This window comes from Syzygium oleosum, unplaced genomic scaffold, assembly GCF_021117445.2.
Source record: "Syzygium oleosum isolate NSW1041296 unplaced genomic scaffold, Sole_v2.1 Sole_v2.01, whole genome shotgun sequence".
NCBI lineage: Eukaryota > Viridiplantae > Streptophyta > Magnoliopsida > Myrtales > Myrtaceae > Syzygium > Syzygium oleosum.
Window position 1 is genome coordinate 35,487,609 of NW_026607485.1, and position 62,896 is coordinate 35,550,504.

A 62,896-nucleotide genomic window follows, 5' to 3' on the forward strand; every position below is an offset into this window, starting at 1 on the left:
CTTGGGTCGGGTGCGGGCTTCTAAAGCCCGAACCCGAAGTCCGGATCCGGCCCGATACCAAAACGAAGGACCCGGAACGGATCGAATGCGAACTTTTAAACCCCTAAAACCTCAAATCGCTCCGACCTCTTCCGTCTCCACCGTCGAACCTGAGGATCAAACTCTCCGCCGCCGCCGCCGCCGCCGCCGCCGCCGCCGCCGCCAGGAGTCGTCGCTCGCCCAGGTGAGTCCACCCCCGCTCAAGCCTCGCGATCTCCGTCCCGGGACGCTACTTCGTTCAGCCTCTTTTGGCTCTGTTGCTCTGTTCATGGCTGTGCACGAAGATGTCGCTTCTCCCTTATACGTGCGAATCGGAGTTCGTTCTTCCGTAGCTTCGCGTCATTTTTGCTCCATCGTTTGTTCCTGTTCAAGCTCTTTAGCCCGCGATGCTCTCTTCTTTCGGCTCCCTTTGTGCTGAATTATATTTGGTGATTCTCTGATATTCTGCAACGCATTGGTGATACTGATTTTTCGTGACGTTCCTGTTCCGGGTTCAATCGGGCGAATTTTGTTTCGGTTGTTCGAAACTAGAAAAGCAAGATAAGGCGGACGAGGAGGCTCCGGCCGGTGGTGCGGGAGGGAGGAGGGGGGGAGGAAAAAGGTGAGAGATGAGAGGGTTGCAGCTCCCACTGACTCAGACCCAGAAGGTGAGGCTGCAGAGGGCACTCGAAAAGCTCGAGGCTTTGTCGTCGAAGGCCAACTCCAATGCCTCCGTCACCGTCGCCGACACGATTCCTGTCAACCATGATGACGGCTTTCTCAAGTACTGATGCTGACCTGATTCAGTTTTTATATTAGTGTGCCTCATAAGTGATTGTGCTTAAAACATAATTTTGTGTACGATATTTGTTCCTATATGTTCCAGTTTTGCTAAGTTCGCCTACTTTTAAGAAGGGCTCGGCGCTACAAGTTTTGAAACCGGTCTCAGCATATTGTAGAGATACCTTTGCAAGTACATGCATGATTAAGTGTCTTTCTTTACATCCTTTTTTCATTCTGGCTGTGTTTGTTGTGTTGAAAACAAGGGGCCATGGAACAACCGAGCTTAATGGCGAAGTTGTTGCTACGGTATGTGGAGTAGTTGAGCGAGTCAACAAGCTGGTCTATGTTCGTACTCTGCGAGCCAGGTAGCACAATGTCAGATTTTTTTTCTGGACGAGAAGAAACGCCAGTTGTTGCTTTTCTTATTTTCATTAGAGACCTTCTGATACGAGTCTCCTTCTTCTTCCCTTAACATCACAATAAGTGTAGATACAAGCCAGAGGTTGGAGACATCATTGTTGGACGTGTTATTGAGGTGAAATACTTTTTGCAATTTCACAATCAGTTGGTGCATACGAATAATCAAATGAACTTCAGTGTATTTGAACATTATTTCAATAACACATATCAATACGTGTGCATGTGAATGTCAACATAAGCTCGACCGCACATGCTTTATTTCATTTTTCCATTTCATAGACAATTACCACTATCTGTTTCTGTTTTATAAAGCTTACCTGCAAAATAGTATAGGATATTATTCCTCAGTATATGATGGCAGAAGATGGATGTAGATAATTGCATATGCTTGATAAAAAATGTAAAGTTGATTTATTTAGCTTGCTGGCAAAGGGCTCTCTTGATCATAAGATAAATGAAGTTCGATATCCATATCATCCAATATTCAATATCTCTTTGTTACTTTGTAGTGAAAATGCAAATTCTCTTGTTAGTGACCTCTTGCTGTTGACAATTTGCCAGGCTGCGATGATTCTCTTCCATATCTGCTGAAAATATGTGAAAACCTGCATATGCTGTTTATATATCTTATCGTAACATCGTCTTAACTTTAGGACTTAATGTGTGAAATTTTTTCACAATTTTCCCAGTTTAAATGTTTCAGGTAGCTCCGAAGCGTTGGCGACTGGATGTAAATTATAGTCAAGATGCTGTGTTAATGCTTTCTTCTATTAATTTGCCTGATGGAATTCAGGTACCTATGTAGCATTTTGTTTTTCCTTTGTTTTTCTTTTAGATGCTTTGACTTTTGTATGTTTTCACAGGTGGTATGCAGTCTTTCAGCTTCTCTATGTTTTCTGTTGTTCGCCTTTTTTCCTGTATTAGTAGTTATCACACAGATTGAGAATGACAATGATGAGAGCTACTAGTTCTGTAGTCTTTATATTATTCAATAAATCTTACAATGCTTGGAATATCCTTGAAACGGAAAAGTCAACATACTAAGGAAAAAGCTGCTCTATAGAGAATGTTCCATACGTGTTGCCAACTCTACCATAAACTTGGAATGTGCATATGTTATACCATAGCTTTTAATATCTGTTTTTGAGGAATACATGATTATGCACTGTGCAAAGAAAAATCTTTTTCTTTGTCCTTGGACAGTGAGGTCTTCTAATCATTTCTGAGGCTCAATAATTGTCTGATTGGCAGATACAACTTGATTGATGTGGGGCTTATGTAGAGATTCTTAGGGGACATCATAATTCTAATGGTTGGTATGATAGTGATTCTAGTGCGTGCAATTTGGCTTAGAAGGATTTTCTTTCGATTCCCCACTTGCAGTTTTGCTAATACTTATCAGTCATATCGTATTATTAAGCGTCTACCATATTTTAGGATCCTTTGCAACCATGCTGCATGCATATTTCTTGGAATCATGAAGTAGATAAGCTACCTCAAATGTTTCATATAGCAAAACTTTTAAAGCTCATTGTTCAACTTTCTCTTTTTGTTTTTTCCTGCTTTGATTACTAGAGGCGGCGAACTGCAGAGGATGAGCTTAACATGCGCAGTATTTTTGAAGAGAAAGATGTCATATGTGTAGGTCAAAATTCCTATCTTTGTGGCTCTTACAATGGTGATCTAGGTCTTTGAATTGACTAACAGGTCTTCAGCTGTATGTAAGGATTTTTTTCTTTCCCTTTCAGGCTGAAGTTCGTGGCTTTCAGCATGATGGTCTGCACCTCCAAGCAAGAAGTCAGAAATATGGAAAGGTTTGCATTATGTGCTTTAGATGCAGAGGCCTGAATATTTACGTTTTCGTAAACCTACATCTAGAGAATACAAAGCCTTTTACTGGGGTTATCTGTTGAATTCTTATTCTTTAATTCTCTTCTTTCTTTCTTCTGCTTTTCTATTATTCCACTTAAATAGTGTCAAGGGAAAGACTGATTTTAGTGCTTGGACTTTTGCAAAGGGAATAAATTGAGGGGATTGGGAAACATGCTAAGGATGATATTATCTATATAAGAAAGTGTTTTTATGTATTCTTTGTGAATGCGCTGATTGATTGAAGGTTGCACCTGAGCTGCTAAAATGCAGTTTATGTTAGTATGCTCATCTTCATGCATTTGGTCTTGCACATTGTGCATCATTTCTTTATGCTGTTGCTAGAACACACTGGGGTCTTGTTCCCATTGTCGTAACCGTCTCAATTGTACATTTACAGCTTCAGCGGGGACAACTTCTCTCAATCCCTCCTTATCTTGTAAAGAGACGAAAGCAGCACTGGCATTACCTAGAAGAGTACGGGATTGACCTGATACTCGGTTGCAATGGATTCATCTGGGTCGGCGAACACGTGGAAATTAAAGAAGAAATGCTGGTGGATCAAGCAGACAAATCCGAATCTCAAACTTCTAAAGCAGACTATTACTCCATGAGTCTTGAGGGGAAAGAGCATACACACACCCCATTGGAGACAAGGCAGAACATATGCAGAATGGCAAATGCCATACGTGTCTTATCTATGTTAGGATTTATTGTCACGATAGAAGTGGTCATGGAAGTAGTCAATCTGGGTGTCTCCCAGAACATGGACACACATGAAATGCTAGGATCGGAGTTCTGTGTGTTGGTCGCAGAAAGGGAGGCTGAACGGCGGAGCCAGAAAAAAAACAAGGGGTAACTAGGTGGCAGTTCAATGCTTTAGATGTTTCTAACGTTGCCTGGAAAGCGAATTGGGTAAGTCAATGAAGTTTTCAAGGGTGGAAAAATATGTCTAATGGAAGCATTGTAAGATGATAGGAATTGGGTTTGTTTTCCCTGTGATAATTAATTGTGTATCATACACAGTGATTTTGCTCATTGATTTCTTGCTGCCAGTATGCTGAATCAGAGGCGAGCAAGCTTCTTTTTACTGTTTCCCTTTTAATGTCAAAACCAAAATTTGGATATTTGGATGTTGAATTGCCGTTGCTATTTCAAATTGGAATAATCTGCAAATTCCTAAGAAAATTAAAAACCTTTGATGGAAAAAGATAAATCTAGAAATGGCACTTCAATTTCTTCATTGGAGTTTTCACTTTCATTCATTGTCTTGGACTGCTGTGGTGTTTATTAATTCGAGCCAGCTATTTGTTGAGTGACAACAAAACAAAACAAAAAAAAAAGAAATCAATCTGGACAAGTGAAGATGATGTCTGAGGATATCCAGATATAGTTCTTCTATGCGCAATCACCGAAGAGAACAGTTCTGATCATCAGTATAGTTTTGGTTGCTACCATTAGATTTACAAATTCTCCCTCTTATTTTCCCATTGATGTGAAAATCAAGAGTTGTCTATCGCATGAGTATGGACATTAAAGATTGTCCTTGCTAGATTCTTGTAAACACTCCTGGTCCCAGAAGCTAGGATGATTCAGTTTAGCGGCCAGTTGACTCTAATAAATGAAATACAGGAGGGAAACTTTTTATCCTCGTATGCAGAGAGAGCTGTGATGTTCTGAAGAACTTGTACAGGCAGGATAAATCGATCATGTCTATAGACATCAAGAAGACAAAAGCCAGTTCAAGTTTTGATAGTTCGCCAAATCTGCCGATACATCTAGGATCATGTCTCCAGAAAGATTTGTAAACACAATCAATCACTGGTGAGAGCATAGCACTTAGCAGGAATAAACTTCTCACCACCAGAAAATACAGAAAATGACAGCTAAAGGGTCAAGTGCGGCTCGCAATCAGTACAATGAGTTGTATCTCAATTGAAGATGGTTACGAGGTGTATCCGGATTTTCTGCAGATTTATTTCCCTATAGTTTTGAGAGCTGAAGTGGTATTCCGGGTTTTTTCCTCCGTCCTGTATACTTAGCTGTAGGTTTGTGCAGGAGTGTGCACATGATTGTATGCAGATCCAGCCGATTCTCTTGACCTCCATCACCCCGTAAACACTGACTTCTGCCTACAAATGTCAACTACAGGCAACCCGAGTTTCTGGGATGCAGTTTACCTTATCCCAGAGACTCAATTGACAAATTGAAAGGGAAAATTAAAGTGATAAATAAAACAGCATCGCCGACAAAAAATCGAGAAAACCATAAAGAAAATGTATGTATGTTGGATTAATGATAAGAATCAAATAATGCAGGCAAATAGGAAGTAAATATGCTTACAGTTTCCTTGGCAGACGAGATATGATGACAGTAACTTGGAAATCCTTGTATCTTTTGTATCCCATTCCTGCAAGTGTGCTGCTAAAGTTCGAGAATGCTAGACGACTGATATGAAATCCTTAAAGGAAGTGCAATCAAGCCCACAGAAAGAATTGCTAAACATGTCAAATTCTTGCAAAGATGAGTTGTCTGAACCTTATACTGTATCTAAGGCTCCCCAGAAAAGGAATCATGATCATTGGTCAACAACTCTGGATATTACCGAAATTGTAGGGCGCTACAAGAACCATTACCTGATGAGCATCGTCAAAAGGGATATGAAACGTGCTGTTCGGAAAGATGTGGAACTCCTGAGGTGTTCCCGGGTTCTTCTTATGAGAAGTCAAGGCGAGATAAAGAGTACTGTTCCCTTTGAGGACCAGACACATCTTCACAGGAATGTGGGTGAATTGGCGTGCGAGCCACGGGAGAATAGGTATGTAGCCGTACATCAACCTGTTGATACATTAAAAATGACAAACATATGATGCTCTGAAACTTTGTTGAAAGCAAAAAAAGACGCACCTCATTCATCCCGTGCAAGAACGAGCCTTCCTCCGTTATGTGAGAAAAACCTCCTAATCCATAGTTATCTTGTCGTAGCTCACTGATTTTCCTCACTAGTGGTAAACTCACACCAGAAACCGAATGTCACTATCTTCTCACAGTGGGTAAATCGTTAAATTTGGGTCTGAATTTGCCGGCGAGATACTAATTACAAAGAATCAGAAAAATGAAGACGAATGACAATGCCACATGCAGCATTTTGACGAAGGTAGAAGGAAAAGGACTTTGAAAGAGACTTTCTTTGCCTTTGGGCTGCACCTAGCAAGATGCTTAACAATCCTATGAATCTTATCAAATACATTTCTTAACACTCTCACTTTGCCGATCCAAATGATGCCCCAAGTACGTAAATAGAAGTCTATTCTTTTTCATTTCAGGTGAGACCGACCGCGTTGATTCTGAAGTGCAAAGGAGTGCGCAAAAAGCAAGAGAAGAGTGCACCTGCAGTTGTGGCAAAAGTGCAGAAGCAGACCTCGACTTGAGCACGGAGAAGCATCAATGGTTGCAGACACGAGGAAGGTGAAGATGAAAACAAAAGGAAGTTTGAGTCCAACCATTGTCCAATCATGAGCACTTGTTGCCGTTCCCTCCGTCCCGTTAAAAGTGTTTGTTGTCGAAAAACTTCTCGTGCCATCAAAATGGCATTTAAATGTTGGAGTTCCAGATGATGATGTCGGACTCAGTCATGGTTGGGCTTTTATTCAGTCAACTGACGGCTGAGGAACTTTCCCGGACAGAAGCAAACAGCGACATGTTTAAACATTCTACCATGCTGTAGAGTGTTTTATCAGTTGATATAGGGAAAGCAAAACCAGTTGGCTATTCGGGTGAGTCCTTGGAGAGTGACGTCTTATATCATTCTTGATATTCAATTGAGTTGTATGATTAGAACGGTATATGCCATGTAAAACCTCCGGGAATGCAATTCTATAACACTTGTTCCACCAATGTATCCGTGGGGACGAATTACTTTACCTGACTAGTCTTAGTGCATTCAATTTGGCTGGGGAGGTTGTTCTTTCTGTTAGCATGGCGTGCCTGACTAGTCTTATAACGTTATTGAGCCAGTGTTAAATAGGAAGATCTTATGGTCCATGATAGTTAATGCCTATGCATACGTGAGTTTCTGAATCATCAAGTGTATAAGCTACATCAGATTTCTCATATATATCAACTTCCAGACTCATGGTTGACGTTACTCAGTTATGTGCTTCTCATAGTTTAAGTTTTTGCTATGGTCGATCAACCATATGCATGAAAATGTGCAACTTAATGAAGTAATTCATGTTTAGCCCCTAAAAAAGAGTAATGCTCAATCTTTCTGCTATTCAGGCTCAAATTTCGCAGTGATGATCCACACCTCCTAACACGAAGTTCAAAATATCTGAAAGGTTTACTTTGTGAACTTCAGATGCACTAAAAATGTATCGCTGTCTCCGGACAGTAGATGAAGATGAACCGAAAGATGGCTCCTCTATATGCAATCAGATTATTCAAACAGACAGACTGAACATCGGGGTAGATTTGGTTGCAGATTACAGGCCTGGCTAAGTTTTGTTATCGGACGAGGACACAATGCATTTCCAAGTTCCATCCATCCCTCATATATATCCCCTTAACACACCATGGGACAGTACCAGTCAGAAAGCGGCAAGAATGCAAGGACATCAAAGCTCATCCTTTCTAGAAACTTTGAGACATTCCTCATCCCAGTAGTAAGGATACTTCAGTTTTGCAGCAGTATGAGGCATGAACCAGTCTTCATATATGAACCTGAAAAATCAAGGCCACTCAATATAAGTTTAGTTTGTTAAGTAAAAGGATGAAAGACCGACGGAATGTGATGAGGCTCAGGAACAGCAAAGGGAAATTCCAAAAAGGATTTCTTTGAGAGTGAAAATGAAATTTTCATCCATACTGTAATGACAACCGTCAATTTTCATAGAACTTGCAGAGCATCTACAGTATTTTCTTCAGTGAGCAACCAAGTATTCGAAAATGCATCATATATCTAGAATCATCACACAAAAGAAAATCTAGTCCAAGCTAGATGTTTACCAAATATTGCATTACATCTGGCATCATCTCTGCCAAAGCAGTGTAAGATAGTAAACGTGGGATTCTAAAATGTCCCAGCGAGGTCAAAATATATAACAATATTTTGCAAATTCAATTAGGCCCTGCCACTCACAGCAATAAATTCATTCTTAGTGGAAGATGGTCATCAGGTCCATGCATTTCTATCACTACACTTTCGAGGGCCTAAGCAGCTCTGCACTTGTTTTGATTCTTTCTAATATATTCTTTTCTCTCAGTGCCAACCATATCAATGGCATTAAGAGTTGGCCTTTCTCTCAATCTCGAACCCTGTCAACAATAACTTCTACCACAAATAGGACCGAAGTCTCTATGTCAACTCTTAACTCAAATCTCTCAAAATCCTTCAGTAAAAGTTTAGCAGGAAGAACTAAACTTGCATTCGGGTGAGGAACCGCCATGAACTTGATAATGTTATGAGAAAAGGAAGATATCTAAACCAATGTACACCCGAACTCTATCACAGAGATTTATTAGGCAATTAACAGGCCAAAAAAGAAAAGCCAGTAAGGCCAAGATGCTGTAAAGCCAATAGTGTGAAAAGAATACAAATAGAGAATAAACAATAAGAAAAGATATGCCACAGCAAAGAAAGATAATTTGCTTACACTTTAACTGGTGGACGAGATATGATGACAAGAAATTGCAAATCCTCATGTTCGTTTGTATTCCATACCTGCAAATATATAACCAAGTCTAGAATACTTGAAGTTTGACATAACGTTGGAAGTGCCTATCAAATGCAAAAGAAAACTGCTAACATTATTAAAAAAAAAAGATATTAAGATGAAAAGCATGACATTACAATCTCAAATAGCAACCACCTTGACCTATTCCTTCCATAGAAAGAATAAAGACATTGAACCAGCGCTTCACCTGCCTTCCAAATTGCCTGAAATGAAACATCCCCTCTCCCCTCACACAATGCCCCCCCCCCTCCCAAAAAAAAAACCCTCCTCTCCTCCTCAAAAAAAGAAAAAAGAGGATGCAAGCACACTTTCTTTAGCTGCCACATCACACAAACTAATCTGAGACAACCTCCTAAATAGGTGAGTGGTAGTAGTATCTTTAGTCCTTTTATTGAATGAATCAGATTACAAAGCTAATTCTGGTCCTCGTTATGTTATGGAGGGATGCGCTCGACAGCATGAGACCCCTAATACCCTATTTAAAACTCGCAAATTCTCTCGGAAGACACCTCAAGAAAGAGCATATATAATCGGCCAAGAACTCCACATATTAGCAAAATTGAGGAAAATTGGGAATCTTTACCTGGTGAGCATCATTAATTGGGATGTGAAACGTGCTGTTTGAAAAGATAGAGAACTCTTGAGGTGTTCCGGGGTACATTCCATGAGAATCTGAGGCAAGATAAAGAGTACCACTCCCTTTGAGGACAACAAAAATTTCTTCACAAGAATGCCGATGTATTGGCGTGTAAGTCCCCGGAGAAAAGGTTTGTAGCCACACCTCAATCTATTGAAGCACATAAAATTACAAATACGTGATGCTCAGAAATTGTCTGTCATCTGAAACATGTCCCCTGATGGAGCACAAAAGTAGGTTCAAGAATATATTGAAGATGGATCAAGATGAAGTGGTGAAGCCTGTAAAATGTACACTTATCGGATAGAATGGTAATTCGCATGAATGATTTAGGAATATAAATGACAAAATCAAACATTTTATGGAATTTTGAAAGTCAGAAAGATCTCTGAGGACTAGTCAGGCCATTCCATTGTATTGACGATTTCAAAAAGCTGTTCTTACAATACCCAAAGCATAGTATCGTACGATGGCAGTAGGGCAAGTATGCCCCCATCATCTAGTGGTTAAACATTATTTTTTCTGTATAAAGATATGAGCATGCTCTAAGGAAGTTTCAGAAAAATTACAAATTGAAAGCTATCTATTTGACCATCATCCCTGCCTTTCACAAAGCTAGCACTTGTCAAGTCATTAAGCTCTTGCAGTGTGGTCATGGTCTTCTAAAGCCCTTCACTGACTTATAATAAATGGTGGAACAAAAAACTGCATCCAGAAGATATCCGCCAAGAATAAAACCCTTGAGAAGGGTACCTCTTTCATCCCATGCATGAACGAACCTGCAACAGTTATGTGAGATAAACCTTCCCTTCCATAGTTATCTTGTGGTAGCTCACTGATGTTCCTCACTAGTGATGAACCTGCACCAAAAATGAATCACCACTTTGATTTTCTCCAAAGAAAAATTTAAAGTATGAAAGGAAGGAAGTACTAGAAAATAGCTGGCCAGGACACTCATACTTGATTAAAAATGTTGAATTTTGACTCAGAATTTGCCAGCGACTTTGCAATAGAAGCCAAATGATGAAACAGAAAAACAATTTCATTTACCAATTACTACAAAGTAGGTAGAAGCATAGAATGAAGAGTCACCTCAAGAGTTTTTTAGCCTTATCCAACACTTAATACAAAAGTGCTTGGAGGCTGCAATGTTCAATTCTGCAGGCAGAATTTTAAGATTCACTTTCTTGTACATTTTAATGAGGATTTCTTGCTCCAAACTGGTCCCGCAATATTTGGTTGGAAAGCCCTATATGTCTAGCTTTTAATGCATCAAGTTTCATGCAATTTTGAGTATTCTGGAGGAAGTTATGCTCAAATTTCTATGAGCTACCCCGACAATGAGTCTTTTAGTAATTTTATGAATTTCTTGGGTCCTATGCATATTATTTAGTTCCTGGAGTCATCTTAAGTAGAAAATTAAGCTTCATATTTATGCTTTGTCTGGGGATTGTTGGTCTTGTCTTGGAAAATAAAAGATAAGGTGCCTTGGTATTTGTCTTCTTGGAAGGACGTTCCAAGTTGAGTCTATATAAACCCCTCTAACGCTTTCTTAAGGGTTGGAGTGTTTTTATTAATGAAATTTCAGATATGATCTCTTGTATTAGAGTATCACTAAAGCTCTGTATCTCTTTGGTAAATTCCATTGTGCGGCGAATTACATGCCCTCTATTCTAGCGTGGACTCCTTCGGTGGTGCGTAACCCTTTGTCGCATTTGTTTTTTCTTCTAAATCTCCGACTCCTCGGGCAATAAATAGAACCGCAGCAAATTACCTAACATTCTACACTACATCAAACACAGTCCTTCAACACCGTCGCTCTGCTGCTAACCCAAGACACACTACCAAGTATAAAGTCCACATCAGTTGAATGAGATGGTCAATAAAGAAAGAAGAAACCGATGCCCAATAGCCAATTTCAATAACTGGGAAATCGCATTTCTGCAGAAATCAGGAACTGTCATATGAAACGAAAGCAACTTGAACATCCCCAACTCACCAACCTTACTCCCAGTTCCTCAAACCATCGATTCCCAGCATGAGGAAAAAAAGACAAGTGCCCCCACTGGAAAAGAAAAGAAACCAGCCCATATCTAAGCACCCCCTCTCAAGCGTCGTCAACCATAGACAAAAGGGACCTAAAATCTCCAGCAAAGATGGACTCCGGACTACAGAGAAAGCTCCGAAGACAACATTGAACCAACAAAGAAATGACGGGAGCAAGAAAGGTTGCTCTTTTTCCTTAAGATGGCAAGAGGCAAAGGCCGAACCTTGAGCGGATGTTGAGCAGTGTGCAGCGTCGGAGGTTGCGGAGAGGAGCAGAGGGAGGAGGACGACGACGGCGAGGACGGAGTGGCGTCGGAGTCCGGCCATTTGTCCGACGGTCTCTCTTCTCGATTCTTGGCGCACTCTGCAGCGCTTCGGATCCAAAAAGGATTTTGGACAGAGGAAAGGGAATGGCTCTCTCTTTTCATCAGTCATCGGTTCTCGAGCTTCTTTTGTCACCTGTACGCAGGTTTCACTAGACCGGTGTCATAGAAAAACCGTTAGCTTCCATGGGTCCCCCCCGCATGTGGGGCCCACGCGAGACCTTTCAAAGTCAACCGTTGTGATCGACACGGCCTAGTTGATCGTTCATGTGTACTGAATCAATATTTCAATGTGGCGTCGTAACAAGCTCTAATGTTTATTTGGACCCTCTTCTTTGTTTTTTGGGTTGATTGACTAAATGGCACGTATCTGGGCGGGATTACATATACGACGGGGCTACCTAATACTGTAATTATCGTTAATCAAGAATAAGAATATACGGTCTCCAAGAATGTATTACTTTTGGGAATTCCAGCGATTTCTTAAATGGATATAAATTGTGACCTTGTTCTTCATTTTTTGCAACTTGTGACACAATGCGAGATTCAATAATACTCCAAATTCAAATGGAAACGAGCCGACTCAAAGATGAATGAGACATCGTCATTGAGAGCGAAGGAATTTTTTCCCTTTTCTTTTCGCATTTGGTTTGACTTTGGCTGAATTCATGTGCACAAGAAGTAAAAGCAGCGATCCGATTCTCTAAGGAATCATAAATAACATGCAAGTAGCACAGATTTGGGTCCTCATTTTAATGAGTTCTTCAGTTTTTGACACTTTAATCTAATGAGCTCTTAATCAGGTCAAGATCGGATCTAAGTTTGTGGAACTAGAAACCAAAGACCCGGTTTGGAACTGAACCGGTTCTTGGGTGGACCCACGAGAGACAAGAGGGGACAAGCATTTCTGGTAATTGGGGATGGCCATGAGATGATACAGAGACGCAATGGGAGGCGTCCTATAATATGAGAATTGAAGAAGAGATTGTCGTGTTCTATGAAGGAATTGATGCTTTGGCTTGGGAAAAAAATTCATTCTTAATTCTCAAGCTTTCAATAATTTCTTAGTTAAAAAGTCCATGTACTTCAATTTTTCTAATCAAATCCTTCCACTTAGAACAAAATATCTAATCAAGTCTCCACGATAGATAAAAATAAATATTTGCTCCCTTCAAACAAGAGCATATCTAGTTAGAAAATGATTTTATTTGAGAACCTGCCTGATCACCTTAAACACGAAACCAAAGTGGTCCATGTCGATCTCAGCTTTGTTTCGAAGAATCGCCTTGGGATCGGTCGGTCTAAGTCAGTTCTCGGGTCGAACCGGGGCATGTGCACACCTCTACGTACCGCCACAGATGCACTTTTTGCCTAGGAAGTTTCTTGGCATGTGTGGATTGGGGAATTGCCACACTCAATAAATATCATTTATATATATATATATATATATATATATATATATATATATATTGACCAAAATATTTTATATATTTATATATATATAAACTTTGAAGTTGACAATAATGCCCTCCCTTAAAAAGCGCAGCTTTATTTTTAACCTTCACAGCAACAACATTCCAGTTTAACTTCCCAAGGCACCACCACACCACCTTCAACAAATCCCATGCGCTGGGCCGAAAACCCACAGCTTTACAGCAAAAATCGTTGCTTTTTTAGCTTTTCCAATCTGATTTTTCACAACCCAATTTCGAAAAGCTCCACATGCAATCAGATCACAACAGGAGCAGGACCAAGAATCAAGAATTTTGCCGAAATCCCCATGCTTCGTAGCTCCGGGTACGCAGATTCTCTTGCAAATCTCTGTCACTCCGACACTAATCATCGTTTTCATGCAATCTAACAAACGGGTATGGTAGACTTCTGGTTGAGACTGGTAGTTGCGCATGTTTCTTTTCCCTCGGAGGAATTTTTCTCGGGGGTTGCATTCTGACAAGCAACGTCAAGTTCTGATTTTTTTTTTTCACCCATTTATCTGGGAAACTGACGAAGGTGGTTCTTGTTCCTGTTTTCTCCTTTTCTTGGAATGTGGTTTCTGTCCCGAGCAGAGGACGAACGGAGCTCCACTTTCTGGGATTGGAATTGCTGTTGCTGGATCACAATCAGGAGTTTCCATGAAATGGGTTTTCGTGATATAGGTTGAGATCGAAATCCCGAATTGTTGGAATTCGCGGAACACGGTATAAGGAAGGCGTTTGGTCGCAAGTTAAAAGGGGGGAAGCAAATTTCAATGGGGAGCTTCATTTCTGGAGTCTTGTTGCCTCTGCTGCTTTTGGCAGGTAGGAGTTCTGTCCATTTGTGCCGAAGGTCCTTTGTCTTCAGTGCGATTTTGTTTAATGTACGTACTAGCTAGAACATCGGGGGAAGTTGGAGATACTGTGAATGTTGTTCTTTCATTGTGCCTTTCTGGCAAGCTATTTTGTAGAATTTTAATGCGGGCTTTTCGCAAGTTTATGCAACTTCTTGTGTAGGCCCGTTGCTATTGGCTTTTCTGTACAACATTCTGTTTTGTCTCTAAAGTAGGCTTATCATGTGTTTGCTGTAATTACAGTTTTAGCTTTGTGGACTGGATGTAGGTTAAACGTTAGCGTTTTCTGAACGAGGTACTTGTTTTGCTGGCGCAATTTTGTCATGTACAAATGAAAAGAAGTTCAGTTTAGAGGAATCGTGCCATCTATGCTCGGATAGAAATAATCTCGTCCTTGTTTGAGTGGAAATGCTCACTAGGGACAAGATAAATGGTCTTCTTTCTCTATGGCTGTAATGAGTTTAATCCCTCTAATGCTCTTCAGTTTCATTTCTTGACACTGGCCGAAAGATGATCAGGAGTTGCCACTGGAAACTACCATTGAGTCTGTTGTTTGGGCTGAATTACAGATATAGCTGCCTGTTGTTTGGGCTATCTTTTAGCTGTCAACAAATGATTTTCCAGGGATTTGCCTCATTGATCCACCACTAGGATGTCTGTTAAAATTAATGATTTAGTTTCAGGGTATCACCAACAATAGGCTCTCCTTGCAACAGTGAAACTTGCTAATCAGAATGAAAGCATACCTACTAACATATGCATGTGAATTTTAAGATTCCCTCTCTCTCTCTCTCTCTCTCTCTCTCTCTCTCTCTCTCTCTCTATTTCTTTTTTCAACTAATAGTGGATTTTTCCCTAATCAATTTGCTGATTAAGTTCCCTGGTCGTTTTCATTTGTTGCTAATAGAGAAACAGGTCCTTTTGTTTCCTGTTTTTTCCTTTTCTATCCTTTGCAAAGTTGTTCATGATTACTCTCCCTTTTGAAGCTTACAGTATGGCATGGTTGCTTGCTTATTATGCCATATTAATATTATCAACTTCATGTGGTGCAGCTTCTTTAATCAACTGGAGTTTGATTTGTCTGGCAGATTTGATTGCATTCCTCATGTTTCAGTTTAACGTGTCGAAATTGGGTAAGCTACATTTCTTCTGTCTCTTATGACGTGAGTCCTTTTTCCTGATTGAGCAATCTTCTCCTCCTTCCTCTTCCATGTTTAATGGGTTTATTTTGTGAATTGGACATTTGAAGGAAAGAGATGCTCTTGAATGAGAAACCACAACTGCAAAATCCATATGGTGCATAAATTTCTTTATCACATGCTAATGGAAAATGATTTCTTATAATCTCCCATAGTGTTTTTCCACTTCACAGCAAAAATTTTGCATCGTAATGTTGTTGTCATGTTTGTTTCTCAGTAATTTTGTTACTGTTATCCTGTTTAATTCTTAATGAGTTTGTTGCAATAGTTTCCACCTGTTGCTTTATTTGGAATTTTTACGTGTACAAACATGGCATTTGTTTTACTTGTAGGCTTTCGTCGTCATGGGCCTCCCTGGTTGCTGTGGTCCATCATCGTGTTTTCCATACTTGTAATGCTCTGTGAATCACTATTTCTTATCGTATGGGCTATTCATGGGGGACGATGGAGCGAAGCGGATGCTTCATGGGCTAAGCTTTTTGGATTCCTGACGTGAGAGTTTATTTTTAGTGTGTTGTTCTTTCAATGAATCACGTCTGGTTTTTCTGACATTCTTCACGTCTGGTGTGTATGCAGAGTCCACTCCTGGAAAAATCCCTCAGCAATTTACTTTTTGGCATTACACCTTTTGGCAGTTATTGTTGCTTTTCTCCAAATCAACTGGAATAGGTTTGGTCCAATTATATCACCAGATTCATGTTGGGGGAGCTTTGTGTCTGTTATTCAACATTTGGGTGAGTAATTGTAGGAGACAATTTAGTATGTCTTCTCAACTTCATAAATTAATTAGCATGTCATCTCAAGTTCATAACTTACTCTCTGTAAATGTTGTCTGAGACATCTTGAAAATTATGTGGCTGGTTTAATATTTAGAGCGCCACGATGAAATATAATTCTACTGGAAAACTTTAATTTATTTCATCCAATTATGTCCTCATGTTTACGACTCAGTGGCTTTTATCAGTCAATGCTACAAGTTTGGAGAGGCCTCTGTTACAATTCCTATTTTATGTAGCTTGGTTGATACAGTAGAGATTACGAGAAAGATAAAGACCTAGGAATTGAAATGCAATCTGTTCATAATTATTCTTACGAGCCTAGATGAGGAAACTCTGCAATAAAAACCTTGACTGTGGTTTTTTCATGAACTTTGCATTTGAATGTCATGCATCTGTAAGGAGGTGCAATTTTAAGTCCAGTGTTGATGCCTTAGAGGAGGCAGACCATTAAGGAGCCGAGGTAATAGAAAGTTAGTGATGATTCTGATTGTCATGCTAATGTGGGTTAGTGCCGTAACTGTCAATTATTGATACATGCTTTACTTAGGTCTGGCTTAATGGCTTTGCAAGAGCAAGACAGCTTCAAGGAGAGGTTGCTTAGGACTTTCTTTGGTTTGTCAAATATCCTAGGGTCAATATTAAGAGGTTCAACAAAAGTGAAACCAAGAAAGTTTTGCGCAATCTTGCTTTGCCTACATCACCCAGATACCTAGCTGGAATATACACTTGCAGTGCTCTACGGTTTTAGGTACTTGTCAATTCACAGCCCTCAAGTGCTTCTGAGGAAGTCCAGATGTTAGACGAACCATATGGTATACTGCAACTCTGCTATTCATGCAAAGCTGTACAAATCATCTTGCATCAAGTGGGCTTCTATCTGACTAAAAAATATTCTTTGGTGTATTAGCAGAATTAGTTGTTAAGCTAACAGATATCCTCTTATATGTTATCTTAAATTTGGTTTCTCCCTCTTGCTAATGGGTTCGTGACTTTGACTTTGGTTGTAAGAAGAGTATATTCTTTATCATCGGTGAAGTAATATTCCACACGAGTGATAAGCTTTTGTCAGAAGAATTAATAGTCTTTAAGTCTGTTTTTAGCCCTACAACTGACAAGGTTGCTTGAATTTTCTTGTACCTGTCTGTCTTACAATATCATAGGTTCCCGACTGAGGATTGCTTTCTGTTTGGTGTTGCCTGCCGTCCAGCTTGTTGTGGGAATCAGCTACCCTTCATGGATTTCTCTGCCATTTTTTGTGGGCAGCTGTGTCGGCCTTGTAGATTGGTCTCTAAGTAGCAACTTTCTTGGTTTATTCAGGTGACTTATTCAGTGGCATGTAGAGTTTCTCTTCTTTTTCCTCATTCCATTTACACAACATGCCTGCTCTTAATGAATCTAGTGCTTTGCAATTATACGGTTTTGAAGGTGGTGGAGGGCACTTCAGCTTTATGCAGGCTTCAACATTGTTCTGCTTTATGTGTATCAGCTTCCCGTAGACTTCCCTGAGATATCAAATCGGGTAGCTGACTTCATTGGTTTATATAAAATATCCGCTACTACTGAGTGGCCAAAGATTTGTTCTGGTCTTTCCCTTGTTCTTTTCTATATGATGGTACGTAGCTTCGAGTTCTTTGATCAAATGTCTCCTGGTTGAGATCAGTAACATAGTTCCTTGTTGAGACAATTTGATTGTTTTGATCTCTGTCACGTGTTGCATTTTTCTCTTATTCTGGTTCAGCTATGTCTTTTTCTAGAAAACTTTATTTACAGCCTGTTTGTTGGGTTTTTTTGGGAGTACTATGCACTTACAAGGGTGACTTTACTCAAGTTATTGGGCCTCTTGGAACAGAAGCACTTTCATTTAGTCATTTAATTGGAGAGATGTTAGATCATCTAGCCAATGACAAAATTGCAATGCTTCAGTGGTTTTGTTGGCCTTAAAGTTGCATTTGGACATTGATCTCATGTTTCAGCTCTTTAACTAGTATAGAATGGATACCTATGACGTTTCCTTTGATGCATCAATATGTACCCAAAAATGTGGGTACATCACAGTCATGCACATTGTATAGGACATAGAGAACATATTACAAAATTAATATGCAGTAAGAGGTTAAAACATAATTGATGCTGTGAATATATAAGAGCATCATGTGTACAGCAGATATTCACTCACAACAAGAATTCACTGAAGTCACGATCTGGTCCAATTTTGCTTGCTTTCTCGTGATTGAAAACTGTTAGGTTGACAGTTAAACCATTTTTATTTGAATAGTAAAAAACCCTGATTGTGTTTGCTTGTTTGAGTGCATTTGTTGCTTTCATGTGGTTATAAGTACTTTCCTTTGTACTGCAGCTATCCCATGTCAAATGTAATTTAGAGGAGATGGATCTCATTCTATCAACAAATGAGAGTAGTTTGACAGAGCACCTTCTTCCTTCCAATTCATTTTTTATTCGCGAATCGAGGTACAGTTCCTTATTAGTTTTCTCCCCAGTTAAAGCTCTACCTTAAGTGATCATTTCTGTTTTTTACTGGTATGACAATCAAAATAGAACAATATCTGCATCCGCACGTTGCCCGAGCTCTTAACCATGCAACTGTAATTTTCTTTTTTTTGGGGGTGGGTTATAATGAATGATGAAATTTGACACTTCGCTCTCTATTTTCCCTCTTATTACTCTTTGACAGTTCCTACTGCTTAATAGAGAGGCTTTTCTTGCAGTCGCGATATATGTTCTCTGATGTTTTTGTGTCTGTCCAAGTGAGTGTAAGTTTCTAGGTGGGGGGATGTTCCATGGGTTAATAGCACCTTATATGTAAGCAACCTGAATAATGGATCATGCGTATAATTAATCTTGGTCTTATCACAGGTCTGTCCATTTTGCAACTGTTCAATCCCAGAGAATAGCATCTTAGTTTATTGTTTAACTTCAGAGGTTCCTAACATGAAATCACTAGATGGATAAAGCATATTATGTGTTGTTGCAGCATGTGTTTGCTGTCAAGTTTAGATAGGTGAATTTTGAGTTATTATCACCTGCCGAAATCCATGATACCCAAGGGAGGCCTTGCACCTAAAATCAACATCAAATAATATTGACTGTAGTGTTATTTTACATCTCATGTCAACTTTTTAAGTTGGATAACATCTTAACCTTTAACTGCATCCAAAAGATATTGGAACAGATATTCTAACATGATCTCTCTGCTTCTTAAGTGGAATGTGAAGTGGAGATTGAAAACATACATGGCATTGAATGTGATGGTTGCTTCTTTGTTATAATCGAGCCGTGGGAGGGTAATAGTTAACTAGAAGTGATAGTTGTAAATTTATTTTTTCCATTTGCGTGCTCTATTATATAATCTGTTGAATGACTTTGTCTCTACCTCCTTACCTGGAGATCAAAGTCTAGCTGCTACTGTTTGTCTGTCTTTGAAGGAGCAGACAGTATGAACTTTAGAAGATTCTTATGCCATTTTTGGCTTGAAATACCTTTATAATTGATGAATTACATTGTCTAATTACAGATCTGGCGTGAGACATACCAATGTGTTATTGAGGGGATCAGTTTTTCGAACCTTCAGTATCAATTTTTTCACATATGGTTTCCCGGTACACATTGCTAAAACTGTTATCATTCTCTCAACTTGTCTCTTTGTGATAATACGCATGATAATTGTCTTCATTCCTAGTTTCTTTTTTTACTTAATAGCATAATGTCGATTGTTAATGTTGACTTAATCCCAAATCTTTGTTTAATCCTACGCAATAGTGTTTCGTATTTAACATAATGTCTATAATTAGCTGTTCTTGGCTTTCTTTCGGATGGGAAATATGATACCAAGGAAATCTACATTAGAATGGATGAGTTCTTTTCTTTTTTTCCAAGACTAATTTGCTTTCATCTCAGTGTCAAACTTTTAAAAGGTTATGTCTTTAATAATACTGACCTATTCAGCATTCTGTGTGATGTATTTGTTGCTGATAAGATGGAGCTAATCAGTCACTACTCTCTGACCTTAATCTTTAACAGGCAAAATGACTCCTGAGTTATCATGCCACTTCTTCCATTAAATAGACGCAATACATGAGCCGTCAATCCAGCGACCCTTTTCTGTCATTAAATTGATCAAATTGAATAATCCTTTTCCCATTCTAGTTATGTGTGGTCCTAACTTCCTACACTGGCTTGAATCTCAATCCCTATAACTCACATGCCAAGTGGTTTTGGAAAGATTAAAATTTCCTAGGAAGGAAATATTAATTAAAATGCTTTAAAGTGATAAAGTTGAACATCTAGCATTTAGCTGATGTATACTAACTAGCGTTCAACTGATAGCCATTAGAGGCTTCATCTACATAATGGTTAGTAAATTTAGCTAAATAGGTATTTAAACCAAAAGCAGGTGGCATGTCACCAAGTGAGGGTATTCCAGATCTACATCAACCATCTCTGTGATTGATTATGGTTCTTTTTTTCCAGAAGTAAATGTGATAATCATTTGGTTGAATCAACAGACAATTCTGATGGCCAGTTGTTTTTGGAATAAGACAGGACAACTTACACTCCACATGGTGCCTGTCCAAAACTGAAAGTATTCAAAGTTCTTATTTGATTTCTAAAGCCTTGAATGAACTTTGATATCATTATTCCAGGGTTTCTTTTCACTGTAAAGGTGTTGCTTGTCTGAGGCGTGCCATGTGTGATTTTCTCTGAAGTCCATACCCTGCCTACAGTTTTCAATTTTCGAAATATGTGCGCGAGGGTTAAGCACTCAGGTGCTTGTGCACTTGTTTCTCAGTATTTTAGTTGTATATCTCTAAAACTTTGTCGTTGAACATGACAGGTCTCCTTGTTTGCCCTCTCATTTTGGAGTTTCCATTTTGCCAGCATATGTGCCTTCGGCTTACTTGCATATGTTGGGTACATTGTTTATGCCTTTCCTTCTTTGTTTCGATTGCATCGATTAAATGGGCTTCTGCTGGTCTTCATTCTCTTATGGGCCGTGGCTACATATGTATTCAATGTAGCATTTGCCTTCTTGAAATGGAAGCTTGGGAAGGTAGCTCCCTATCTTGCACTAAGTTTTACATCCTCTTCTTAGAAGGTACTAGTGATGTTAATAATTGATGCATGTTCAGGACATGGAAATCTGGGAGATGGTTGGTTTATGGCATTATCCAGTTCCCGGATTCTTTCTTCTTGCTCAATTCTGTCTCGGAGTTTTAGTCGCCTTGGGAAATCTTGTGAACAACTCCGTTTTCCTCAGCTTATCTGATGAGTATGGGCGACATCCAAATGATGACTCTTATGGAGAAGGTAATTTGGGAAGAGGTGGAGGAGTACTGTTATTTATTTCATCATGGGGATTGGCTAGTCATCCTTGCCATATGATCGTGTAATGTAATTGCTTTAGCTTGATAGTTTACTTTCCATTTGCGTGCATGGACCTTATGCATTGTTGTCGTTCCTGGTGTAGCTATTTTTGTTTTCAACATTCTGCAAATAATTTTTTACTAGCAACAGAGATCAATGTGAATTAGATGCTGTGGCATTTGAAAAGTCTGCAAAAGGTGGACTTTATTTGTCATATGTTGCAAAATACGGAAGCATCAGATATTAATGCTGTAAGTCGATAACCAGACAAGTTCATTAAATTCTGAAGAGGAATACCTGTAGTTGTATGGCATATTTATTTTCAGTCAGGGAAGTATGTTGCTGAATGTCAATAAACCTCTAGATAAGTAGTTCGTAGTAAATCCCTCAGCTAAATATTGTGTTGATATTATGTGTTCAGTGTGTTTGGGAAGAGTACGAAACTGCACATGATTCAATCTATCCTGGATTGTGATGGTTTAAAATATGAGAGATTCGAGAAAAATAGTCTAAGAATGTGTATCCAGGAATATTTGTGGGGTCCAAAATTGAGGATAGGATGTTAGAAACACAAAAGCGACACTTAGATGTGTGAGGATGACCTCAAGATTCTTCAATGAGAAGACATGACTTTATAGGATGGGATATGTTGAAAGGATATGGAGATGAACCCTTTAGAACGAACATTATTAGAAGGATCTTACAGAACATATGACATTGAATATTCCCTATCCTTGTAAGATTATTCATTTACCCCACTCCAGGTAGAGGAAAAGGTCCTTATCTAATGTTGAGGAGACTTCTTGTTGATCTTATGAATGATGGGCATGTTTATCTATCTGTCATGTTCTCATTTGTGAGTGCTACTTTGCATGAAAAATGTTTTTGAGTCATGTATTGTTCTTATTGCATAGCATCATATCCGAGTGCAGCCAATACGGAGTCTTGTTGACAATTGCCAGGTCATGATTTCAGAGAAACTAGTATCTGATGTTGTGGTCACTGTTTTAATGAAATTCTTGCTGCCCGTCATACATCCTGCCCCTGATAAGGAACTTGATGTAGCTTATCTACAAACTTTTGGGTCAGCATTCTGGCTGAGAATATTGCTTGTTAAAATATGATCATGATTCACCTAAAATGATGTTGATGGGTCAAAATGAGTGCTTTAAGACTGAGTAGGAAGCAACAATACTTCAAGAAGTAAGATATTGAATTTTAAACTCTATGGGATAAGGCAAAAAATGGGGTAATTTCGAGGATTGCTGGTTCATTTCTCATATGTTTAAGTTCAGTGATCTACTTCAGTATTTTGGTCATCCCTCCATTTTGCCTCAAAAAGGATCTAGTTTTATGATATTAAAGCACCATTGATGTATGTGTTTGGGTATAATATCTTAGTGGGGCATTGTGTATTAAATGAAGCTGACATAATCATGCTATGCTTTTATTATTCTTCCATGTTGGACAGAAGCACCTCAATATCCCTGTTTTATTTTGTCATGTCATATTTAGCTACACATTTCAATTTTCTAGACTTTTCATGTTAAAGTCATGTCTTGCTATATAACATCCTGAAATGGGTATATCTTCCAGTCTGTCTTCTGAAGTTATCTCTTTTGAATACAGTAGAGGATACCAAAGTATTGATTGTGGCTACTGTTGCTTGGGGACTACGAAAATGCTCACGGGCTATCATGTTGGCTTTGATATTTCTCATAGCAATGAAACCTGGTTTCATCCATGCTGTATATAGTAAGTAACTGCTGTATGCTTTCATATGCAATTTAATTGAGTTCTCACAACATCTAAATTTTTTTCCTCTTGTAATGCTTATTATGTGAGATAAATTTCCAGAATTTCACTAATTCTTGCATTTTTCTGATTTTTTCCTCAGTGATATTTTTTCTGATGTATCTATTGAGCCATGAGATCGGCAGAAAGATACGACAATCCCTGATTCTCCTTTGTGAAGCTCATTTTGCACTGCTTTACGTTCTTCGAATTAGTTTGATTTCGAGAACTTTAGAAGATACATCCTTATTGAGCATGCAAATTCTGTCCCAGTTAGGTATGCCAAACCTTTCCAGCTTCACTTTTACACCTATTCTTTCTTCTAAATTGCTGCTTATTGGATTGGTCTATATTCTGTTGCAAGAGTCTGAATTTTGTTGGTCTTTTGTTTTGGTGGGGTTGGCTGGGTAAATTGCTGCAGGTCTTCTGGATCGTGACAGTTCCTGGGACTTCCTTGAAATTGCCCTGCTTGCCTGCTTCTGTGCAATCCACAATCATGGTTTCGATATGCTATTTTCCTTCTCAGCGGTTGTGCAACATTCGCCTAGCACCCCAATTGGATTTAGCATTTTGAAAGCTGGTCTGAGCAAATCAGTTTTGCTGTCTGTGTATGCTTCTCCAAATACTAGATGCACCCAAGGAAACGCTTCCTCTGGTATAGTCTGTTATTCATTTACATCCAGCGAGAATGGGGTTAAACTTTACTTTTTGACACATTAAAGAGCATGCTGAAAGTGTAGTCTCCTTTAGAATTTGTCTGGACAACTGTTAAATCTATGGAGTAATTTTTTGAAGTGTAGTGCTATCTGCATATTGTATTTTTCCTTGAGTTTATTCTTATGTAGACTTCTGGAGACCATACAGTTGTACTATGTGTAGAGCAGTAGCAGGAATTTGAACAGAAAACTTTCTTGGGCACCGTTAAAATGAAGATGAATGGGGATCGTTTAATTCTGGATATAATATCAAGCCCACCATCCTCCGCCAAAATCTCTCAAACCCCAACACATCCCCTAAATTCCTCCATGGAGTTTCTGTATGAGAATTGATTATGCACTACTTTAATAGCATGCAAGTAATGACTGGGCTTTTTCTATTTAGATATGGTGGTGAACTTTTGACTAGTTATGCACTGTTCAGGATGCCAGATTCATTTGTAGAGGTTTATAGGGGAAAGGTTTTGTTTATTGTTTTTCTAATTTATACAACAAGTATAGTTTGCACTTCTAAAATGTAATTTCCTTTCAATTTCCAGAGAGAAGGATCGCGTCATTTCTTGGTACAATTGGGCAGAAGTTTCTATCTGTATATCGCTCATGTGGCACATATGTTGCTTTTTTGACAATCCTCCTAACAGTTTACTTGGTGACACCTAATTACACATCGTTTGGCTACATTTTGCTCCTCCTATGTTGGATTATAGGAAGACAACTTGTTGAAAGGACAAGAAGACACCTTTGGTTTCCATTAAAAGTATATGCTATTGCTGTTTTTATCTTCATATACAGCTTGAGCAATTTCTCCACCTTTGAGATGTGGTTGTCGGGGTTGATTGACCTTCAGTTTTACTTGGCCTACAACTCAGAAGCTTCGCTATTGCAGAATATTTGGCAGTCTCTTGCAATCCTGATTGTGATGCAGCTTTACAGCTATGAGAGGAGACAGAGCAAGTATATCCAAGCTGATGAATCCAGACTTATGGAATCTGGAGGACTTGGATTTATTAAGAGGCTCCTCATTTGGCACAGTGACAAGATAGTGTATATAGCAGTGTTCTATGCATCTTTGTCACCAATTAGTCTCTTTGGCTTCCTTTATCTGCTTGGTCTTGTCATATGTTCCCTTTTACCTAAAGCATCTCGAATCCCATCGAAGTTATTCCTTCTTTATACAGGAATTCTGGTGATGACAGAATATCTCTTTCAGATGTGGGGTGCCCAGGCAGGAATGTTTCCTGGACAGAATAACTTTAGTTTAGCCAATTTCTTGGGTTTTGAGTTATTTCAGTCAGGCTTTTGGGGTCTAGAGTTGGGTTTAAGGGGAAAAGTGCTGGTGATATCTGCTTGTAACCTTCAATACAATGTCTTCCGTTGGTTGCAAAAGGTACCAACTCACATTTTGAGCAAAGATTACACCAAAGAACCTTGCCCTCTGTTTGTATCAGCAGAAGAGGTGTTTACGGATTTTTCTAATTCGAACGGGGAAAGCAAGCCACCTGCAGATTCTCCTGCAATTACTTGTGAAGCGGAGGGCGTGAGAAGCAATTTGTCGTCCTCAGCCTCTGGTTTTTCTCAAGCATCAAATAATATACCCAAAGCTGGAGGCTCTGGGGGTGGCAGTGCTAAAAAATATTCCTTTGGATATATTTGGGGAAGCGCCAATGAAAGCCACAAATGGAACAAGAAAAGGATTATCACCGTGAGGAGGGAGAGATTTGAAACACAGAAGACAATCTTCATAGTCTATATAAAGTTTTGGATGGAGAATATGTTTAACCTCTTCGGCCTCGAGATAAACATGGTGGCCTTGCTCCTTGCCTGCTTTGCTTTGTTAAATGCCATTTCTATGCTATATATTGCACTTCTTGCTGCTTGCATACTTCTAAATCGCAATGTCATTCGGAAATTATGGCCAGCACTTGTCTTTTTGCTTGCTTCCATTCTTGTCCTTGAATACTTTGTCATTTGGAAGAGCACACTGTCTGCCAATCCACAGACATCAAGTGACGCTGAGGTACATTGCAACGTTTGCTGGCAAAGTTCAAGCTCACATTTACATTACTGTGAAAGTTGTTGGTTAGGTAAGGCGTCCTAGTAGTTTATTACTTTTGCCAGTTGAGAGTTTCTCTCCATTATTGCATGAGAGCACTCTTAATACTGAACAAAGCACCTTAGAGGCAAATCAACTCATCATAGTTTATATTGTTCATGATCTTTTTTCAGATGTCCCTTTGCTTACATGTTTATCAGTACATTTCACATCTTTCCTCTATGTTCATTATTTCTATAAGAGTGTTTTCTCAAAATCTGCGATATATGTGCAACTTTGATGCAGGTCTTACCATTGATGATTCTCGTGTCCTGATCAGTTACTTCATCGTCTTCATGCTTGCTTGTTTAAAACTTCGTGCCGATCACAGGTCCAGCTTTTCAGGGTCATATACTTACAGAGAAGTGATATCTCAACGCAAAAACATATTTGTATGGAGAGACCTCTCATTTGAAACAAAAAGCATGTGGACAGTTCTTGACTACCTGAGGCTATATTGTTATTGCCATCTTTTGGATCTAGTGCTTGCTTTAGTTTTAATTACTGGGACCCTGGAGTACGATATCTTGCATCTTGGATATCTTGCCTTTGCTCTGGTTTTCTTTCGAATGAGACTCACAATATTGAAGAAGAGAAATAGGATTTTCAAGTTCTTGCGGATGTACAACTTTGCAGTTATTGTTCTATCTCTTGCATATCAATCTCCTTTTGTTGGGGATTTTTGTGCCAAAAAATGCAAGACAGTAAATTATATGTTTGAGGTGATTGGTTTTCACAAGTATGATTATGGTTTCCGCATCACCGCAAGATCTGCACTGGTTGAGATCATTATCTTCATTCTTGTGTCAGTGCAATCATATATGTTTTCTTCCCAAGAATTCGACTATGTCTTCCGATATCTTGAAGCGGAGCAAATTGGTACGATCGTAAGTGAACAAGAGAAGAAAGCAGCATGGAAGACTGCTCAGTTACAGCATATTCGTGAATCTGAGGAAAAGAAACGCCAGAGAAACATGCAAGTGGAGAAAATGAAATCTGAGATGGTCAACCTGCAAATTCAACTTCATAGTGGAATCCCCACTGCAAACTGTGACAGCACTTCTCCAAGTAGCGAAGGGCTTCGGAGGAGAAGGATCTCTTTAATTTCAAATAAAGATGCTGGGATGTGGGATAAAGAGAATAGGTTGCCAAGAAGACAAGATCATGCTGTCAGCGATGAGTCTGTATTTCCTTTTGAATTTTATGATTCTCCTGCTAGTATGAATGCTGAAAGTCTTCATGTAGTGAATTCAGCTGATCATTCATTTGAGTTTTCCCATTGCGAGATCACTGAGGCTGAGGAGGATGGTGGAGGTTCTTTATATGATTCAGATAAGAAAGAGAAAGTCAGAGGTCAAGGTAAGGATAACCCTATAGTTTCTGCTGTACAGCTTTTAGGAGATGGTGTTTCCCAGGTCCAATCTATCGGAAACCAGGCAGTTAGTTCTCTCGTAACCTTCTTGAACATCAAGCCAGAAGATATGGATGCTCATGAGCCCGCAACACAAGATGATGGAAAGTATGAAGATATGGAAAGCCAGAACCTGGGATTTACAGATTTGAATCGTTCTTCATCTCTGCAATCCGATAAGAGTGCCGATGCCGCAAGTCTCCAACTAGGGAGGATATTATTTCATATATGGTCCCAGATGCAGTCCAATAATGATATCGTGTGTTACTGTTGCTTCGTTCTGGTCTTCCTGTGGAACTTCAGCCTTCTGTCAATGGCGTATCTTGCTGCACTCTTTTTGTATGCCCTTTGTGTAAATACGGGTCCCACTTATATCTTCTGGGTTATTATGTTGATCTACACGGAAGTTTATATTTTACTTCAATATCTTTACCAAATTATCATCCACCACCATATCTGGACTGCTGATTCGGGCCTCCTTCATGAGTTGGGATTTCCTGAACATAAAATGACATCTTTCTTTGTTATTGGGATACTGCCGCTATTTCTAGTCTACCTATTTACCCTCATACAGAGTTCAATAACTGCAAAGGATGGTGAATGGACGTCGTCCACTGAAGTAAATTGCCGTAGGGTGAATGCTCTGTGCAGAAAAGACATCCTTGTCAGGGATAGCTTGAGCAAGAAAGTTGAAGAGCTGCTATGCCACATTATAAACATGGTTAAAATGATGATCAGAAACTTCTTTTGGTACTGGAAGTCACTGATACGGGGGGCAGAATCTCCACCTTACTTTGTTCAGGTGTCCATGGATGTTGGTTCATGGCCTGATGATGGGATTCAGCCAGAGAGAATAGAATCTGGAATAAACCAATTGCTGAGAATAGTTCACAGTGAGAGATGCACAGATAGAAATCCTAATCTTTGCCCAGTTTCTAGTAGGGTTCATGTTCAAAGCATTGAAAGAAGCGAAGAAAAGACGAATGTAGCTTTGGCAGTTTTTGAGGTAATATATGCCTCACCTCCAACAGGGTGTGCTTCCGCGGAATGGTACAGGTCATTAACTCCTGCAAGTGATGTAGCAAAAGAGATCACTATTGCACAGCAATCTGGATTTGTTGAAGAAATGGGATTCCCTTATAGCATACTTTCTGTAATAGGAGGTGGCAAAAGAGAAATTGATCTGTATGCCTACATTTTTGGTGCAGATTTGACTGTTTTCTTTTTGGTGGCTATTTTCTATCAATCTGTCATAAAAAATAAAAGTGATTTTCTTGATGTATCTCAGCTCGAAGATCAATTTCCAAAGGAATTTGTCTTTATACTAATGGTAAGTCATTCTTCACCATTCTGTAGCTTTTCTTTCTGGTGACGATTGTGTCCATTCCAAAGGAATCCAAGCAGATGGTTTTACTCAGCTCGAATGTATCAACCGTACACTCTCACCAATTTGTTTGGTCGTTTGTGAATGTCTTTTTCTAAATTGTAGATTTGAAGACTTTAAAAATATACCTAAAATTACCCACCTGCGCATGGCCGAGTTGGTGGGAAAAAAAAATATATATATATATATATACCTAAAATTTAAAGTTCTGTGCTCTAGAATTAATTGAATGTTTTTCTTCAATTATCGGCTAGTTATGTGGCTAATAATGTCATTTACTGGTATATGACATCAGTTCTGAGTATTCTTTGCCTACTTAGCACAGTCAGTTAAAGTTGTGACACTTCAGTCATTATTTTCTAGTATTCTTCTGGGCTAGCATGACATGTCAATTTGCTTCTTACTGCATTAAGTTCTTTCTTGCAGATAATCTTCTTCATGATCGTGGTTGACCGCATAATTTACCTATGTTCATATGCGCTGGGGAAAGTTATTTTTTATCTTTTCAGTCTCATTCTTTTCACATACTCGGTAACTGAGTATGCCTGGCGCTTGGGGCCTTCCCAGCAACAAGCTGGAGTTTTAGCTCTTCGTGCTATATATGTAGCAAAAGCTGTTTCTTTGTCACTACAAGCCATACAAGTACGCTATGGCATTCCTCATCAAAGCACCTTGTATCGACAGTTTTTGACCAGTCGAGTCTCTCGGGTCAATTACTTAGGCTATAGGCTGTATCGTGCTTTGCCATTCCTTTATGAGTTAAGGTGCGTGCTGGACTGGTCATGCACAGCCACATCCTTGACTATGTACGACTGGTTAAAGGTAAATTTCTCTCCCTTCGCACCCCCACCCCGTCCCTTTCCCTGAGAAATAAAAGGGCACATGAGTGTGTCCTGATGCTGATCTTGTTGCTTGAACAAATTTCTTTTGTTTTGGGAGTAGTGACGTGCATAAATTCCATGCTCTTATTTTAGTCTCAGGTACTTGGATCAAATTAAGCTCACTCAATGTTATAGGAAACAAAAGGAATAAGTAGCCGATTGTTCTTCGGAAAGAGGAAATTTTATAATTACAATACCTGGCTGCTTGATCATCAATCTCATCATGTGTACTCCATTGCGAGACTTTTTACGTAGCTAGAGAATCTCATTACTTGGCGAATCATGTTGCGATACCTCAGAACATAGTGTAGTGAACTTCTAACGGCAGTTGACTTTAGATAGTGGAATAAGATGATGAGTTTTGCTCTGTCCTTATTCACTAATGCCAGTTTTCTCTAGTCTCTATTATTTTCTTTCAACAGTGGTTATTGGTTCTTGGATTTGAGGTACAGCTACATAGCTTGGACTTCACTTGACTGGCCAACTCTTGAGATGAAAAAGATATCCCTTGACAAGTTGATGAAGCATGTATACTCTTGCTTCAGCATCTTTTAGTTCTTCCATCCTTATAGAACCTCCAGTTTAAGGATGATTAAGCCGATATTTAGCTTTGGAACAGTTTTAGAGGCTCCATGAACACCTTTTAGTGTCTTCGTTGGATCTGTAAGACCCGTTGATTGTTCTAGAGAATGGAATGTAAAGCATTTCTTCCTCTGTCACCTTCCTTTCCTTCCCCTGGCCTTGAGGTTGAACTCAGACTCTTTGATTCACATTTTAATGGCTAACTCAAGTACTTTTCCCGCCCCACCCTAGTTTTGTCATATCTGGTAGTGTTCTAGATGAGCCTTAAAGATCTGCTGCCATAGGATGGCCCCTTTGTTTTATTCTCTTCTTTTACCAATTTTCCATCTTCCACATAGTTGAGAAGTGAGAATAACATAAAAAGAATATAATCATGGGGACTTTGATGTTAATTAAGTTATCTTCTGGACTTATTCTACCAACATTTATTTATGTGGTTGTAGTAAAGTGGGAAATGTCATGAAGATAACCACCATGAAATCATCTGTAGACACATTTAAGGATTTCAAGTAGAATAAATGTGCTAATGGTGATAAATGTGGTATTGAATATATATTCTTTCTTCAGGGAGTCAATTTTATCTGGTGCCTCTTGCTGCATTATTTGAAAACTTTTCTAGTATTGACAGACAATCTTGTTGCTCTGTGATTTTAGTTCTTATCTTTCAATATAATGCGAAAGTATCTTTGGTTCACAATCTAAGAATAATCAACATAATTACCTCTGAGGCTATTCGATGGACTTTGCATGCGTGTATGGTGCATAGACTGATTCAATGCCTTCTCTCTTAGTTGGAGGACATTTATGCGAGCCTATACCTGGTCAAGTGTGATGCGGTCTTAAATAGAGCCAAGCACAAACAAGGAGAGAAACAGACCAAAATGACCAAATGTTGCAGTGGCATCTGTCTATTTTTCATATTGATATGTGTTATCTGGGCCCCAATGCTGGTAAGACATCAGAATCTTGTTAACTCTACGTGAAGTTATTTATCTTCCAGTTCTTGTAATATACATTTAGAACTTGTCAGTAAAAGGCTCATTAGACTGTTGTAGATGAAGTACACTCAAGTGACTTTTCCCCCTTGACTTTGTCAGATGTACAGCAGTGGTAACCCGACTAATATTGCAAATCCCATCAAAGATGCCAGCGTTCAGATTGATATCAAGACCATCCGTGGAAGGTTAACTTTGTATCAGACTACTCTATGTGAGAAGCTCCCATGGTACGAGCTCAACACTGACGTTGATCTAGATCCTGAAGGTTACTTGGATACTTTTGATAAGAATGATATCCAATTGATATGCTGCCAAGCTGATGCAAGCGAGTTGTGGCTTGTCCCCAATGCGGTTCAGTCTGGATTTTCCAAGTCCCTTGAACACGATATGGACATGGGTATATCGTTTACCTGGGTACTTGCTAGGAACCGACCCAAAGGAAAGGAACTTGTCAAGTATGAGAGACCTGTTGATTCTCAGGATCTTCCGAATAGAGCAAACATCCAAAAGGTCCTCAATGGCTCCAGCAACAGCTTTAGGATACATAATATCTATCCCAGGTACTTCCGTGTCACAGGTTCCGGTGAAGTCAGACCTCTTGAACAGGAGGTAAGTTGGTTAGTCAGTCATTGGTCAATTGTTTACCTACATACTCTCTCTCTCTCTCTCTCTCTCTCTCGCATATACGTGCACACATCACACACACAAACTGCAAAGAAGCACATATGCTGACTAAATCGGTGAAAATACAGGTGTACAATTTACATTCTGACTAACTCAATAAATTAGGATACATGTAAGAAATTAGCCAGACGTATGTTGCTAGTGTAATTTAAGAATATTCACACTAAAGCATATTTCTTATGGCTTTATGGCAAGTTGATTGTGCAATTTTACTTTATTACAGCAATTGAATATGAGAATGGTGCAGGAGACTCAAGCTTAGAGCAAAAATTGCATGTAAACTGATACTTTTGATGGTTCAGATCCATTCTGTTCTTGCATTGTTCTATATTCAAAAGCTTGACTTATTAGAGAGAGGCGTGATCATCCATGGGCTAACATATTGGTTTGAGCCCAAAAATGTGAAAGTCGTTCTAGAATAGAGAGGAAAATAGGGGTAGATATATAATTAATTCCCTCTAGGATATGATGCTAAGATTCATGGGACACCTGCCATTGTATATACAATCTTTTGCTGATTGATAAATGCATGGTTTATATATGAGAATTCTGGAAATCGCAAAGTGAATTCCACATGACGTAGCTTGAATTTCCTGTAAAAAAAAGCGGTCATGGCATCCTTTTTCTCTCACTTCTGGCTGTGGGTAATATCAAATTCTTTGTCAAAAGAATGAGGGCCAAAAAAATCTTACATTAACTACTTCTTGAATGGGAGATGTGCTCCAAAGAGTTTCTTTTCATAACATGTACTCATTTTTCTTTAGATAATTCCACCAAAAATTTTTGGCAATGGTGGGAGAAACAGGGAACCGATATATTGACATGTGTAGCTTATGATGTCTCCACTCCATATTGCTTGAAATAAAAGAACTGAACCCATCAGGATCAAATTAACAAATTGACAAAGAACTGCTCGATCATATCATGAAGTTAGATGACATGAAAGAGGGGAGCCCATCCCTTCTCAATTTTAACTAGGTAGTGGACTGAATTTCTGCAGTAATTTGTCAACATTGTTGCTACCTCGATTGTTTGTCTCCATTGGTGGTTCTGTTAGTATTAAAATCAATGATGTGATACATGGCAGCTGGGAAAGCTTTTAGATCTTTATTCTCCTCTTTGGGCTTGTACTTGTACTTGCATACCGATATGAATTTCAAAGACAGCTGATCCACCATAAACTATCAGGTGAATGCAGTTAGTGCAGACCTTGTCATGAATCGTGCAGAACAGCAGTGGTGGTCCTTCCACGATATAAATTCATCAGATGTCAGTGGATGTGGAGGATTGAAGGGACCAATGGCAATTGTAGTGTCTGAAGAAACACCCCCCCGTAAGTTATAAAAGTATAGATTGTTTTCTCTAGTGAATCAGAGAACTATCATTATACTGCGTGACAATTGCAGTTGACTAATTTTTTGAATATATGTTTTAGAGGGTATCCTTGGTGACACGCTTAGCAAGTTCAGCATCTGGGGCCTCTATATTACTTTTGTGCTGGCTGTTGGTCGCTTTATCAGACTTCAGTGTGCTGACTTGAGAATGAGAATACCCTATGAAAATCTACCTTCGTGTGACAGGTAGTAGATTTCCATTTTGCCTTCTTTCTATTTTCTCATCACCTTGATCCCCATATATGCTGATAACATTATATGGTATGATGGATGTCAGTTGTCATTATTTTTTTTTTTTCAAGCTTGCTTGCCAGAAACAATTCGATAAGAGTACTTTATTTCTCTCAATAAAACTGTGAATAAGTTTGAAATGAAATGCCTTTATAAAATAATGCTACTCTTGCATAACTAGGGTCCAGATGTATATTGGTGTACCTTGCATTGTGAATGTTAGCTTTAAGAGCAATGGTCTAAATTATAGAAGAAGGTTTGTTTTTTTTGTTTTTGTTTGGAATAGCCAATTAATTTAATGCTTTAAGAGTGCACTGTTCTCGAGAATAATGTGTGAAGACAAATCGAATCTTACTTTTGATGAATAATTATGACTTGTAGGTCTTGCATATTTACGGTCCGTCTTAGTTGAGGTTTATATTAGTTTGAGACATGAAAATTCCGGTCCGAGTCTAATTTTTTATCAGCTTTTCAAATAGCAATACGATATTTGGTAGAGTGCCAGTTCCGTATGTATCTACTTTTTCTTTTCTCTATCTGTTGTTCCTGAAGAAAGCAAAAAAATGGATGAGGTGTTGTTTCCTTGAGCCAAAGCAAAAGGCCTTGTCTATATTTTCCAAAATCAATATATTAAGGGCGGGGCTCTTTCCACACCTTTGTTGGCTAAAATACACCCTTTCTAGTTAACTGACCAAATCACCCTTTAAACAGCAATTACTCTTCATAGTTACTTTTTCTAGTGCAAATTCATAAATGATTTATTATTAGTTTACTATTTTATTTTACTTAAAAGATTTTTCTTTTGTACTCTTTGAACCTAGAACAAAAGGAAATTTTATTTAGTCACCGAAAGGAGGAACAACCCATTGAAAGAAGAATACAGAGGGGGAAATCAAATTCGACTTTTGAATTTTTTGTTACGTGTAATCTTGAACACATAGTGACACCTGCAAGATTAAAAAATGCTCAAGATTTGGTGGAAATGAGCCGATTTGAAGATAAATAAGACATCATTTTTTAGATCTAGCAAGGAGGTTTTTAGTTCTTCCTTTTTTCGTGCTTCTAGTTTGACTTTGGTTGAATTCATGTGCACAAGAAGTAAAGCTAAATAACCCGAATACAATAGAGAAAGTGGTGATCTGATTCTCCGCGATAGGGCCAATGACATGAAAGTGATTATTTGGTTTGGATTACATGATATGCACATCAGAAGATAATTATATGTGAGACAGATATAATATATATTTGATTTATTTAGAGAGTAGTTTGGTCAATCAATTTTAAAATGGTGTGTTTTAGCCAAAAAGGGCATGAAAAAGCCCACGCCTAAATTATAATGTAACTTTTAAACATAATGAAGAACTTTAGGGTGACTTTAGATAATGACATTCATATATTTTTAGATATTTGAGGTGCTTAACATTAAATAAAATTGAACTCTAAAAGTTCAAGAAAAAGACAGGCTAAAAGTAAAAGCCGCACCAAATTCCCACTGTTGTAGCAGTTCTCTTGGTAACAAAACTCTGGTATTGTAATAACTAGCAACCATTGTGCTTGTGTTACCTTCACTCAAGATTACTTTCAGTTCTCATTTACCCTTATCTGGAATTACTACTTTTCTGGCTTATCTAACTTCACTATAGAAAAGTTTCATAAAAGATGTTGGATAAAGCATCCACTGGTATAGTTTACTACACATAATAAGCAGCAGATATTTGGCTTGTGATAGGTTGATGGCAATTTGCGAGGATATATATGCTGCAAGAGCAGAAGGTGAACTTGGAGTGGAGGAGGTCCTTTACTGGACACTAGTGAAGATTTACCGGTCCCCACACATGCTTCTTGAGTATACCAAACCCGACTAGGTCATGCAAAACAGGATCCAAATCTTGATCTCATCCAAATTGGGAGTTTGGCGAGCATTCGGTCGAGAAGCTGACAACATGTTCCATGCATTGGAGCTAATGAGCCCCAGGATCTGTGCTCTTTATTCAGAGGACTTGGGTCTGTTTCTTGATAGAAATAGGCCTTGCTCTTCTGATTTACATTGGTCTGTGTACATCGTGGATTGTGCTTTTAATGCTGGCTCCCACACTGGGTACGCAATGGCCAAAGCGCAGGTTTTTCCAAGCAACTGAAGGTGACCCTTCTTTTGCCTCTAGGCTTAGATGTACATACCCTGTTACTGCCCCATGTAAGTTGCTGAGTTGTTTGTATTAGAAGAGAAATGTAGGTTCCTAGAAGGTGATACTTGGTGAACCCTTGATAACATTCTTTTGTTTGTAAATACTTTTGAGCAAGTTGGAAAAAAATAGGCTCTCTATTGTAAGCAAGCTTGTGAAATGGAATATATGCGACTGTCCCAAAGACTTTTGTCTACTTATCTTGCAGATTGGAGCTTCGTGCAGTGCTTTGAGGAAGAACATGCGATACCTACGTTGGTGGAAACACAAGCTTTTATGATATTTTCTGGAGAAAGAAAGAAGTGGGAAAATGGGGAGGTAAGATCAGCACTATGCATTCGGAAGGAACAAGAGCTTTGCATATGCTTACTATTCTGCATGAATAAAGGAGGGAATGGAAGTTGAACCCTAACAGACATTTTGTCAACTAAACTAACTTTGTTCATAGCAAAAGGTGCAAGGATTAATAGTTTTCCACATGATCATCTTTGGTCCAGTTATTCCTCACAATTGGAACATGAGAAGTTTCCATCCAAGTAGATGTTTTTGGATCAGTAGCTTAATTTGTTCCAAAGACCAATGCCCGCTTCGATAAGAAATTGACAGATGGATCGTGCTTTGGATTCTCCATTTGGTGCTGTTACGTCTTCAATTTGTTTTAGTCAGTTCGTGCTCTGGCCAAAATGAACCGCTAGTTCTTGCAAATCTGTATGGCCTTAATACTATGTAAGATATAGACTGTATCTCGATAACAAGATCTGTTCCCTTCCATGAGAGTATTTGGTTTGAGTTTTCTGTTTGGATGCTTTGGAATTCGAAGGCAGCAACAAATCCAGGAAGCCGCAGGGTCATCTAACAATGTCTTAATTGAAATGTAATGGAAGATAAGGTTTCATTTCCTTACCGAGATTGAGGTATGATTTCTTTTTTTCATTTTTTTTGGTTTATGTTGGCCAACGATGGAGCACATGGAGTGTGTGCTCAGTAACAGTAGGGGTTTGCGTACACAATGATGGAATTTGGAGATCAGGAAGTTCCAAAGAGTGAAACTCTGTCTTTCTTGGATTCATTCTGCAAAATGATGGAGAAATAGACACGGACGTCGCTCATATTAGTGTCTGCAGCAAATAGAAGGCCGCTAGATGCTTGTGATTATGAGCTGGTCAGTCGGGATGAAAGGGTAGAGAGACGAAAAAACGACTTTGAAGGAGACAACACGTAGTAAAAGTTCTAGAGCTACTACTTAGATCTTTCAGAATACTTGAAAGAGAATCGAGTGCGATGACAAAAGAAGATTCATATAGACAATCCCCTCCAGGGAAATATAGCCGTCTTGCCATTGCCGTTGCTGCTGCTGCTGCTTGTAGCGAGGTTTCATTTTCTCATTGATGATCGCAAATGCTTAGTAGACAATTGCCAGAGTTAGCGTATTGACGATGTTTCTCTTTCATTGCCTCTCGATATGTCATACCTTTTGGCATGTTACAAGCTTGTCCCATGGTTTGGAAACGAGCCAACAAGTCCTCAAAATGATTCGTAAGCACCTTTCTTTCATCCATAAGAACGAACCTGACAACAGCAGAAGAAAGAGGTGCATAGAAAGACAGGTCAATGATCTCCGCTAATGTTTTTTTATACGTGTATTAGACCTCGAAGTTCCGTAGATATTTAGACGAGGGGTTCTTTCCAACATGAAAAACAAAGTTCGACACAACTCCAAACGCATACGACAAAGAGAGTTTACAGGTCGTTGCTATCAATAATGTTCCAAACTGCAAATGGCAAACGATAGCCAGCTTATGGGCCAATTTCTTATATGAAGACATTAATGAACTTCCAACATACAACACTTTAAAAAAAATCTGTATCATGTTGCACTAGAACATCTCAAGAGTGCACTCAATCACCATTCCAAAATGAAACTCTAGGCATTAGTTGGTGTCTGCAAGAGGCACTCCAAATTCTGTCAAGCAAACGCGCTTACAGGAATACTCCTGCTAAAACTTCGAGCCAAGTTTCTCAGTTCTGGCTTTGAATTAACAAGCTTCCTTTCCTGGAGTACCCTCTAATCGCATTTTGGAAGAAAATATTAACCCACAGGAACACACAAAGCACTTGCTCTCACGACGTCCATACGTAAATTAGATTCAAGTGCATGCCAGGGAACAAACAGAGAGCCCAGCCTGGAGATCCCCCAAAAATTACCCCACCATGCTAATCACACTGAACATACTACGTTAAACAACAGCTTTCCTAAGTAGAACCGAGCACCCATCACCAGCAACTGCTTATTCTTGATCTTTCATTGTTTTAGATTTCTTATTACTACCACTGCCACCGCCGGAAACTCTCTTCTCGACATGCTCCGGAATGGTGTCTTCCTTTATCTTGGGGCAGTGAAAACTGAATTCCGAGATGGACACGCCTTTGTATTCAGGATTTGCTTCCAAGAAAGCCGCTATCTCATTGCGGGTCCTCATTTTCTTCCCGGAAGGCGCGATGTAGTAAGCATCTAACTTGGTGAAATCTCTTCGCAGAACCAGGCTTCTCTTGAAACCTTCTGGAGTTTTTGGTATGTTTGGCTTGTCAAGCACCCACGTTCTAGATGCATCACACTCTATATCTGCCGCATCCTTGCACGAAATGCCGGGTTTCCTGCTGCAAACGAAGGGGTTCCCCAAGAAGTTACTTCTGATGTCTTCGTACTCTTCTTGTGAGTCGATCACCCTCCATTTGTAGCATTTCCCACATTGCACGGCATATATGTCGATTGAGCCACTCGCAGATGATTTCTTAAAATAACAAAAAACAGAAAACTATCTCAGCATTCAATCGGCCCCAATTCTCAATCGACACAAACAAGATAACTATTCTCGACACACAGGTGATGTGATTTGCTAAATGAAAATGGTAGAATCGATACACATAGGTAAGCAATCGATTCCTTCTCCCGCTAAAGCAAATATCAAGGACAACACAAGGACACCAAGAGAACAGCAAGCACGCCACAGATTGACGTCGAAACAGCAGAAGCGAAGCACAAGACCGCTTGCCTACTTACGCAACGATCCAATCCCTCACGGACCTACGCGCAAAATCCACTTGCTTATGACGTAAGAGGTCCAATCAACGAACATAGCACGGACACATACGAAAGTTTCTTGACCGAGCCTAAAGATAGTAACGGCGCAATCGCCTTCGCGCATCCCGTAAGACCATCAGATAACAACTAAACTCGACACCGACACCGAACAATACGGCACAATCACCGCGACGTCGACCCACATTTTCCTCTCGCCACTGAAATTTTTCCTCCCCCTTTCCCTCAGCTAACCCCCCCAATCTCTCCCGCCGGAACTCTCTCTCTCCACGGAAGAAACACCGCTATCCCCCCCCATTAATCAAAACTCCGGGCGGAAAACTATCGTGCCCGCGACACACCGCCCTAACAACGAACCTAACCACGATCGGAATATCGCTAGGACCCAACCAAATTTGCCCTCCATCCGCCGCGATTACCGTCTCCGAAGGCGGGGGTGTTTTCCCCCCCTCCCCACCTCCCGCAATCGCCACATCGACCTCGAGCAATTCCACCCACCATAACCGCAAAGCAGGCAAAGAAAAAAAAACACAGAAAAACCTCAGGTTCTCCACCCCCCGCCGAATTTCGCCCCCCGACGAGACGGGCCACGACCGCCGCCGGAAACGGCGGGGCGCGGAACGGACAACCCTCGGCGATCGGAGCAACGATCGGGAGCACAGACAGCAAACGATGGGGAAGCATCGCCGGCCGGGGGGGAAATCGACGGGTTGGTTTTTTACCTTGGAGGAGGGCTTAGGGTTTTCTTGGCTCTCCACCATGCTTCACTGCTGCTCGCTCCGCTCCGCTCCGCTAGCTCGCTCGCGCCGGTTCAGAAAGCTCGCATTTCCACGCGTCCCTCCTCCTTCCCCTTCCGCCGGCCCTATAAATAGTGAATGGGGGCCGAGCCGCGAGCGGCGATACCGTCACCCGCGGTAGGACGCGGCTCCGTCCTTCCGAGAGCTCCAGCGCTCGACACGTGGCGACCCCCCTTAAAGGTCGGGAGCGTCAGCGGGTTCCGTACCCGTCGGTGAACGACGGGGTGAGATCTCGCCTCCTACAAACGTTGCATTTTGAAGCTGACGTAAAACGAGACCATCAACAATAATGCATGGAATAACAATGAAAATTCATCCAAAAGTACCGTCGCGTTGACGCGTGAATTTTATAAATGGTCATGTTGCTGTTTTGGCTATTCATGTGTTTTGCTAGCTCAGCAATAATAACTTAGAGGGTCTAATGGTTATTAAGGCATTTCACATATCCCGGCAAGTCAAGATTTCTGACGATGTTTTCAAAATAAATTCATGGGCCTTCGAAAATACTATCGATCTCATTTTTAAAACGAAGATATCGAACTTCTGCTGTGGGAATTCGTGTGTTCAAAGTAAAAATTTGTGCGAGGCACGTTAATAAAATAAACTCTCAAATTTAGCCGATGGATATTCACATGTTCAAAGGCGCATTAGTAAACGGGTCTCAACACGTGAATCTCCTTTAACTTCAAAGTCTTTTATTTTCGATAAAAAAGAGTCTTTCATAAAGATGCAGGACGAAAATTCGACTATCTGATCGGCTTTTTAAATTTAGGGTTCGTGTTATAGCATTATAGCTTGATTTATCTGATTAGGTTAGCCCGAAATTAAGGCTACACCAGAACTCTTCATGGCAAAGACATGCCAACTTGATCACCTACAATCCGCACATATTTTCCCTTCGCTATAGACATTGGTACATTGTTACCTCTTGCAAGTGACCACGCAAAATGCAAACCCTCTCAATAAGCTATCGCCAAAACAACCCTACATCTTAAGATTGATCAAAATAATTTCAACCCGATATAACTTTAAATAAGGTTCTACTTCTATTATTATAGAGATCATAAGCTAAAATATACTTAAATCGAACTATCATAGTATTTATAAAGACCAAAAACGTAAAAAAAAATAAAAATAAAAAGACAGTATATTTGTTGTCGATTTAGTATATGGATTGAGACCGAAAAATGTGTATTAACATCTGGACAATATCGTAATGATGAAAAGCTATAAATGGTAGTGAAGGACCGATTTTTTGATTTAGTTATAGAAAGTTAAGTACACATTTCGCAACAGTTTAGGGACTTGCCAAAACTCTCTCCCCCGTTTGATAAAATAAAAGGGCTACATTGTTTATCTACAAATAGCTCAATAACCACATCGAGCAAATTAAAAGTACTACGTACGACATTAAAAATTGACTATTAGATATATAAATATCTGTTCTTGGTGTCTTGGTGACATTGTGGCCCTCTCGAAGAGTGAACAACAACAAGCCCACTAAATTGTCCAAGTATTCACTTAGCCTAGCCCATCTACAACTCTTCCTCTTTAGGCTTTTGGGTTTGTCTACAGTCAAACAATTTCGAAAGAGCAAGATTAAAAGTTATGCGAGCCCATCAACATGATAAAATTTAAGTATATGCTTTTTATAAATGACCAAAGAATAATTTCCGGCAAGAGCCTTTTCTTTTCAGTTTTAAGCTCCATTTTTTTAAATTTTTTTAAATTTTTTTTATTGCAAATGCAAGCTGATTCTGGCTTGGCTCTATTAATGAAGTGGGGCAATAGACAAATTTAACAAAGGTATAGCTAGTAGCTAAATGGACTAGTTTAGTGCCGTGGACAATGCTCAAATTCAGTACACTAATCGAAGTTTCTCTCAATTTGTTCTAGTTCTTGTTCCCTCTGGTTAAACCTTCTTTTGTTCTAAAGTACCTTTCGACAATGGAATGAAAAGGAGGAGCTATATTGGAAATACAAACACTAGTTTGGTTTATAAGATTAAGTTACAGGCGATTGGGACGACGGTAATTTGTACTTAAATAAGCGAGTCCTATTCAAAACCCAAACAAACATAAGTGGCCTTATTTGGCGAATCGATTTCCCTATTTCTAGTATTATTTCATGGAAAAAAAATTAGCTATTTGAATGGAAAGAATTGATGACTAAAGAAAAAATAAATCGATTTCCCTTTTTTTCTTTTTTCCAGAGGGTCGTGCTCTTGCTATAGTCCCCAAAAATACTAATTTCACCCATTTTTTACATACATGTACATATATTTAATTTTATTTATTCATTATTTTGGCACCTTATTGCTAAGATTCAGCTAGTTGATTCAGTGATCCCTATAGACATTTGATAGACATGTTTTATACACCGATTGCATTCAAATTTGTTTAAAATTTAAACTGGCTGGACGATTTTTCTAGCAAGAATTTACTTTTTTCATTAATGATCAACACAATTTCTTTCGGATTTTGGACAAGCACTCGCTCATTTGTACTGCTCCCGGGGCACATCAAATTATTTCATCTCCTTTTTATTTTATGGCCGCCGTGGCAGAATTCATACAACATTGGTGTAAGGAATAATAATGTTGAGAAATTTACGCAACTACCTATAGCTATAAATGCTCAATTTGATCAAATGTGTCCGCACATTGCAAAACATTGAATGCGACCCTCGCTTGCATTGCAGCTATAGGCATGAGGGTATAGGGGAAAAGGCTCATTGTACGCGAATGCAGCTTGGCGACCCTTCTTTTTCCATCGGGATTTAATCGAACAAGGCGGCTAATTGACGTATGTGCTCGAAATTGCATTTATTACATATCCTGGGTTTGTGTTCCATATGTTCAGTTACACACACAAACTTAAAAGGGTGTTGACGGTTTGGCTCGGATTAGGTATTTCATGCACGGCTCTTTCTCACCCGACCCGCATGAACCCGAACCGAAAACCCCGGTTCGGCCCGGGTCAATCTACATTAAGGACATCATCGGTTGACTTTCGAAACCGATCATGTCTTCTTCTTCTTCTTGTTTCTGAAACCCGCCACTCAGATGCATAGCAAAGAACATATAAAATTGTACAAGATCTCAAGAACCCCCACCACCACCACCACCACCAAGCTGGTATAATTAAATTTATATAATCTCCTGCTAATTACACCCCTCGAAATAAAATTAATAATAATAGAGAGATCACTGAGATTATGCATGGGAAATACCCAACACAGCATCAAACCATGCAGGTGGGACCATCCCCACCCCCCCCCCTAAAAAAGAAAAAAAAAAACAAGAGCTGTCAATTTAGACCCAAGACGACCTCATCAAAAGAAAGAAAAAAATCTCAGCTTTCTCTTCAATTACAGCTACACACAGCCCTAGAGGCCACCACCATCATGGCCCAATAATAGCCAAATCATAGGTCACCTAATCCCACGCTACCCTATCATTTTTCTCTCTTATTTTTTTTTTTCTAATTAATCAATTAAATCCAGTATTTTTTATGCACTATGTACGGTTTTTTGCATATATATATTTATTATATTTATTGAATGGTCAACTTTTTGACGTCTCGGATAACATTTTTTATTCGCTTGAATCAACGCACCCCATGATGTCAGTTAGGCCCTCCTACTTTGCTATTAATTTGTGATTCTCTTGGGTTTTTCTATTCTCCTAGTTTCGTGGCTAAAACTAGGAGAATTAAAAATTTGATACGAAAAATCGACGGAATTCATATCATATGGACATAGCAAATCGGCATATATGTACTCAGATTTCAGTAGTTTTGATTATTCGAATCAAATCTTAATTTTGAAAAAAAAATTTAAAAATTTGAAAAGCAGTTTTTTTGTGCTCGTTCAAAGAAATTTCTCGAGTGTTTTTTTTAGCACAATGCCGCATGTTTAACGTAGCTACCTAGGAGTCCTCGAAGGTTTTAGTAAGTTCCATTTTTTTTATGTGAGCTTGATATTTTTATTTAGCTACATGTTTAACATAGCTACCTTCATATTTTATGTGAGCTCGATATGTCATAACCTTTTCGTTTAGGTAATAAAAGGTATTTTAACATGGAACTTGCTAAAACCAAGAGCCGTGATGAATCCCGTCCATTCTAACACGAACTCGGTGGACCCAAGATCTTTTGCGAGTGCTACGCGAGGAAAATGAAGAGAAGAAGGCGGCGGCGGCGGCTTTGTCGTCATCGATTCGGCGTTTCTCTAATCGAGGAGTCATGACTCGTGACCGAGGTTAAACCGATTCGATCGCGTGCTATTTGAGTACTCCCCGTCGGACCAGCCGGTTCCGTTCGGAGAAACACTAACGAGACAGAACATACCGGCACAAAAATCCTTACAGCGCATCGAACCTAATTAACTCGCCGTAAATAATTTGTTTCAACCGGAAACCTTCTCATATGGCCCTAATAAAGAAAGGCCTAATCTTCTCATCCCGAAAAAAAATAAAAAGAGGAGGAAGAAGGAAAGAAAATTGAAAAAAAAAAAAATAAGCAAATGAATGGATGAATAAATAAATAAAAGGGGGAGTTGAATTTTTTGGGGGAAAATGCATGGGAGTTAAGTACGCCGGGTTTCAGGTGACGTGGCGTTGGGAATAAGAAATTCATAATATTTGCATTCGCATGGACCGGAGTTGTTGCGGGGGTTCTTCCGCGTTTCCTTATTCCCCCCCGCCCCGTCGTTTTTCCCCGAAACGACGTTTCTGTACTCTCCCACGAAGGAAACACCCCCCCCCTGTCTGTCTGTCTGTCTGTCTCTCTCTCTAAGTGGAGTGGTTGGCATCTCTGTCTCTCTCTAGCCCTACTCCTCCGCCACGTGTCGCGAACCCATTTCCTGGAAGCCCAACCTCTCTTCAAAGTTCCCCACTCCGCCAAGACATTTGCACCAGCGATGCCGCCCACTAATAAGCGTTAGATTAATGAAACGTTGGATCGCGTTTTAACATGAAAGTTTAAATTTTTAAAACAGTTGATAATGACCTCACAAAATTTTATATTACACAATTGATTTTCGGAATAATGCAATAAATCACAAGCTGTATAAGCCATAGATTATAACTATAATTGATATCTAGAAGTCCAAGAGAGAGAGATAGTGTCTAGAAAATAAGGATGGTTAATTTATACAAAACGAGATAGTTTTGACGGAAAATGCAAAGTAAAACATCAGTACGATGGATCATGCTTGTTGACACGTACGATATTTAACGGAAGCAATCTGCCACGGGTCGAAGGTTTTTATCTTTTCTTAAGACGACCGAAAAGTCGTAATCAAACTATCCCGCAAATAAAAAAGAGCGCACCTTTCTTTTCTTCGTTTTTCTATTTAACCAATTTCTATTAGCTCTTCACCTTATAATTAATTTGTTTACATCACATGTCATTAAATATAAAACAATATGAATCTTTTCCTTTTTTTCTCCTCCACATCAAAAAGGCCCCCACTAGGCCACTACCATAGTATAAACTAAACAAGACCCACCCTAACATTTCACTACCCTTTTACTCATGACAAACAAATAGTAGTTGCTAACTACTATCCCATTCATGCCCAACAACACACTAGCAGCATTGCCAATGTAAAGACTCCCTCCTCTTCCTCCTCCCCCCACAAAAAGATGCTGAGCCTCCTCAACGCCAAGCTCCGCCGCCTCTGCCACCGCCTCCGGTGGCCTCTCCGCCTCCGCCGCCGCCGCTCCTCCAACTCCAAGGTCGTCCTCGTCAAGCAGTTCGGCAAACCCCTCTCCAGCCACGGCATCGCCGGCCCGCAACCGCACGCGGCGAACGGGTCCTCGTCCGCGGTCCACCCGAACAATCACCCCAACGACTCGAAGCCCGCGAAGTCAATCCGCATCGCGACGTTCAACGCGGCGCTCTTCTCCATGGCCCCCGCCGTCCCGAAGCCGGAGAAATCGTCGAGCCTCGACTTCGACAGCGAGGGCGCCGTCTTCAGCCTGCGCGCCAGGTCGGCCAATCTGGACCGCCCGAGGGGCATACTCAAGCAGTCTCCCCTGCACCCGCTCAAGGGCGGCCAGGATCACCTGACGAAGCAGCAGAAGTTCGCGAGATCGAAGCTCCGGGTCTCCATCAACCTGCCGGACAACGAAATCTCCCTGCTCCGCAGCCGGCGGAATCTGAGCTTCAGCGAGTCGTCCGCCGCCGAACCTCCTTCTCCCTCTCCTTCTCCACACTCCTCTTCTCCGGCCTCGGTCGGTCGAGCCTTCAAAGGGAAAGCCCCGGCCCGGCGGCGGCGGCGGCGAGGGGGAGCTTCGAGAACGGATGGGGCGGCGACCGCCGCAGCGGGTGGCAGACGTACAGGAGCACGAGGACGGTGGTGGAGGTGCTGCGGGAGCTGGACGCGGACATAGTGGCGCTGCAGGACGTGAAGGCGGAGGAGGAGAGGGAGATGAAGCCGCTGTCGGAGCTGGCGGCGGCGCTGGGGATGAGCTACGCGTTCGCCGAGAGCTGGGCGCCGGAGTACGGGAACGCCGTCCTCTCCAGGTGGCCGATCAAGCACTGGAAGGTCCAGAAGATCTTCGACGACACTGATTTCAGGTCCCGTCATTTCGTTTTAATTTATTAATTTCCATCTATGTTTTTTCCTGTGTTTTCTTGCTCTCATTTTCGTAATTATGGTGACGACGATCATATGTTTCTTTTTCGTTAAGGAAGTGGTCTTCCTAGGTGATTTCGAAATTTATGATATTTATTCATTTGAGGAGTCCACCGTTGAAAGTGAAATTTAATATATAAATGTCCAGTTAATAATTTTTCCCTGGGCATATTGATATTTGTTCCGATTATTATATTATGTTTTTTTTTAAATTTTCTTCATTTTTTTCCGGTGAAAATATTGATTAATCTCGCAGGCACGTCTGTAATGGAGCAAACCCACTTCCGACAATCGAAATTTCGACGAAATTAAGGTGGACGCAATAAAAATTTAAGACCAAAAAAGAAAACATATATGATGACCTGCAACTGCAAAGGCTTTTCCGCTTCTTAAATTGTTAAAAAAAATAGAAGCTTTGCCTAGCCATCAGAACGTGTGGATGAAAATTTTGCTGTCACATGGTATATTTTGTTTTTTTTTTCCTCTTTTTTTGACCTTTTTAAGCTGTTTCATTTGGAATTATCTGTATGGAGTTGTCCCAGGCTGATCTAGGAAGAATTAAGAATACTATTAATGAGAACCCTACCACAGAATTCAAGAAACTCACCCAAGGCTGTAAGGCTTTTCTTCTACAGCCTGTTTGCCCCCTCGGACAGCATACAGAAAGCTCTCTCTGCCACAACAATGGTGGGCCTGTCCACAAGGATCCCACAGCACCAGCTGTGAGCAATGCCAGTCAGAATTAAAAATTAAATTAATATTTTTTAGAAAAATCCGATTTTCCTTTCTAGGATTTGGATATGGGTTCTCGTCAGAAAGTGTAATTAATCAAGAATACAATAAATAATCTCTTCAATTATAACTATTCCAAACTTGGGTGTGCCTGTGTGTGTGTGATGAATGAAAGACTTTCTGGGACTATTTTCATTCATCTTTTTCATTTTCTGGTGGGATCTTAGTGGGGCGGATGAGCATGAGCTTTGAAGATTGTTCTCCATTAATTGCTGATATACTCAAAAGAATTAATGCTTAGGAACTGCTCAAGTATGTATCTTTTCTGTTTAATATTTAAATAAGGAGCTGGCAAAATAAATGAAGGATACGAACCATGTGTGCATTAAATGATGTCAGGGTAAGGTGTATGTAAGTAGGACAGCAACGCGGGGAGGATTTTACCTTATTTTATCGATTTGCCAAATCAGATGCATGACTTGAAGACCTACAAGGACTACTCATCTTCAGGAAAGCTACATTGCTCTCAAGTGAGACAAACGAGATAGAATCTTAACTTATTTGAGAGAGCTAGCAAGCAATTGCTCATCATGGAGTCAATTTCTTGAAGTTTTTTTTTTGTGTTCAATTGATCAAGCCGCGTCTTAAATAGTGAAGGGATCAAATGTATGTTTTCGTTGCGCAAAAATTCAACAAACGAATAAAATGGTCGATGGTAGTATGGTTGATCGGCGTATTAAATTGACCCGGAATTGAAGTGGCTGTGATCTCGAAGTGTTTGATTACACAGGAATGTGCTGAAGGCAACCATAGAAGTTCCTCAAGTTGGGGAAGTGAACTTCCAGTGCACCCACCTGGATCATCTCGATGAGAACTGGCGGATGAAGCAGATTGGCGCCATCATCCAGTCGAGCGACTCTCCCCACATCTTGGCCGGCGGCCTCAACTCTCTCGACGAGACCGATTACTCGCAAGAGCGGTGGACCGACATCGTCAAGGTATGCACATGCCCCTTTATCAACGATTGAGCATGCACAGATTTGAGTTCTGTCATGTCTGGTGTAATTTTCGTTTGCACGCGAAACTCGATAACTAGATGGCTTAAGCTACGGCAATTGTGTAATCATGGGCCCCTGTGTTTGTTATAGTACTATGAGGAGATGGGAAAACCGACCCCAAAGGTTGAAGTCATGAGGTTTCTGAAGAGCAAGCAGTACACAGATGCTAAGGACTTCGCCGGGGAATGCGAGTCTGTGGTCGTCATAGCCAAAGGACAGAGTAAGAACTCTCTTCATCGCTTTCCCGTTTTTCAATTTTTCTTTTCGCTCTGTCAAATGGTTAATCGAAGGTGCTTTTCAAGCATATGCTCCTTTCGTTCGATGATCGCATGATCGGCTTGAATGGACTGAAATTGAGAACATTTGAGTACATATGTACCTGTTGTTGTCATCACTACGTCAATATCAACCTGTGCGCGCGAAAATCTGTGGATTAAAAATTGAAGTCCAAAGTCTTTTCGAGTGACTACTGTCCGAATATGTAATCTGAAACTGTTTCTTATATCGATTATCAGGCGTGCAAGGGACATGCAAATACGGGACGCGGGTGGACTACATACTGGCGTCACCAGATTGCCCATACAAGTTCGTACCCGGGTCGTATTCGGTCCTGTCATCGAAAGGGACATCGGATCACCACATCGTAAAGGTTGACCTAACGAAATGCGCGAACAACGCTTCCCACGGAAGCGACGGCAACAGCGATAAAGTCGCCAAGAGAAGGCGGCGACAGCATAAGCACCAGACGGTTGTGAAGATCACAGGCACAGCTCCTCCTTCAAAGGGTATATGGACAACGAACACATTAAACAGAGTCGAATGATATTATATGCATTTCTTCCTTTTTCTTTCCACTCTTTTTCTTGGCTGCCGCTGCTGCTGGTGTCGGTGATGTGGGAGAGGGAAAGCTTGAGTGCGATCTTGAGCATTGCTTTCTACGTCAATCTCTGTGTAAATCTTCGATTGTTTTGTGCATTTTGTCTTCTCTTTTCTCTGTTTAGCGTTTGAAGTGGAGGGTTTCTGGTGCGATGGCGTACTCACATCTGTATAGATTTCGATTCAACAGGATTGAATTCTTACGTTTCAATTAGCAATTGGAGCTGAGTGGTTCTGGTGCGATGGCAAGTTCTTTTGAATATCTTATGCTTTTTATCGCTTGTAATCTTAACTTGCAAGATTCGGATTAGTTTTCGTTGAGGGCGACATTTTGAGTTGACTTCGTTGAAGTTTAGGTTAGAGAGTGAGATGTTGTATCTTATTAAAAAGGAGAAATCAGTTTTGCTAATTAAACTATTCGTTTCAAGGTTGTCTTAATGGGTCAAATGACGCATCCCATGACGTTTTAACTGCACATGTTCATAATTTTTTTTTATATAGTAAAATTGTTACTGATTACAATATGTTCTCTTTGTTTTTCTTCTTGTTGCATATGCTCCTTCTGGAAATTACGACCACGGGCACTAATTTTTTTTTTCGAGAAATAATTGGTTTGTTCTGCTAGCATCTCCACGATCGATGATACCTCCTTAGTTGCTTTCTATATGGTGGTTAAATATTAAGCAATGATTAGCCGGATCTTTAAGCAGGAAAATCTCTCAATGAAAAGTATCTTAATTTATCTCTCGCACGAATGCCAAAGATCTAGACATACATTATTGGAGGGAATTATTCAAAAAGCCCTAAACCTATTGTATTTGTGCCAATTCGGTCATAAACCTTTTAATTAGGCTAATGCAGTCCTGAACCTTTCAATGATTTGCCAATGTAATCATTCCGGCCATTTTTGACTGGAAATCGTTAATGTGGACGCCGATAGTAGGACAGTTGACGTTGGCATTGGTGTGAACGAATTTTCATAATTTTTTTTTCACGTTTTATTAATTCTTTTTTCATTATGGTCAACAAGGATTCCAGCCCTTGCCTTGACCCTCGCCTATATCTGGCGAGGGTAGGCCGTGAAGGCCTTAGGCAAGGCTGGTCTTGCGGGCTACCTCACCTAAATCTGGTGAGGGCCTCCGCGTCCTCGCTCATTCACTGGCCACAATGACATAATAATAAGAATAATTCAGAAAAAAAATATTTTAAAAATTACTAAAATTGTCCACGACGTCTAGGTTTATGATTTTCAACCAAAATTAGCCAGAAAGATTACATTAACAAATTGCCAAAAGATTTAGGATTGAATTGGTTAAATTGAAAGGTTTAGATTTGAATTGGCAAGTAGTCAAGTACGATAGATTTATGACCTTTTTAGGGTAATTTCCCATACGTCATTGTATTTTAGGGCTCTTTCTTTGTTACCAATTTCACAAGTGTCCTCTGTTCTTTTCCAGAGCCAATGGGTGACTGACAAGATGAAAATCGACTTTAAAATCTACATGACCAAGAGTTATCATCATCAGCAGTCACACCCCCTTAATTAAACACTTCAAAAAGAAATGATCTCCTCATCACTAGAGTCGTGTTAAAACAGAGGTATTGTGTCCAGATATCATGTATAAATAGCATCTTTCTCTCTTCCTTCCTGATTCTGATGACAGTTATAACAGAGCAAAGTCCCAAACTTATTGAAAGAACTCAATCTCCAACCGAGATGATGCTCATTGTCTAGTATAAACTTCACATTTCATGATTTGTGTCCGGTGACCTTGCATTGCTACAGCAGATGGTTCGGAGACATGTTTCGGTTGGTCTTTTTATTAAGATATATGCTACAAACACGATGTCGTAAGCAAATCACTGGGAAGGTCAGCTTGTAAAGTTCATTTATCGTTTGGCCGAGCATGTCAAGCATGTCGTTCCATCAAGTTTAGATCAATTCTCTCAAGTGGCCTTTGTAGAGAAATGTTTTCCTCGCGGCTCACTGACAAACTGGAAATGTTAATCGATATGAGTAAATGGTCAGGATGAGCAATGACAGTAAAAAGCATTGAAGTAGTTCTTCGCCTGTTACTACGCTAACCGTGGAAATTGTCGAATCACCATCAATTTAACACTGTCTTTACTCGAACAGCTACAAAACTATTTAAGAAAACACAAGGAACAGGAAGAGAATCCCAAAGCTCTAGATATGGTATTGTTACGACTAGTGCTATCACCTAGAGGGGAGTGAATATGTGATTGTATCAAATTTGATAAATTAAAAAATGCGGAATGAATATAGTCAAGATTAACAACTTTTACACGCTATATCATATGTTTACATCTGATAAAATTTTTCGTCAGATGGATGCATTTGATGATAAATTGTTGTCAGATGCTTGCGTTTGATGACTATGATGTTTGCGTCTGATGACTACGATGATGTTCTGATGAACTCGTTTGACAGATATATGTGCAGTATGATAATAACAATAATTAAAGAGAGTTTAGAGTAGGGAATACTACACACTGATGTTTATAGTGGTTCGGCTTTATCAAGCCTATGTCCACTCTCCACGCTGGCAGCCTATTTGCTATATTTCACTATGAATCACCAAGAGATTACAAGAGTAGTACTTCTTCAGATGATAGATCACACTATCATATACACTCTACACTCAAGTAATTTTTCTCTCTAAAATCTCAGCGTGAAAAACAATAATCACAAGTGTGTAAGATCGAAACTCTATTCAGACTTTGGAATTCTCGATTCTGATTCTTATCTTTGTACGACGTATGCACTCCTTTTATACTCCTCCACTTCCAATCTATCCGTTGGACAGTCTTCAGAGGATTTATCTCCAAATCAACCAGTTGGAGAAACTTCCCAAAAGAAGATTCATAGCCGTTAGAAAGAACCATTATCTCCAAGTTGATTTGATTGCCAATACAATCAAATCTTGGTTTCCATAAGTATAGTTCTTCGTGTTAAGGAATAATCATGTGATTATCAAAATAGAATATCTTAATATATCAATTTGATCGTCTTGCATAAACCTGCCAAAAATAAAGCTTATTGAATCTGATGAGAAATTTTGCGTCTGATGACAAAGTCATTCCATCGACTAAGTGTGATGACTCGGAATTTGAGTCTGATGACAAAGTCCTTTCATTGACTAAGTCTGATGACTCAATATTGATCTGCATCAAACATCTTAAGCATAATTTTGGTCAGAAAGAATTGTTTTTTCATTCTTCAAAACTAATTAGGGATTTTTCACAACATTCTCCCCCTTTTTTATGATGACAAAACTATCCATATATATGGCAAAATTATTCATATAGTTATGATATTTAAAGCACATAAATAAAATAGTGTTATGAACAATGATCAGTTCTGGCATAACACGTTATCAGTGTAGCATTCTCATTCTCACAATTTCGAGTGTGAGCAAATAATTGCAAATATTCTCTGTGTATTGTAGCATTTCTCCCCCTTTTTGACATCAGCAAAAATTAGTAGTGATGTAATAGAATAGTCAATAAAAGTCCAATATGAACGTTTAACATCCAAATTGGAATCACAGTTTGTCTCTTTTTCTTTGAATCCAATAATCTGCGTATCAAATCAAATCATATTTGCATATATGTGTTGATATAATAACCTGCATGTTAGACCATATCTGTATGTTTGAGCATATCAAAGCATATCATATCTGCATATTTCTCCCCAATATATATGCATAAAAATTTCTTAATGATCTTACCAATAAATGGAAGTATAATCACAGGTCAATATTATGCATCAAGTAAATATAATTAACCAGTAAGCATATATGCATATTTACATTCCCTCCCCCTTTTTGTCATAATCAAAAAGTGATGGAAAGGGTATCACGTAGAGAATATAAATTCAACTTATCTTCACTTGCTATCTTCAAAATATATTTGGCATGAAACACAACCTTCAAAAACATTATCTTTCGTGAACATAACATATATTCAATATAGCTCATGTTCAAATATCATATATATTAATGAACACGCATCCACATAATAAATTTCACAATCTTTTTGTCATAATAAACGATTATATAAATGAGAGATTTGTTAATGACAAAAAGTAAGGGAAATATAAGAAATACTAACCCGGATTATGCTAAATTTAGCGAGTTCTAACGTACATTACCTTTTCTTCCATAGAAATCAAGAGTGGGCAGAAATTAAATCAACTTTATCAAGGTTTTCCCATACTTGATCTATGCTCCCCCTCAATTTGATGCCATTTTGAGACGATAATGATTCTCCCTCTTTCTTTTGCATTTTTTACTTTTTGCTCTTTGCCTCTTTGTTTTTCTCCCCCTGTCGTCAAGACAGCTTTTGCAAATAACTTTGATTGCGGCTTGTGCACATTGAACAGAATGTTGTTCCTTTATTTTCTTTGTACCATCAACATCTGCCACATTTGTTTGCAATAAATTCAAAAAAGAATTTGTTTTCTTCATTCAAGCTTGTCTCGAATTTAATCTGCATAAACTTAACAAACTTTTTGCACGATTTTGCGGTTAAAAATATAATGTCTCACATAATATAAAATGCCCTTTCTTTTGAATAAATAAATAGGATATATAAGAATATCAAAAATTTCATTCCGAAGCAACTTATCCTTTCGTACAACGCATTAAGCATTTGCTCATAGAATTTTGACATGCCTCCAATAATTTGTCAGAAAATTGTGCAAAGTGAAATTTTCTTTATCCTTCGAAAATATTGCAGAATCTCCATGATTTTTAGATCAAACTTTCCAAATTTCACATGGAAAGATTCCTTTACGACCTGCAAATTCTTGTAGAAAAGAAAATAATTTTTGCAAAAATTAAGGAGTATATCACGTACATACCTTCCTCTGATTTGCGGTCAAACTTGCCAATTAAAATAAATCTTCTAAGTGTAAAAAGTATGCAATAATATCTTTCAAGATTGTGAAATTTTCCTTAAGCATGAATCTCTGATGCACACAGATAATATGACATTGACGAATTTCGTAAATGGAATGTAGATATTTCAAGCATTAAATTTATGCAATATCTTACACACATGGCAACAAATATTACCAATTCTTATCCCAAAATGCATGTGCAGAATATACCTTTCCTTTTTAGAAAAGAATTTCTCACTTAAGATCCTTCTTTGATTGCATCAAGATCTGCGTAGATTTACAATCACGATTCCTTTGTACACTTGCCTGCACTAAAATCATTTCCTTTTTGGTATCCACATATGTGAATCCTTTCCTTTTGTTAGACGCAAAATAGGAAACTTTCATAGAAGCCCAAGGATACTTTCCCAATAATCTTAGTAGAATATATGCATAATAAAACAATATCTCGTAAAAAAAAATTCTTACTTAGCAAAGCAAGATAAGATCAAAGAAAGTAATATTATTGAGTAGCTATTCCGAATTATCTCTAAATTGAAAGTAAGATATCAATCAATCACGTGTATATTATTGATCGGAAAATACATCACACCATTCTTTCTTAAAAGATATTTCAACCAATTACAGAACATGCCAAAAAAATATATAATACAATGGGAATTTGTAGATATGTAAAGTATGTAACAAAATATAACAACATACCTTTACTTACCCATTTTTCTTTCTCTTTTCCTATTCCCTGCAAGAAGAGCAATTTCATCTATTCTTTGGTACCCAAATCTGTTTGGGTCCTTGGGAGTTAGTAGAATAACCTCTTCTTATCCAGTTTCCCCGAGTTGGTTTCCAAATCTTTGGGCAATTATTTTCAAAATGACTAGGATCCCCACAGATTGAACACTCGAAGGAACTTCGGCCAACAGGTTTTATGAAATGTTTTCTAAAATGATTTTTGTAAGCCAACTTTGAAGATCTACGCCTCAATCTTTCTTTGACATTTTGAAAATCATTTTGGATCAAACTTTTATTTTCAAAACCAAGTCCAGATTTTGGAAAAGATGGAACTTGTATGGAAGGAATATACTCTAAAGTTTTCGAATTGAGAGAAAACTTTTTATTGACATTTGAGATTTCCTTTTTCAAAAGTTCGTTTTCTTTTTGAAGAAATTCTTTATTCTCCTTGATAAGATTAAATTCTTTTTGCAAAAAATCTATCTTATCTTTTTGCAACATATCTTGCTGTTTTAAAAGAGCATTTTCATTCACGATTGATTCATCAATTTTCTTATTTTGATTTGCACCTTTTAAAGACAAGATTTCCTTCTTTAATTCAGAAATCTTCTTGAAAGCAGTTCTATTAACAGAAACTAACTCATCAATATAATTTGAAACTGCTTCAAGAATTTTGAAATTACTTATCTCGTCTTCTTCATCAGAACTTGATTCTGAGTCTGAATTTGTCATAAAGCAGATATTGGCAGATTCTTGTTCGCATTCATCATCATCTGAGTCACTTCACGTTTCAGCTTTGAAAGCCTTCTTATAACGTTCATACTTCCCTTTGTTCTTTTTGAGAAGTGGACATTTAGGCTTTATGTGTCTGTTATTTTTGCAGTGGAAACATATCACGTCCATGTTTTCTTCTTCTTCAGGACTTGATTTCTTCTGAAAGTTTAGTTTCTTGGCTTTTTGATGGCTCAGAATTCTTGAATTGCTTCTTTGACTTATTCATCTTTGCCTTCATTGCCATCTTTTTCAGTTTCTTAACCATTTGAGCGAGCTCTTCATCTTCATCCCCATCTTCATCTGAATCTATGTCATTAGAATCAATGTTAGTTTTTAAAGCTAAGGATTTTTTACCTTTGGGTTCTTCAGTTTCTATGAACTTTTCAGTTTCATAGGATTGAAGAGTTCCGATAAGTTCATCCACTGTGAGTGGTCTGGTCCCCTGAGTTTCTCGAATAGAGACTTTGATGTTGTTCCACTCTTTTGAAAGATATCTCAGCAACTTGTTCACCTTAATAGGTTTTGAGATGAGATAATTTTGAAATTCAAGCCCATTTACGATCTTAATAAATCTGCTCTGCATCTCAGAAATTGTTTCATTTGATTTCTGAGTGAAAGACTCGTATTGCCCAAGGAGACTATTGAGATTAGTTTCCTTGACTCTCTCTGTTCCTTCGTGTACAAGTTTGAGACGATCCCAAATTTCTTTTGCATATTTGAGATTTACAATTCTTTTGTATTCAACATTTGCTAGACTATTGTATATGGCTATTCTGATTTTTGCATCCAAATAGATTCTTTTGGAGATTTCCTTGGCCGAGAGAGGTGGAACTGGAGATTTGATTTGTCTTCCATTGCTTTCGTCGGAAGGTGTCTCTTCTTGCCTATTTGAAGCTTTTGAAGATTTTGTTTCTATTGAAAAATTTGGAATGATTCCATTTTCAACGATGTCTCATATATCCTAATCTAATCCCAAGATAAATGTCTTCATCTTGTTTTTCCAGACGCTGTATTCAGTTCCATTGAAGTAAGGTGGTCTGTTGTTGTGACCTGACTCAGCATTACTAGCCATCAAGAATCGTTAGCTCAGAAGTAAAATAACACTTCAAATAAATGAGCACTAGGCTCTAATACCAATTGTTACGACTAGTGCTATCACCTAGAGGAGTGTGAATAGGTGATTGTATCAAATTTGATAAATTAAAAAATGCGGAATGAATATAGTCAAGATTAACAACTTTTACACGCTATATCAGATGTTTACGTCTGATAAAATTTTTCGTCGGATGGATGCGTCTGATGATAAATTGTCGTCAGATGCTTATATCTGATGACTATGATGTTTGCGTCTGATGACTACGATGATGTTCTGATGAACTTGTTTGACAGATATATGTGCAGTATGATAATAACAATAATTAAAGAGAGTTTAGGGATAGGGAATACTGCACACTGATGTTTATAGTGGTTCGGCTTTATCAAGCTTACGTTCACTCTCCATGCTGGCAGTCTATTGGCTGTATTTCACTATGAATCACCAAGAGTTCACTATGAATCACCAAGAGATTACAAGAGTAGTGCTTCTTCAAATGATAGATCACACTATCACATACACTCTACACTCAAGTAATTTTTCTCTCTAAAATCTCAGCGTGAAAAACAGTAATCACAAGTGCGTAAGATCGAATGTCACGCCCCGTACCCCACGAAGCGAGAGCATCCCACCTTCGGTCGATAAATTGCGACGTCCCAGGAACATCGCCGACCCAACCCAAACATCAGAGCCACATGCGGAAGCGAATAACAAAACCCCGGACAGAAAGATGATGACAACGGGGTAGAACAACAGAACAATTCAGCAACCACATATTCATACAACACCAAATATACAAACATCATATTACAGACGTAAATACAGACTTTTATCCTCAGTCACCGTTTAAACAAAAGTTCAGGGATTTGGTTATCTTAACTTCACTATCGGATAACCCAAGTTATACAACCCCTAAAAACACCCTAGGGAAAAACCTAAGGGTCGCCCTCTTCCGGTCACCTTGAATCTCGGCTTGAATTTCGGAACTCACCTACACTCCACGAGGCACCAACGGTAGCTCCCGGACTTCCAAAAGAAAAGGCGCACTTCCCGATTTTAGGGCCGGGTTCGAAAGTGGCGGTTATACAACCGTGAGACGAATCTCAATAAGTGTACAACCCCAAACCCCACGTAGGCACTCACGTACCGCCAGACGAAAACACCCATAACACACAACGATCGGCCAAACTAACAATCACATGCGACCCTACCTGGAATCCATCACGCACGTTCCTGCACGTTAGATAATAACACAACCAACACATCACAGCAAGGAATCACAGACGTGCGCGTGCCTCAATTATAAGACAGAAACCACTTGGGCAAGTCCCATACCGTGCCTAGCAGTTTCTACCCCATAATTAAGCATCACATCGCGCGATACAAACACACTCGCACGCTACTCACACCATGCGTCACTTTCCACAATCCTCTCGCTTGTCTTGCCAAATCCCACTCATTTTCAACCTTTCCACCACCACCGCGCCCGCGTAAAACGCATCAGGCCAACGGTCTTCTGACCTCGTCAGGCATCGTCACCCCGTCGGGCCGGGCATCGTCACCTCGTCAGGGACGGCATCGTCCCGCGTAAACGTACACGCCTCAGGATGGAATCCTACACACACTTTCCTTCTACCGCGCCCGCGTAAAACGCATCAGGCCAACGGTCTTCTGACCACGTCAGGCATCGACACCTCGTCAGGCCGGGCATCGTCACCTCGTCAGGGACGGCATCGTCTCGCGTAAACGTACACGCCTCAGGACGGATCCTTTCCAACCAATCTCACATTTCCATATCCTCGTTCCACTCAAACCACACTTACACACAACCAGCACACGCACGGCCAAACATACACGCCTCACACATACATAGCCACGCACCAAATTCACATCTCACGTACACTTCACAAACACGCATTCTCATCACACGAACACCACATGATCACCCACACTCGGCACACGAACTCAATGCACATTCACATGTCCACGCCACCACACTTCACGGCCACACACACGGCATAGCACCACATCACATTCGGCCCAAGCACAAACTAGAACAAGCCAATGACAGCAAACTACACAATTAATCCGATAAACCCAATCAAGCCAATACATTTCCAATTAATCACCCATTTAATTCCCGATCGATCCTCGACATCATAGCCCTAACTCAGCATTCCTAAACCTCGAATTTCGTCGCCCAATCAGCCCACAACCTCCAAACATTCAACCCCTAACTTAGTTCCGAAGACGGCCACGAAACAGCCACAAATAGTCCCTAAAATCACTTAAACCGAACTTCAAACGAGTCTAGAAATACCCGAGGTCCTAAATGACATTTGGAGAAAACACTTACCCAAAAAGGCGAGACGAATGGCTGGAACGGGCCGGGACAGCGGCAACAGCCCGAGCAGCTTGTGTCCCGCGGCGACGTACGGACGGCGTGAACAGATTTTGCACGGACACCGTACGGACAAAGGGGACGGTGGCCGGCGAGTGCCGATGGCGGCCGCGGCGTCCGTCTGATCCGGCGTGAACAGCGATCCGTACGGACGGTGAACAGTACCCCGTACGGACGTTGTACGGACGGGCCGGCAAGCGACGCACTGGCGAGGTGGGACGTGGGTGTCGACAACGGGCGATCGGACCTCCGAGGCTCGGCGATCTTGTTTGTAAAACGAGAAAAATGAGAAAAGAGGGAAAAAGGAGAGAGAGGGCTATTTCGGACTAAAACCGGGCGATGGTGGTCGCTCTTGGGTGAAACTAGCGTGGTGGTCTTTGGCTCGGCGGGGCAGGCTCCGGGTAATCTTGTTCCAGCGTGAACAGCATCGAGTCGCAAAAAGTGCACGGCAAAAACCAGAAACGGTGAGGAAGAAGAGAAACGAGGAGAATGGGCTCGGCAGATCAGGGAAATGCGTGAGAAAGAGAGAGATTTATGGTCAATTGGGTCAAAGATGGTGTGAGTGGAATCCATGTGTCATTATCTAAGCCCATTGGACACTTTTGCCCTTGATCCAATGGACAAGATTTGATCAAATCCAATAATTTAGGGGTGAAATGGTCTTTTGTCCCTAACCATGGTTGACCAGACCTGGTTTAATCCCAATTAACCTTGGTTAACCCCAAAATTTTGACCAATTTTCGGAATTAAATAAAATGGTCTTAGGGGCATTTTCGTAATTTTCCGATCCCGAACCGAAATTCCAATTTTCGCACATACGTGTTCCATATGTGCGTGGCCAACATAATATGGCGTCGGAATCGCGAAATTCATCGCGCAAGCCCTCGAAAATCCACGTCAAAGTTTCGGGAATAAAATAATATTATTTTTCCAATTTTTGTCGAAATTCCAATTTTTGGCCAAAACCACTCTGAATGTGCGTGGTCACCCCAAAATGACCTTGGCCGCGAAAAATAACCTCAAACGGCCTCCGAATCCGGCCTTGGGTGCCGGGGCAAAAAGAATTTTTCCCGGACCGAAATCCATTTTTTGCGAAATGGGTGGCCCCAAGGTTGGCCAAGCCAAAAACGTCATCGGCCGCTCAAAATTGTCACTTTAAAATTCTCGATTCCGGGCCCGAATTCCAAGAAATGACTAAAATTGGACAATTGCAACTTTAGCTTATCTCGGCTAACGGGTGGCTCATTGGGATTATGCGCTCTCGACCCGTGACCGACACTAAGTCAAATCACGTTTAAGTTTACTCCACCCGAGACGACCTCGATTGTCATATAATTGCGAGTGCATTCTACTAGTTCCCTTCGGACACGATCAATCAAGTAGACCGGTCTCGGTTGGCTCAAAACATTCCCTCGTCAATCCATATAGTCGAAGATCGAACCCAGGTCGAGTTCTTTGGTCGTGCGAACTCAATCCCGTAACGGCCCTACCCCTAAGGTTAGCATCCCGAGAATGCGCATTTCCGGGTGAGATCTCACTATAAGTGCATTGATCAAATTCATTTCCTAAATCCCGGGAAAAGGATCGAAAATTCAGATTGTTACATCGAAGCTCTATTAGACTTTAGAATTCTCGATTCTGATTCTTATCTTTGTACGACGTATGCACTCCTTTTATACTCCTCCACTTCCAATCTATCCGTTGGACAGTCTTCAGAGGATTTATCTCCAAATCAACCCGTTGGAGAAACTTCCCAAAAGAAGATGCATAGCCATTAGAAAGAACCATTATCTCCAAGTTAATTTGATCGCCCATACAATCAAATCTTGGTTTCCATAAGTGTAGTTCTTCGTGTTAAGGAATAATCTTGTGATTATCAAAATAGAATATCTTAATATATCAATTTGATCATCTTGCATAAACCTACCAAAAAAAAAGCTTATTGAATCTGATGAGAAATTCTGCGTCTGATGACAAAGTCATTCCATCGACTAAGTTTGATGACTCAGAATTTGAGTCTGATGACAAAGTCCTTTCATTGACTAAGTCTGATGACTCAATATTGATCTGCATCAAACATCTTAAGCATAATTTTGGTCAAAAAGAATTGTTTCGTCATTCTTCAAAACTAATTAGGGATTTTTCACAACAGGTATGACCAGAAAAATCCAGCAAGAGCCGATTTTTGTACACAGAGCAAAGTGAAAATGTTGTAGAATTGAAGAATAAGTAGAGGATTCTTCGTATCTAGCTCTGTAGCTTGCTCAATATGGAGCAAAACAAAGGGATCTCGCATAGAGTTTGTACTTGTTTTTACAACATTGTGATGGAGGAAGTTCAAGATGGCCAGCAACAATCGGTACCATATGACCTCAACTTAAGTGCATCACCATGTTGATAATCAGTTCTTCCCCATAGCGCAATTCATACGCAATTTACGGCCAAATTGTCCTTTACTCACCTTTTACATGGGGACGTTTTTCCATGAATCTCTTCCAGCTCCTTGAGCCACTTATCAAGGGCTCTTCTAAGTGAGGCCATCTGTTTATGATAGTTTGCTTCTGGAAGTCAGTTTATGTAGACCTCCTATGAATTTTGCCGTCCATTAAACGGGTCTGGTTGTCGTGCTTTGAACACTTCGTTACGTGAGGTTTCAATTGTTCTGGCCTTCCTTTCATGGTGCAGCGGAGCAACAAATGTCCGAGGAACTGAAAGAGACAGCTCCACAGCCTCCTGTCACAACGAATGGTCTTTCTCATCAGGATGATTCTCCAGTGAGCGTGACGAACTAAGCGAATAAGTAAGAAACTCAATTCTTGAGATGTTTCCGTGCCTCGTTTCTCCGATACAATTGTTTTGGTACATCTTCTATTATTTCATTTACTTTTTCTCTACCGCGTTGAAAATAGTACCTACTCTGGTGATTAGCTTAACTATTCATCTCAATCTGAAAGCTACTTACCTACTTGATAGGTAAATTACCTGCTTGTGCACACTATTTTACTTGGTGAATTCTGTCATCTGCACTGGCTTAAATACATGCGTCGTTCAAGAGTGCAAGTGCCTATATTGGCTTCTGGCACGAGGCATGGCGTAACTTTTTATTTACCTCGTCAAGTCTTGCTTCAGAAGACATGAATACTCCTTTGATAGGAAGTGTATGCTCAGATGATCATAATTGCTACCATTGGTAGAACACACTGCCGATTACAACATGATCATCGCGGTGTGCATTCTAGTCGAACAACTTAGTTTCAACTTCAAGTTGTGATGCTAACTGTGCTCGCGCTTGCGGTTTAAAATGATGATGAGCAGAGCTGAACCTGAAATGCTATCTGCCATTCCTCCCGGCTTTGTCGGATCAGAAGAGGTGGTAGGGTCCGCTCCGCATCTCATACCCGGCGGTAATCTTGCTTGTCCTTCACTGGAAGCACAAGGAATGAGAATGAATGCTGCATTAGAGGCTGCACATATGCCAATTTTGCAACTTCTGAACCTCATCGCAGGTGGCTACCAGGCCGCGAACTTCAGGGGACGTTTCCGACCATTGACTTTAATGGCTCGAGCTTGAGCCACTTGGATTCTAACCTTGTCTTTACTTTCTCTGAAGGGTGTTCATGATAGTTAACGCTGTTTAGCTTGATATTCTGCGTCATAGCTCTTACTTGGTTTGGACTTTCTACTGGTGAATCTCTACCTGTATACTTGCATAAACACGGTGGTCTTGTTCCTCGAACATTGATGAGGCCTGGCAATGGCTAGCGGAGGGAAAAGAAGAAAAAGAAAAAAAGAAGAAAAAAGCAAAGAAGGAAAAGAGGAAAAGAAAAGAAAAGAATAAAAAATTCAAAAAAATTATATTAAAATATTTATTAAGAATTGTCCACATCAACGCCGGCTGTGCCA

The 62,896-nt window shown here is 39.7% G+C and overlaps 4 protein-coding genes and 1 pseudogene across 10 annotated transcripts; 3 read left to right on the forward strand and 2 right to left on the reverse strand.

The window, feature by feature from the left end:
- Positions 1-106: 106 nt before the first annotated feature.
- Positions 107-4,180, forward strand: LOC115683170 (exosome complex component RRP4 homolog). Its single transcript, XM_030607615.2, has 8 exons — positions 107-223; positions 571-802; positions 1,065-1,166; positions 1,291-1,336; positions 1,925-2,014; positions 2,797-2,862; positions 2,970-3,035; positions 3,491-4,180. Exons 2-8 carry the CDS (start codon positions 648-650, stop codon positions 3,947-3,949), a joined length of 984 nt encoding a protein of 327 aa, XP_030463475.1. The 5' UTR covers positions 107-223; positions 571-647; the 3' UTR covers positions 3,950-4,180.
- A 602-nt stretch (positions 4,181-4,782) lies between these two features.
- LOC115678780 (auxin-binding protein T85) lies at positions 4,783-11,924 on the reverse strand. 4 transcript variants are annotated; one of them, XR_008816989.1, is made up of 8 exons: positions 11,733-11,924; positions 10,216-10,322; positions 9,409-9,612; positions 8,745-8,812; positions 7,677-7,812; positions 7,015-7,165; positions 5,998-6,755; positions 4,783-5,928 (listed from the first exon to the last, which is right to left on the reverse strand). XR_008816989.1 is itself a non-coding variant. In XM_056313312.1 (6 exons), exons 1-5 carry the CDS (start codon positions 11,833-11,835, stop codon positions 7,707-7,709), a joined length of 588 nt encoding a protein of 195 aa, XP_056169287.1. In that variant the 5' UTR covers positions 11,836-11,924; the 3' UTR covers positions 4,783-7,165; positions 7,677-7,706. The 4 variants fall into 4 exon arrangements, 1 of the variants encoding a protein (XP_056169287.1); XR_008816987.1 differs by having other exon boundaries at positions 4,783-5,500; positions 5,727-5,928; positions 5,998-7,165; XR_008816985.1 differs by having other exon boundaries at positions 5,998-7,165.
- A 1,504-nt stretch (positions 11,925-13,428) lies between these two features.
- LOC115680376 (piezo-type mechanosensitive ion channel homolog) lies at positions 13,429-36,051 on the forward strand. Of its 4 annotated transcripts, none has more exons than XM_056315604.1 (22): positions 13,429-13,628; positions 13,898-14,128; positions 15,210-15,290; positions 15,689-15,848; positions 15,933-16,090; positions 17,296-17,452; positions 17,561-17,747; positions 18,492-18,604; positions 19,668-19,752; positions 20,988-21,203; positions 21,283-21,460; positions 23,147-23,272; positions 23,415-23,588; positions 23,733-23,966; positions 24,567-26,111; positions 26,366-28,860; positions 29,341-29,736; positions 31,169-31,327; positions 31,475-31,984; positions 33,248-33,392; positions 33,495-33,639; positions 35,414-36,051. In XM_056315604.1, exons 2-22 carry the CDS (start codon positions 14,080-14,082, stop codon positions 35,547-35,549), a joined length of 7,449 nt encoding a protein of 2,482 aa, XP_056171579.1. In that variant the 5' UTR covers positions 13,429-13,628; positions 13,898-14,079; the 3' UTR covers positions 35,550-36,051. The 4 variants fall into 4 exon arrangements, with proteins under 4 accessions (XP_056171579.1, XP_056171582.1, XP_030460040.2 ...); XM_056315607.1 differs by lacking the exon at positions 13,429-13,628 and adding an exon at positions 13,682-13,699; XM_030604180.2 differs by lacking the exon at positions 13,429-13,628 and having other exon boundaries at positions 13,791-14,128.
- A 1,595-nt stretch (positions 36,052-37,646) lies between these two features.
- Positions 37,647-39,827, reverse strand: LOC115680397 (methyl-CpG-binding domain-containing protein 4-like). The gene is made up of 2 exons (XM_030604200.2): positions 39,690-39,827; positions 37,647-38,659 (listed from the first exon to the last, which is right to left on the reverse strand). The coding sequence occupies exons 1-2, from the start codon at positions 39,726-39,728 to the stop codon at positions 38,156-38,158; spliced, it is 543 nt and encodes a 180-aa protein (XP_030460060.2). The 5' UTR covers positions 39,729-39,827; the 3' UTR covers positions 37,647-38,155.
- Positions 39,828-45,297: 5,470 nt separating this feature from the next.
- LOC115664272 (uncharacterized) lies at positions 45,298-49,312 on the forward strand (annotated as a pseudogene).
- The last annotated feature ends 13,584 nt before the right edge of the window (positions 49,313-62,896 follow it).

Bases quoted from the DNA above. Each gene is read 5' to 3' on its own strand.
- LOC115678780 (XM_056313312.1), bottom strand. From the start codon at position 11,835: ATGGCCGGACTCCGACGCCACTCCGTCCTCGCCGTCGTCGTCCTCCTC. The intron at 10,323-11,732 runs GTTCGGCCTTTG...TTTTTGGTGCAG, and splicing joins CTGCTCAACATCCGCTCAAG to GTTCATCACTAGTGAGGAAC. The intron at 8,813-9,408 runs GTAAAGATTCCC...ATATATTTGCAG, and splicing joins CAATTAATGATGCTCACCAG to GTATGGAATACAAACGAACA.
- LOC115680376 (XM_056315604.1), top strand. From the start codon at position 14,080: ATGGGGAGCTTCATTTCTGGAGTCTTGTTGCCTCTGCTGCTTTTGGCA. The intron at 17,453-17,560 runs GTGACTTATTCA...ACGGTTTTGAAG, and splicing joins AACTTTCTTGGTTTATTCAG to GTGGTGGAGGGCACTTCAGC. The intron at 21,461-23,146 runs GTAATTTGGGAA...TTTTGAATACAG, and splicing joins TGATGACTCTTATGGAGAAG to TAGAGGATACCAAAGTATTG.
- LOC115683170 (XM_030607615.2), top strand. From the start codon at position 648: ATGAGAGGGTTGCAGCTCCCACTGACTCAGACCCAGAAGGTGAGGCTG. The intron at 803-1,064 runs GTACTGATGCTG...GTTGAAAACAAG, and splicing joins CATGATGACGGCTTTCTCAA to GGGCCATGGAACAACCGAGC. The intron at 2,863-2,969 runs GTAGGTCAAAAT...TTTCCCTTTCAG, and splicing joins AAGAGAAAGATGTCATATGT to GCTGAAGTTCGTGGCTTTCA.
- LOC115680397 (XM_030604200.2), bottom strand. From the start codon at position 39,728: ATGGTGGAGAGCCAAGAAAACCCTAAGCCCTCCTCCAAG. The intron at 38,660-39,689 runs GTAAAAAACCAA...TGTTATTTTAAG, and splicing joins ACCCTAAGCCCTCCTCCAAG to AAATCATCTGCGAGTGGCTC.